Source organism: Macrobrachium rosenbergii, chromosome 40 (assembly GCF_040412425.1).
Source record: "Macrobrachium rosenbergii isolate ZJJX-2024 chromosome 40, ASM4041242v1, whole genome shotgun sequence".
Classification (NCBI taxonomy): domain Eukaryota; kingdom Metazoa; phylum Arthropoda; class Malacostraca; order Decapoda; family Palaemonidae; genus Macrobrachium; species Macrobrachium rosenbergii.
This window is the reverse complement of record NC_089780.1, coordinates 3,405,866-3,477,954: the sequence shown is the minus strand read 5'-3', so window position 1 is coordinate 3,477,954 and position 72,089 is coordinate 3,405,866. Positions and strand designations below refer to the sequence as shown.

Sequence of the window (72,089 nt, the reverse complement as noted above, 5' to 3'; positions counted from 1 at the left end):
ATAGGTTGGTGAAAAGTGAATAAGTGAGAGGATGTAAGGAGGAAGGAGAAGAGGAAATAGGACGATGGGTTGTTGAAAAATGAACAAGTGGGAGGATTTAAGGAGGAAGGAGAAGAGGAAATAGGACGATAGGTTGGTGAAAAATGAACAAGTGGGAGGATTTAAGGAGGAAGGAGAAGAGGAAATAGGACGATAGGCTGGTGAAAATGAATAAGTTAGGTGTAAAAATGAGAAGAGAGTGGGATAGGTTGGTGAAAATGAATTGAGAGGAAGGAGAAGGAGAAGAGGAAATAGGACGATAGGGTTGGTGAAAATGAATAAGTTAGAGGATGTAAGGGGGAAGGAGAAGAGGAAATAGGACAATAGGAGAACAAGTGAGAGGATGTAAGAAATAGGACGATAGGTTGGTGAAAAATGAATAAGTGAGAGGATGTAAGGTGGAAGGAGAAGAGGAAATAGACGATAGGAGAACAAGAAGGAGAGGAAGGAGAAGAGGAAATAGGACGATAGGTTGGTGAAAAAATAAGTGAATAAGTGAGAGGATGAATAAGAGGGGAAGGAGAAGAGGAAATAGGACAATAGGTTGGTGAAAAATGAACAAGTGAGAGGATGTAAGGAGGAAGGAGAAGAGGAAATAGGACGATAGGTTGGTGAAAAATGAATAAGTGAGAGGATGTAATGTGGAAGGAGAAGAGAAGAAATAGGACGATAGGTTGGTGAAAAAAATGAATAAGTGGGAGGATGTAAGGAGGAAGGAAGGAGAAGAGGAAATAGGACGATAGGTTGGTGAAAAATGAATAAGTGAAGGATGTAAGGAGGAAGGATGGACGATAGGTTGGGTGAAAAATGAAGGATAAGGAGATGAGGAAGGAGAAGAGGAGAAGAGGAAATAGGACGATAGGTTGGTGAAAAATGAATAAGAGGATGTAAGTGAAAATGAATAAGGAGAGGATGGGACAAGGTTATGTGAAGAATAAGTGGAGGATTTAAGGAGGAAGGAGAAGAGGAAATAGGACGATAGGTTGGTGAAAAAACAAGAATAAGTGGAGAGGATGAACAAGGTGGAAGGAGAAGAGGAAATAGGACGATAGGTTGGTGAAAAATGAATAAGTGAGAGGATTTAGGAGGATAGGTTGAGTGAAAAGGACGATGGTTGGTGAAAAAATAACAAGTGGGAGGATGGGAGGAGAGGAAAAATGAACAAGTGGGAGGATTTAAGGAGGAAGGAGAGAGGAAATAGGACGATAGGTTGGTGAAAAATGAATGGGAGGGACAAGAGAAGGATGGACGATAGGTTGGTGAAAATGAATAAGTGAGGAAGGACGATAGGTTGGTGAAAATGAATAAGTGAGAGGATGTAAGGAGGAAGGAGAAGAGGAAATAGGACGATAGGTTGGTGAAAAATGAACAAGAAAAAGGAGGAAGGAGAAGAGGAAATAGGACGATAGGTTGAAAAATGAACAAGTAATGAGAGGATGTAAGGTGAAGGTTAGGAGAAATAGGACGATAGGAAAAATGAACAAGTGAGAGGATGTAAGGAGGAAGGAGAAGAGGAAATAGAATAAGTGAGAGGATGTAGGTGGAAGGAGAAGAGAAATAGGACGATAGGTTGGTGAAAAAATGAAAAATGAGAAGAGGAAATACGATAGGTTGGTGAAAAATGAATAAGGAGGATGAAGGAGAAGAGGAAATAACGGGTTGGTGAAAAATGAACAAGTGAGATGAATAGGAAGGAGAGAAATAGGAGATGGGTTTGGTGAAAAAGGAGTGGAGGATGTAAGGAGGAAGGAGAAGAGGAAATAGGACGATAGGTTGGTGAAAAATGAATAAGTGAGAGGATGTAAGGAGGAAGGAGAAGAGGAAATAGGACGATAGGTTGCGGTGAAAAATGAGAGGATGTAAAGTGAGATAGGTTGGTGAAAAATGAACAAGGAGGAAGGAGAGAGGAAATAGGACGATAGGTTGGTGAAAAATGAATAAGTGAGAGGATGTAAGGAGGAAGGAGAAGAGGAAATAGGACGATAGGTTGGTGAAAAATGAATAAGACAAGTGAGAGGATGTAAGGAGGAAGGAGAAGAGTAGGTTGGAATAAGTGAGAGGATGTAAGGAAGAAGAGGAAATAGGACGATAGGTTGGTGAAAAATGAATAAGTGAGAGGATGTAAGGAGGAAGGAGAAGAGAACATGTAAGGTGGAAGGATAGGTTGGTGAAAAATGAGAGGATGTAAGGAGGAAGGAGAAGAGGAAATAGGACGATAGGTTGGTGAAAAATGAATAAGTGAGAGGATGTAAGGAGGAAGGAGAAGAGGAATAGGACGATAGGTTGGTGAAAAAATGAATAAGTGAGAGGAAAGGAGGAAGGAGAAGAGGAAATGGAATAGGTTGGTGAAAAATGAATAAGTGAGAGGATGTAAGGAGGAAGGAGAAGAGGAAATAGGACGATAGGTTGGTGAAAAATGAATAAGTGAGAGGATGTAAGAGGAAGGAGAAGAGGAAATAGGACGATAGGTTGGTGAAAAATGAATAAGTGAGAGGATGTAAGGAGGAAGGAGAAGAGGAAATAGGACGATAGGTTGGTGAAAAATGAATAAGAGGATGTAAGGGTGGAAGGAGAAGAGGAAATAGGACGATAGGTTGGTGAAAAATGAATAAGTGAGAGGATGTAAGGAGGAAGGAGAAGAGGAAATAGGACGATAGGTTGGTGAAAAAGAGGATGTATGTGGAAGGAGAAGAGGAAATAGAGGATTGGTGTGAGAGGATTTAGGGTTGGTGAAAATGAATAAGTGAGAGGATGTAGGGAAGAGAAGAGGAAATAGGACAATAGGTTGGTGAAAAATGAATAAGTGAGAGGATGAAGGAGGAAGGAGAAGAGAAATAGGACGATAGGTTGGTGAAAAATGAATAAGAGAGAGGATTTAACGAGGAAGGAGAAGAGGAAATAGGACGATAGGTTGGTGAAAAATGAATAAGTGAGAGGATGTAAGAGGAAGGAGAAGAGGAAATTGGGACGATAGGTTGGTGAAAAATGAATAAGGAGAGGATGTAAGGAGAGAAGGAGAGAAGAGGAAATAGGACGATAGGTTGGTGAAAAATGAATAAGTGAGAGGATGTAAGGAGGAAGGAGAAGAGGAAATAGGACGATAGGTTGGTGAAAAATGAATGAGAGGATGAGGATTAGGACGATAGGTTGGTGAAAAATGAATAAGGAGAGATGTAGGAAGGAGAAGAGGAAATAGGACGATAGGTTGGTGAAAAATGAATAAGTGAGAGGATTTAAGGAGGAAGGAGAAGAGGAAATAGGACGATAGGTTGGTGAAAAATGAATAAGTGAGAGGATGTAAGGAGGAAGGAGAAGAGGAAATAGGACGATAGGTTGGTGAAAAATGAATAAGTGAGAGGATGTAAGGAGGAAGGAGAAGGAAATGTAGGACGATAGGTTGGTGAAAAATGAATAAGTGAGAGGATGTAAGGAGGAGAAGAGGAAATAGGACGATAGGTTGGTGAAAAAATGAAGGATGGATGTAAGGAGGAAGGAGAAGAGAAATAGGACGATAGGTTGGTGAAAAATGAATAAGTGAGAGGATGTAAGGAGAAGGAGAAGAGGAAATAGGACGATAGGTTGGTGAAAAATGAATAAGTGAGAGGATGTAATAGGACGATAGGTTGGTGAAAATGAATAAGTGAGGATGTAAGGAGGAAGGAGAAGAGGAAATAGGACGATAGGTTGAAAAATGAACAAGTGAGAGGATGAATAGGAGGTTGGTGAGAATAAGAGGATGTAAGGAGGAAGGAGAAGAGGAAATAGGACGATAGGTTGGTGAAAAATGAATAAGTTGGTGAAAATGAATAAGTGAGAGGATGTAAGGAGGAAGGAGAAGAGGAAATAGGACGATAGGTTGGTGAAAATGAATAAGTGAGAGGATGTAAGGTGGAAGGAGAAAGAGGAAATAGGACGATAGGTTGGTGAAAAATGAATAAGTGAGAGGGAAGGAGAAGAGGAAATAGGACGATAGGTTGGTGAAAAATGAATAAGTGAGAGGATTTAGGAGGAAGGAGAAGAAAATAGGACGATAGGTTGGTGAAAAATGAATAAGTGAGAGGATGTAAGGAGGAAGGAGAAGAGGAAATAGGACGATAGGTTGGTGAAAAATGAATAAGTGAGAGGATGTAGGAGGAAGGAGAAGAGGAAATAGGACGATAGGTTGGTGAAAAATGAATAAGTGAGAGGATGTAAGGAGAAGAGGAAATAGGAAAAATGAATAAGGGGAGGATTTAGGAGAAGAGGAAATAGGACGATAGGTTGGTGAAAATGAACAAGTGAGAGGATGTAAGGAGGAAGGAGAAGAGGAAATAGGACGATAGGTTGGTGAAAAATGAACAAGTGAAAAGGAGGAAGGAGAAGAGGAAATGGAGGGTTATGTAAGGAGAGAGGAGGAAGGAGAAAGAGGAAATAGGGACGATAGGTTGGTGAAAATGAAAAGTGAGAGGATGGGTTGTTGAAAATGAATAAGTGAGAGGATTTAAGGAGGAAGGAGAAGAGAGAAATAGGATAGGTTGGTGAAAAATGAACAAGATAAGGTTGGTGAAAAATGAATAAGTGAGAGGATGTAAGGAGAAGGAGGAGAAGGTTGGAAAAATGAGGACGATAGGTTGGAGAAAAATGAATTGTGAGAGAGAAGAAATGGACAATAGGTTGGTGAAAAATGAATAAGGAGGAAGGAGAAGAGGAATAGGACGATAGGACGGTGAAAATGAATTGGTGAAAAAGGAGAAGAGGAAATGAATAGGTTGGTGAAAATGAATAAGGATGTAAGGAGGAAGGAGAAAGAGGAAATAGGACGATAGGTTGGTGAAAAATGAGGATGTAAGTGGAAGGAGGATGGACAATAGGTTGGTGAAAATGAACAAGTGAGAGGATGTAAGGAGGAAGGAGAAGAGGAAATAGGACGATAGGTTGGTGAAAAATGAATTTGGTGAAAATGAATAAGTGAGAGGATGTAAGGAGGAAGGAGAAGAGGAAATAGGACGATTTGGTGAAAAATGAATGTGAAGGATGTAAGGTGGAAGGAGAAGAGGAAATAGAGGAAAAATGAACAAGTAAGGGAGAAGAAAATAGAGATAGGTTGGTGAAAAAATAAGTGACAAGGTGGAAGGAGAAGAGGAAAGAGACGATAGGTTGGTGAGAATAAGTTGGGAAGGAAAGAGGAAATGAATAGGTTGGTGAAAAATGAATAAGTGAGAGGATGTAAGGAGGAAGGAGAAGAGGAAATAGGACGATAGGTTGGTGAAAAATGAATAAGTGAGAGGAAAGGAGGAAGGAGAAGAGGAAATAGGACGATAGTGAAAAATGAATAAGGAGATGTAAGGAGGAAGGAGAAGAGGAAATAGGACGATAGGTTGGTGAAAAAATAAGTGAATGTAAGTGAGAGGATGAATAAGGAGGATGTAAGAAGGAGAAGAGGAAATAGGACGATAGGTTGGTGAAAAATGAATAAGTGAGAGGGATGTAAGGAGGAAGGAGAAGAGGAAATAGGTTGACGAATATTGGAAAAATGAATAAGGTTGGAAGGAGAAGAGGAATAGGGACGATAGGTTGGTGAAAAATGAATAAGTGAGGAGAGGATGTAGAGGAAAAATGAATAAGAGAATGTAAGGAGGAAAGAGGAAATAGGACGATAGGTTGGAATGAGAGGAAAGGAGGAAGGAGAAGAGGAAATGGACGATAGAATAAGTGAGGGATGTAAGGAGGAAGGAGAAGAGGAAATGACGATAGGTTGGTGAAAAATGAATAAGTGAGAGGATTTAAGGAGGAAGGAGAAGAGGAAATAGGACGATAGGTTGGTGAAAAATGAATAAGTGAGAGGATTTAGGAGAGAGGATGTAAGGAAGGAGAAGAGGAAATAGGACGATAGGTTGGTGAAAAATGAATAAGTGAGAGGATGTAAGGAGGAAGGAGAAGAGGAAATAGGACGATAGGTTGGTGAAAAATGAATAAGTGAGAGGATGTAAGGAGGAAGGAGAAGAGGAAATAGGACGATAGGTTGGTGAAAATGAATAAGTGAGAAAGGAGAAGAGGAAATAGGACGATAGGTTGGTGAAAAATGAATAAGTGAGAGGATTTAAGGAGGAAGGAGAAGAGGAAATAGGACGATAGGTTGGTGAAAAATGAATAAGTGAGAGGATTTAAGGAGGAAGGAGAAGAGGAAATAGGACGATAGGTTGGTGAAAAATGAATAAGTGAGAGGATTTAAGGAGGAGGAAGGAGAAGAGAAATGAGGGACGATAGGTTGGTGAAAAATGAATAAGTGAGAGGATGTAAGTGGAGGAAGAGAGGTTGGTTGTGAAAAATGAATAAGTGAGAGGATTTAAGGAGGAAAGAGAGAAGAGGAAAAATGAATAAGGACGATAGGTTGGTGAAAAATGAATAAGTGAGAGGATGTAAGGTGGAAGGAGAAGAGGAAATAGGACGATAGGTTGGTGAAAATGAATAAGTGAGAGGATTTAAGGAGGAAGGAGAAGAGGAAATAGGACGATAGGTTGGTGAAAAATGAATAAGTGAGAGGATTTAAGGAGAAAGGAGAAGAGGAAATAGGACGATAGGTTGGTGAAAAATGAATAAGTGAGAAGAGGATTTAAGGAGGAAGGAGAAGAGGAAATAGGACGATAGGTTGGTGAAAAATGAACAAGAGGATTTAAGGAGGAAGGAGAAGGAAATAGGACGTTTGGTGAAAAATGAATAAGAGAGGATGAAGGAGAAGGGAGAAGAGGAAATGGACGATAGGTTGGTGAAAAATGAACAAGTGGGAGGATGTTAGGAGGAAGGAGAAGAGAAATGCGTAGAAAGTACTAGAGAGATGGAGAACAAGAGGTAGTGAACGGAAATGCTTAAATATGTAGGAAGCTCTAGTGAGTGAGTGCTGCAGTTTGTGAAGAAGGCTTCAGTGCACTGCTGGTAAGCTTCATTTGTCAGTGCATGAAGCTACTAATGTGGTGGGTGTTTTCTGGGCAAGAACCATTTCTGCAATTCAGTTAAAATATATGAATGTACTTGTGAACGTTTTCGTATCTGTATATATATATATATATATATATATATATATATATATATATATATATATATATATATATATATGAAATGTATATTCAACATTCCAATTTCACTAACAGAAGGTAGTGCTAGAACAAGACATGGTTTATCGATACATGCTTATTTTGTAACAGCTGAAATGTAGAGTAGGCATATATATGTATATGTATATACTGTATATGTATGTTTCCCTAACAGGATTATTGCTGCCAGAGAAAAAATCAAACTAGTCTGCGTGTGTTTGTATGTTTCCCCTGACAGGAGTGTTGATTCCAGGGAGAAAGCCAAACAGTGGTTATAGCACACATTCTGATTCGGCTTTTGAGTTGTAAAGGAACTCTAGTGTAGAAAGCTTCCACGACTTTAGCTGTCTCATTCACCTGCAGGTCGTCATGTCTTAGCATACTGCACACTTCACCTTTTGTCTTGCACGCATTCTTTTGCCATTTCTGGATAATAAGGCCTTTTCATTTCAGTACCTTCGTCACTCCAATATACTGGTACTTTCTAACACTTCCTCCCCTCCTCCTTCTAATACTTCAGAATCATACTATCGTGTCACTCACCAACTATCTTTCATTCTCTTCACATGACCAAACCATCACAGATGATGTGCAGAAGTCTTGAACAATGCAAACCATAATTCTCACAGTCTTCTCTCATTTTTCTGTTCCAGTGGGTTTGCAGACAGGTCAGCATTTAAAAAAAAATTCGACAATAGTCAGCTTGACTATGCAGCATGAAAGTGATTTCCACAGGAAATTTTGTAGTCCAGATCTTCAAAGTTGGATTTTGTTTCCAGGCGAAGAATAACTTTACAGGCACTATGAAGATTTAAGTTATGTATAGGACATCTTCTGTTATGCCCAGAAACTTTTGTTATATTTTTCTCCACCCCACAAGCAGAAGTGGGTAGTATTTATCTCACACATAGAATGTAGATTCATGCAGGAGTCTGTTGATGCTTGTGCGGGTTTCAGTCAGATAGGCAGGAACATCTCATCATTCAGCTTTTCCTCATTGTGACCCAACCTATCTCGGGTTATTGGTAGTGTATTGTTGGCATTAGTCTAGCATGCATCACAACTGTGAGCAGTTCTTTTTCAGGAACTTATAAAGCCGAATTGTTTGCAGTACAATATGGTCTTGCATTAATACTCACTCAGTATTGGTGCCTGATGTATTGTTGACATCCTGGATCCCATCTAACTAATTGGACTGGTGCTGTACTGACCACACTTTTGGCAGGACTCTGCTACAAGAGTGTTCCTATAAACTCTCGGAAGTTATGAGAAAAAAAAGTCTCACTTTGGGCCATTAAGTCCCAGAGCATCTACAGATCCATAAAGAGAAAGATGCCTCAGGAGCCTAAGGTTTGATTGAGAGTGGCAGCCGTTTTGTTGTTCATCTCAATGTCTGTTATGACACGCTGACGCCTAAATGTGGCAATTTGTATTGATTATAATGTTAACTAGTATATTAATGTATGTTAAACAACATAAAATGAAATGCCAAAGCAAGAAGGCGCAAGAGGCAAGCTGGTTTAGAAAGGAAAATCTTTATTTATTGGGGAGTGACTTTAATATTTATCGTCATCGCTATCATTGCCTCCAATGCAGTGTGATGTGAAGGGCTTCTGAAATTCCTTCCTCTCTGTGCTTTATCTTCTGCAATTCTCATCTCTTATCCAACCTCCCTTATTATAGTTCTCATACAACTCTTCTAGTGCCCAACTGGCCTTGTCACACTGTTCTCCAGGGGCTGTGTGAGGAACATTTCCAACCCATCTCCATCTCGTCCTTGTATTATCTACAAATGGAACCAGTGTAATTTTTTATGGTATCCTTTTTAATGCTTGTCTTGCCATCTGACTTAATATATTTTGTAAAGCTTGATCTTCAGTTTTACAAATCTTCTAGATACAGTTTCATTGTCATACCATGATTCATTTCTGTACAGCAGTACAGATCGTACTGCGCTTATGCACAAGTTACTTTGGCTTGATTGTCCATTAATCTGTTTAATTTCTAAATCTTATTAAGCTTGCCCATTGTGTGATTTGACTTTTTTAGTCTTCCAGAAAAATTCAGCTGGAGAGAACCTGCACTGGATACCATTGTTCATAAGTATGTGAAAGTTTCAATTGCATCATTCCAGACTCCAGCTAATGTCATTTTATCGTTTCTGGTTTTCTTGAGTTTATGGAGTTCCAGCTCTCAGGATATATGATGCATTCTACTAAGCCATTGTGAAAGTCCACCACTTGTATCATCCTTGAGCATTATATTCCACAAATCTCCACTCATCTCCAGCCTTGTTTATCACAGTTCTCATCCTGGTACGTCTGGGTGTTCCAATTCTGTTGGTGCCCACAGGAACCCAGCTAATACTATCGTGTACTGCACCATTCTCATGAGGGTCGTTCGAAGGACGTGTCCACACCATCTCTATCTTCCTTTCATCCTTTTCTTATCTTTGTATGGAACTTCCTTAATTTTGTCTATCATTTCTCTCTCTGCCCTTTCATCTGACTCCTTGTGTTTTTAAAGCTTTATTTTCAAATCGACAAAGTCTTTTAGTTGCAGTTTCATCGTCATGCCATGGCTTATGTCTGTTCAGCAAGTCAGATTGTACTAGACATGAATATAATCTTCTTGCGCTTTCAGTCTATTTGATTTCAAAGCTTTATTCACCCTTCCCAATGTTTGGTTTGCATAAATTCGCTAAATTCGAACTGAAGAGAACTATTATGACATCGTTCCAGATATTTGATGTACTGTATTGCGTTACGCAGATTTTGGAAATCTTGTGATGGTTTGCTGATTAAAACCACATAATCTGCATATTCCAAGTGTGTCAGCTTTCGGTCATTCCTCCAACCTAAAACTTTTCTTCCATCTCCAACCAATTTTGTCACTGTAAAAGCTAGGAGAGGGAAAATGTAAAGGTTGAATAACATTCCCTTGTGGTATCCCTCTGTTTATTGCAAATTGATTTGAAAAGACTCCGTAACCATTAGCTTTCCATCCACCTCGTTCATGAATAATGTCAGGTTTACATATTTAAGGGGATGTCATAGTAATGTGCAATACCGTCCGTAATAGTAGTCTGTGGACCCTATCAAATGCCTCCTCGTCATTAAAAACGATCTGAAAACCAGTTTGTTCCTCACTAAGCTTTTTATCAATTTCTTTCTCCAGCCTATTGAGAATAACCATATTGAATATTTTCATTACAGCTAACGTAGGTGCAATGCCTATTTACTTCATTTAGTCAGGTGACCTTTATTTGGTATCTTAGCTATGACTTCCATTCCAAACCATCACGCTTTGTGCCCTTATTCTATTTGCTGCAAGACAGTCTAGCAAATATTCTATAAAAAAAACTAGGTTTCATTGCAGTTCCATTGTAATCTGGTGTCGTTTATCAAAGTTTCTTATTATTAATTCCGCTATGAATGAATTTATAAGCACATTCAGGACTTCAACAGCTTCTGGTGTATCAGTCAGATCATCCTCCCAGCATTGTTTATTCTTCTGATGTTATTGGCCGATCTCTTCTTATGACAGGAGTTTTCTTCTTTACTTCCTCAAGTGGATGTCATAAATAATTCTATAGTCTGCCCTAACACCAGTGGCACTCTTTAAATACATGGCTTTGTCAACATCATCAACCTGTCTATCCAAATATCCTTTCTTACTCTTCTTGATCGTCATTGAACTTCTCTGCCTGGACTTTATTACTTAGCATGTTCTACTTTGCATCCTTCATCTTCGAGGTTTCTGTGACGTTACCCCAAATCCCAGTACTTCTTTTCCAGAATGAGATAGATTCCTGTGGTTAAACCAGTCCTCATTGATGTCTAATCCTCTGTTTCGACATTCAGTTGCAATAGTTTCTTGATGGTCATCTTCTCAAGGCTGTACTATGTCAAACCTAGATACCCTGTCAACATTTTTGTAGGGCGCTCTTAATTTCAGATGTAGTGTGGCAGTGACACTTCGATGATCATTGCTAACATATGTTCGTCTGTATCTCCTGACATTTTTCATCGTTCTTATCTCTCGATTAACAACTATGTGATCTTGTTTATTTTCCGTGACTGTCGTCAGGATATGTTCAAGTTTATTTGTGGATGTCTTGTTGTAGGGGGGAAAAAAACTCCAATTAGCAACTTATTTGCAGTAAAAAACTGATAAAATGCACCCAGTTTTCGTTTACAGTCTCTCCCAAGCCTTCCTTACCTGTCCATCATCCTCTGTACCTTCGTTGTTCCTACCAACTTCTACATTCATGTCTCTAAGAACAATTCTCATATAGCTTTCTCCCCGTAGGAGGATAGTGCCGTCCATGCAGCTCACGTGGTGAACTGTAGTCATTACTTAAGTTCTCGGGAACGTCCGTTCGGTCCTTAGCTGCAACCCCTTTTATTCCTTTTATTGTACCTCCGTTAATATTCTCTTTCTTCCGTCTAACTTTCCAACCTCTCCTTATAATTTTTTCTTAGTGCACCTGCGAGGTTTTCCTCTTGTTACGTCTTTAAACCCATTTTACTCTAAGTTTCCCTTTCAGTGAATAACCTCATAGGTCCCAGGGCTTGGGTTTTGGCCTCAATTTCATATTCTATGTTCCATTCCTTGTAGCTGTCTGGTATTTCATTTAAGACATTCTGCGGCTCTATAAGAAATTTCATCTTTTGTATCTTCACAGGCATATTTCGTTTGTGCGCAGGACACCAACAAAATACTGTGTAGTCCTGTTTTGATGCAATCTTGCCGGGGTGCAATGCACTGCTCACTGCTCGCCTGTCACTCGTTGCCTTTGATGGATCTGGGATTGAGATCATGCCTAATACTTCTATAACAGTCAAATATCCTCTTCCTTTGCATCGCAATTCGCAAAAAGCTATTATTGTCCTCCCCATATAAATCTCTTTGATTCGTTTTCCACCTTTTGTACCTTTGTAGTTTGATTGTGAGTTTATACGTTCCAAATTCATTGTTCAGTTTAGCCTTACTATTTAGAAGCCGGGAAATATTTAGCAGCCCCGTATACTCAAGACTGGGGTCCCTTTCTGAATTTTGCCTATCCGCTCATGTGGCAGAATCCATAGAGGAGGATACTAACGGGTAGACAGTTTCATGTAGCGTGCTTTTCCTTAACAAGTCCAGAGACCCCAGCCGTTTCTTTTTCGATTTTAATCAAGGCTGTCCGCATAGTGTCCGCAGTTGAAGCCGAGGAGGCAACCACATTATAACTTGACCTATACATCCGCCCTTTGTCAATACAATATTTATATTGGAAATTAACAGTAGAATCTTCATTCATTTTGGGTCATGAAACTCTCCCCGCAGCCTTTTCTCTCCATGATCCTTTTAGTCAAAAAATCAAATTCCTATTCCTCCTGTACTCACTCATTGCTCTACGCAAATGAAATTAATGGAGTGTAAGGACCCTGTGTAGGCATTTAAACTTGAAGAGGAAATCTTTGTGAAAATTATTGGTTTATGAAATTTGTGAAAATGATTGTTTTTTGAAATTAGACTTCATTTTTGCCCTCACTTAAAAAAATCAGCCAAAATTCAGTCCTTTCAGATGAATAGAAAGCTGTATTTCAGTAATCAAACGGGTCCAGGTTCTTTCGAAGTGTCGAAATAAGGCTTGTAATAAAGTCGGAGCATTCTGGCCGTGGTTTCTTAAGCTTGTCAAAGCATTACTTAAAGGATTCAAGGCAACCGATACCTGCATTCTGAACCAGTGTTTAATGAACTGCTGCTCTGATAGTGTGGTCTGGCAATGGTGATGGAAAGTTACCACGCAAAATTGAATAGTGTCATTATTCAGTTTTCATGTTAATTTTTCAGTAAAAGTCAATCTAGTTGTACAAACGATATTTATACTGACCAAATACCCGCCATCTAGACTCCGTAGGGGACTAGTGCCGTCAGTGCACCTCGTGCGGTGCACTGTAGGCATTACTTAAGGTTCTTTGCAGCGTGCCTTCGGCCCCTAGCTGCAACCCCTTTCGTTCCTTTTGCTGTACCTTCTTTCATATTCTCTTTATTCCATCTGACTTTCCAGCCTCTCCTAACAGTTGATTCATAGTGCAACTGCTTTGAGGTTTTCCTCCTGTTACACCTTTCAAACCTCCCTACTGTCAATTTCCGTTTCAGCGCTGAATGACCTCATAGGTCCCAGTGCTTGGCCTTTGGCCTAAATTCCATATTCAATTCAAATACCCATCAGAGGATCCAGTTTGGTGGTAAAATCCCTCATGAACATGCAGTCAGACCTAAAAAAACCAGGGCGAATTTCGATAGAATACCCTAAACCCACAAGGTGGGTATAGGGTACAGACCTAAGAAAATAATTAACATTTTTCATTTTTGCTTCCTCGGTATTTTAGTGGCTGGGTCCTTCAAGCTAAAAAAAATGTACTTCTTATGTTAATCATACCTCAGAAAATGTACTCACTTCTTATAAACTGTCTGTTGCAATGCGTGCTTTCACTGCCATAGGAACGAGTTGCTCGATAATTAACTACGTTTGAGCTTCACTCATCATGCTCAGATGTCGGCTATCTTCCAAATTTTTACAATTTTTCATTTTTATATATTTTGGTTAAATGAAAATTATGTTTCCCCTTAAATACATTTATTTTAGTCTTTAAACTGTATAACTTTCCACCTTTCAATGGGTAGAAGTGACCGAGTCTCTATCTTAAAAGGCACATTGTAAAATTCTTGGACTTAGAATTTCACTTAGTCTATGGGCATTCAGAAATTTTATATAAGTTCACAAGTCACTTCGAGCTTTCACTGTCACTTCTCCACACATCTCACACACTCTCTGCCCTGATGCCTTTTTCTAACTGACTCTCCTTCCAGAGTCTTCGTATATATGGGTATTCATTCGATGCCAAAATCTGGTATAATTTTCCCAAGTTTCGTCCAGATGGGCTCCCCTTTTCCGTTAATGTTTCACATTTCACTTATCTATACAATTCGTTCAACAGTTGTTATCGAGTTAATGTCATGGTGTGCGAGATGTCACCGGGCGATGTCAACATCTCAGTTAGTTCTGCCCAGCGCTGTATGTGATAAACACCTTGATTTGAATGGCGACGAACGGTCAAACTCGGCATCTGGGATCACTTAGTTCAGTTATCGCCTCTTTCTGTTTTGCTCTGTCTTTATCAGTGATTTTCTGTATGCCCTTATGCGTATATGAAGACATTTAGTTTATTCAATTATAGACTCGATTCCATTATATATATATATATATATATATATATATATATATATATATATATATATATATATATATATATATATGCATACATAAATATATGCATAAAATATGAATATATACTGTATATATACTTGTATATCATATATATATACATATCCATACATACAAACAACAAGCAACGAATGTCATTTAATATGCAATTCACGCCGCTTGGGAATATCACCAAAGGGGAATTATAAGTGATAAATGATTTGGTACTTAGGTGACTCGAACACCTGACACCTGACAGCACCCACCAACAACTTCCAGTCGACGTTCTAGACCATTTGGCCGTCAATAGTGGTATAAGTTGATGCCGACTACAGGTACATATACCCCTCGAGTGCTGGGATTTGTATCAGCCGATTGGAACGTTTATAGAACACGTAGCTATTTATGAATTTTTTTTTTTTTTTACATCACCGTGTGTGTGTATGTGTGTATTTGTGTTTATAGTAGCAGAGAGACATTCACGTTTAATTAACCATAACATTCTCACTACCTGAATATTGTTGTGCTTGGTTTAATGTTCGTTCATGCCGGTTTGATGTGGAGATTTCTAATCGCCTAGCGTTGCGAAAAAAAGCCTTATAAGTTTGTCGTTATTATATTAGCATTTAATTCTCAGCGGTCACATACAGCGCAATACCATTACTTGCCGTTTTCCTTTCACATTACAAATTGTTTCCTCAATTTGCAGGCTGTCAAGTTGACGGATGCTGAACGTGAGACCCAGCTGAAGGCCTTGTTGGATGCCGGGTGGAAGATGGTCGATGGTCGCGATGCCATCAACAAGACTTTCATCTTTAAAAACTTTATGGATGTATGTATTCGTCGTCTTCCAGTTATTTGTTCATTTTGCTTATGCCACAGGAGACGTCAACGGTGGAAGAATTTAGTGTGAAAGCTATTAAAATGAAAATCTAGTCGAAAGATAATATAGCATAATTTTTATATCTATATATACAAATAAAGACAAAATACACGAAGGAAAGAGAAACACTGGCGGCTGCGAGGCCTTTCGAATGTCGTCCTCTACTTAGCAGACTCTGCTAAGTAAAGGACGACAGTCGAAAGGCCTCGCAGCACTCCAGTGTTTCTCTTTCCTTCGTGGATTTTGCCTTTATTTATGTATTCATCACATCCCATATTTTCGTGATTCAGTTATACACACACACACACACACACACATATATATATATATGTGTGTGTGTGTGTGTGTGTGTGTGTGTGTGTATACACATACACACACACACACATATATATATATATACATACATACACAGATATTACTAGCACCTTGCCAATTAAATGTTTTAAAAATCAGTAATCCCAGCACTAAGAGATAGGCCAAGAAATTTCAATGCAGAATTTATTATATTGTCAGTAATCTGAATTGGGTTAATGAGAAAAGGGAAAATGCATGCGATAGTCTCATAAATGTTAACAAACCAAGCGATACTTACAACACTAAGGAATAATTATTCTGAGGATTGTCTTGACATATAACTGGGTTTTCAAGTAAGTGTTGAGGGGTGCAGTGATAATGAAGAATTGGGATTTTGGCTCAAAACATTACAAGTATAGCACATGAAATGAGGATGAACGCATATGGCTTTGCCACTTGAAAAGAAAAAAAATACAAACTAAAGTCAAGTATACCTTAGTTTTACCAGACCACTGAGCTGATTAACAGCTCTCCTAGGGCTGGCCCGAAGGATTAGACTTATTTAACGTGGCTAAGAACCAATTGGAGAATTAAAACTAGTTATCTGAATCATTTACTAAGAGAACGTATGAGAGCTAATAGCAGTCATGCATTATTTTAGTTATAAATGAGTAAATCGTTTCAGTAAGGTTCTTTTTGAAATATCTTACGACTTTTTATGTAACGCAGTTGCATTATTTTTATGAAATAGAGAAGAAGATTTTCAATCCGGTTGCGTTTTAAAATCTTAGAAGTTTCCGGTCTTGTCGAATGAATGGAGATATTTAGGTCTTTGGTTTGTATGAAGTTTTATATATTGAATTTTGGGCTTCGGTTGTAGTAGGGTGCTTGCTATATATTTATAACCTAGAGGTATTTTATATTATTTTTTTTTTTGTTTCCTGTTGCCTTAACTTATTGGCCTCTCTGCTAGTAAAAGTGAAAATGGAGTAAAATTGTTCAAATAGATTTAATAACTAGCCTACATATCTATCCAGATAAAATGCCTATCATTTTTACACAGTGAACGTTCATAAACAAGTGTATTTGCGGTTGTTCTTGAACGTAGTTATTTATTCTTGACCGCAGATATTTAATCAGGAGGGAAAAAAATGTTATTTTAGAATCTGAAGTCTCCTTCTTTCCCTGCCCAGGCGTGGAGTTGGATGAGCAGAGTCGCCATGAGCGGCGAGAAGGCTGATCACCACCCGGAATGGTTCAACGTTTACAACAAAGTGGAGGTGACGTGGTCCACCCACGACTGTGGCGGCCTTTCTCTCAGGGATGTCAAGATGGCTACCCTCTGCGACGATACATTCAGTAAATATAAGTAGGCCAGGGTCGGTTTGGTCAAGACTGAGGCTGCATGTCATGGAATAAATTGGTCATCATGATTGTCCATTGGTAATATGGCTGAGCACTTCTCCTTTTGTGAAAATGTAAAATGGCAAACGTGCACGTGTTCATAAATGCATTATTATAACATTATTGTCTTGTGCAAGTAACATCAAACTTAGAAGAAATGTTATTGAATATTATTGTAATAATGTTAATGTATCTCAAAGACTTTAAGGAGTGCTGAAATGTTGTACAGTGCATAGAAAAGTACTTATATATTTTTAATTGTTTTTTTTTATATTGTAATAAACAGAAATCATCGACTAGTGGTATTTTCCTCAGCCCATGATTAACATACTGAGAGGTTTTCGAAGGTCATGCTGTTGTGGATCCAGGAAGTGAGTACGGCTATTTCGAGCTGTTTAATCTAGGCTTTCTAGAGAATAGAGGAAGGCAGATCTGAATGATGTAAGACTGGAACGGGTTACTATAAATTAGAAAATGGCGTCAGAATGTGTTAAGAGGGATGCTAATAGGCTGGAGAATGAAAAAGCAATTGGAGTTGGTACTGAGAATCACAGTTTACACGCCTGACAGAGTGTTACTGTGTAGCAGGGGCGTGCACAGACTTTCAGAAGGGCAGGGGATCAACTGGAAAAAGTCATTCCCTTAGTTTTTGAAAATGAAATCTGCCGTGTTTTGTATGCTATAATCATATAACAATATACTATATATATAATATATATATATATATATATATATATATATATATATATATATATATATATATATATATATATATAAAGAACAAATATTGAAAGAATAATGTGACACTCTTAAAATCCATTAAATTCAATACATTTTCCTGCTTCCCTTGTAGGATTTTCAAGATATTATTAATAATAAAAACCTAACCCCCCTGAAAAAAATGTTTCCTTAATCATCAAAACTTAAATTAATAGATTTAGTGAAGCATATGGATGCTACAGCCTAATAGACTTCAAAGATCATAGTAGCATTCTCCTGTTAGCCATATTTTTGAAAATATTTACGATTTCTTCCTAATCAACTGTGATGTCTTTCTCAGTGCTTAGCAGGGTTAGATCGGAAATATGCTATCGACAAATATTGGTATAGTATCAGTCAGCCTATGTATAATATGATCTAATTATTATTTCTGACAAAAAGGTCACCTTAGCTATGAAGGAGAAAAAGTGGAGGGGTTAAGCAACCCCCCCCCCAACTTGTGCACGCCCCTATGTGTGGTGTTAAAAGACAGACCGGGTTGTGTAAGGTACGTCTTGATGAGGGAAAGGCTCTAAAGAGATCCCCTGTAACGGGGTAGTGTCGTCAGTGTACCTCGTGTTGTGCACTGTAGTCATTACTAAAGGTTCTTTGCAGCATCGCTTCGGTCCCTAGCTGCAACCCCTTTCATTCCTTTTACCATATCTCCATTCATATTCTCCTTCTTCCATCTAACTTTTCCACCCCCTCTTAACAATTGTTTCATCATTATTTCGAGCGCTAAATGACCTCATAGGTTCCAACGCTTGGCCTCTGGCCTAAATTTTATATTCCAGTTCCAGTTCCAGAGATAGGTGAGACTGATATTGTTCTTTGTATACAAGGAAAGGTGACTGTAAGAACTGAAAGTTCATAACATTACTCGAATACATATATAATATATATATATATATATATATATATATATATATATATATATATATATATATATATATATATATATATATATATACCTCAGCTAGGTTTTGATCGATGTTAATAGGCCAAGTAACAGGACTGATAAGAGATGGCGTGGTGTAGGTCTAGAAGGAGAGGATGGGCGGATGCATTGCCTTATAAATACCGAAGTTCGAACCTCAATAGAAAACCTGTGTGTCATAGACGGACAAAGAGAAGGTTATACTACAGTTGATGTGATATAAAGAGTATCGAGGATGTTTGCCGTAGAGTATAGGTTTTGAGTGCTTATCAGTTATACGATAAAGATAGAGCTGTTGAAATATGTAGAAAGGCGATTGACGCGCCGTGTAGACTCCAGACATGGACGTGTTTTACCCACGTATTTTTTCATAAATATAATTTTTGGATAGATCAACGAAAGAAGTCGGAAATAGGACGGACTCAAATGAAGGAAAAAAAGAAGAAAATTTGAAAATGGTTAAGAGGGTAAGTGGAAGTCAGGAAGACGGACAAGGAACCTTCTTCTTTGGAAGCGGTTAATTCATGAAAGAATTCACGAGCAAATAGAATAGCTGATGGCTGAAAATAGTGGGTAAATATAGAATATATCAAACAATGAACGTAGCAGTAAGTCTTGAAATGTGTGGTAGATAAGTGTTTAGGAAAGCAAAAATATCTATACACAAAGGGATTGTTAAGTCAACAATCCTTTACAGAAGTGATGTCTGGTAGATGCTGAATTCAATAAAAAAAAAAAGAAAGCTACACAATAGAGATGCACTATTTCAGTAATGTATGTGGAGTAAAATGGGCTGAAAGGGTGTTAAATGTAGGGATACAACAAGAGGAGCAAATAAAGTCAAAAGTGAAAAACTGGACGTATGTCTTGATATGGCACAACAATGTGGAGAGATTGAAAAACGATATATGATGAAAAGGAGTGTAATTAACTAATTTTGTCAAGAAGGGAGGGAGAGAGAGCATAGGCAGAATAAGTATTGCCATACATTGCGCGAAGCGAGAGAGTGATTGCAAGATGGATTAATAATACAATTTTTTTAATGGGCCAGTGTACTGCAGGTAAACCTTATGTGTAAATACAGGAAGGTTTTATGCTGTGGCAGTGTTCTGCACAGATGCTTAACCTTGAATCAATATGTAAAGGATGAGTGTTCATTTTTTAACCACTTTATATCATTTCAAAGTTAACCCTTATATAAGAAAGAGATTGAACCAAAATGGCTCGTTACAGTGTGAAAGTTATAGTGGAGTAAGATTACTGGAACACGATAAGAAAGTATGAGAGATGCTGCAAGGTATAGACCCAAAGAGAAATAGTTCGAATTAATAAGTATCAATTTGTCTTTGGGCCAGAAAACTGGACAATTGTAGCGACATTTATAGAGAAGCAGCTAAACTAACAGCTAACAGTGCAATGCAAAAAATGAAGTCGCGTCAGATAGTCGAAGATCTTGAAAGAGCATTTGACAGAGTGCCGGGAAAAACAATCGGATTTGCACCGAGAGCGCAGAGTGTACCAGAACGACTCACTGGCGTTCCGTGAAATTAGTTGTAACTATAATTAGTCGGAAGGCTTTTGAGATAAATGGTTACGTGCATCGAGTATCATGACTGAGGTCGTTTTACTTGTCTCAGAAACAGCTGCGAAGGAGTGCAGACAGGAAGCACCTGGGATCTATGTGTATAGATAGCGTGATATTGATAGTGAAATGATTGGAAGCGGTTTTATAAATTTAAAAAAAAGCGCAAGAGAGGATTGAAAATTAATGTAAGCAGAGCCCAGTGAATGGTGACTGGGAAAGCAATGTCCACGTCTGGAAAGCCGGCATTTGAATAGTCTGACTGACTGGTTCATATCATCCGGGTGTGACAGAAGCTAAGATCACTAGCTCCGAAATCAAGGAGGATGGTGGAAGGGACAGTCCTTGAAGGAGATTGAACTTTTCTGCCATCTTGGTGACATACTGTACTGGATAGAGATCAGAATTGAGGAAGGCTGCCGTAAGGAAGGGTAGCAAGGAACGATATTTCTGAGACTTTTGGTGACAGTAGTGATAATAAAAAGAGCAAAAGAAAAACGTCATTTTGCTTGAGTAAAACTCGTTCATTTGTAAGCTGTGAAAAAAAAAAAAATCTGGATTCTGACAACTAAAGGCTGAAATTCTTGACTGAACGGAGCTGATAAAGTTGTATTACAAATGAGGAAGCAGCAGAGATGTGTGTGCAGAGGGTAGAAAATAGATGAGATAGCTTGAACATGTGACAAAAGGGGAAAAGTGTTCACTTAATGAAGTAACAGATAAGGAAATGACAGGAGACCGACCGGAAGGAAGACTCAGATCATAGAGAGAGGTAGACGATGAGGAACTCGGGCAGAAAGTGCACACGACAGAGGAGAATGCACAGAACTCATAGATGGCTAACCTCCTCAGATGAAACTGACATTAAATCGTGAGTGATGAAGTATTTAAAAAGAGTGTAAAAAGGGTAAGCAAAGGTCAAAGCACGGCTGTGAGATGGTTCGGTCATGCGGAAATGACGGAGGATGGCAGGTTGGTGAAAATAGTATACATTCGACAATGTGAAGAGCAAGTTCAGTATACACAGGAGGCCCAACATATGGATGATTGACGTGCTGCTGGTAAGCTGCGGTTGTGGTGTATAAAGCAATAATATTGTGGACGTTTTCTACACGAGGGGTCCACCCACGATTCAGTAATTTACAAGTGATTCTTTTGTTTTCTTTAAGCAGGAGCCACCTGTCTTTTAAAGGAAATAGTTAAGCAGGAGCCACCTGTCTTTTAAAGGAAATAGCTAAAAGCTGAAAAAAAGTCACAAACACACACGCATGATGAGTCCATTGTGCCACTGTAGACCCCTCCCATGAACTTCCTGTTTCACAACAAACACCTGATGGACGTGACCTCTCCCTTGTATAACCCACAATCTTCTTCCCTCATCAGTCTATTTGCCATCCGTCTCACTTTCTTATCCAAGATCTGCCGTCAACCTAACCGGCTAAGTCATGTTGTGACTCTGAAGGTCTACTCTGACACCTTTACCCTTCTACAGGGGGACAATTACTCCTCTCTCGCAGCTGATGAGCCTTTTTGTGCAGGTGTACGAAATAGATAGCGTAGTGGGAGATTTTATTTCCAGAAGTTCATGATCCAGTCCAAGAGACTCCTCCTTTCCATGTAAAGCTATATTCGGACATTAAATTCTCCGATGGACGTTAAAAAATCACGTAGATACATGAACCATTTTTCCAAGAACTTTTTCCGAGGGTTTATAATGAACTGGGCGGGAGCTATGAAGAGCTCATTGTACGTACATCAGGGAAAAACACACTTAACACTTCTACATGATTTTCAAGCGTTATTGTTAACCTTTCATCTCTTGTAGAGAATGATATAAACACACACACACACACACACACACACACACACACACACACATATATATATATATATATATATATATATATATATATATATATATAATGTGTTTCATACTGGTCTCACTTTTGATTCTGAGGCCAGTGTTTAGGAGATTGAGACACTGTGAGTGCCACGTGTTCAGAGTGGATAAAATATTGGTCGGAATGCTTCTTGTTTATTTAGAAACCGAGTCAGAGTCTCAAGCGACCCAGTTCGGTAAGTCCTCTATTACTATAGCAGAGCTCTCGAACAATAAAAAGGGGACCTCATTACCAGTATTATGTTTAAAATACCTAACAAGTAACAAGAGGTATGAATGGCCTAGCTGGTCAAGTGTCTGGCTTCTAAACCTAAATATCGGAATCCAATCTAGTCATTCATTACATACAACAACATTTAAGAGGTTCTTCTTTGCTTTGCAAAGCTGTATTCCTACATCAAAGTTTCCGTTGGAGGTTAAAAATATTGTACTACTTATACTGACTTTTGAGAGATTCGAATCGGTTGAAAGTTTCCGTTAACTGATTAAAGGCAAATGTTTATATCAAGAATAATTAGAACTGTAGAAATAGTATCACCTTATTTTTGACGTGACAATTGAAACCTAAACTTGCCATGGGTATATTATGGTTATATATATATATATATATATATATATATATATATATATATATATATATATATATATATATATATATATATATGTCACGTTAAGTGATGGTTTTGTGGGAACTGCTGGTTCCCCGCTCGTTCCCTTTTGTGGATTGCTGCCTCCTTACCTTCAAGTTTTTTTTGTTTTGATGTTCTCGTCGGTGAGCTGCCGTTTTTCTTTCGCCAGTCGGGTCTGGTAGAGCAGCGAGGTAGCGGCAGTGGCAGCAGCAGCAGGCAGTTTTTTTGGAGTCGATGTTGGTCGAGTTTTTGAGCAGCAAATTGGAGCACGCCTACGAAGTGGAGCACGTCGTAGAGGTGGAGTGTGACCATGAGTAGTCGTGTGACCACGAGCTGCTCATCTTTGATGACAGCGTGAGGCTGTCCTGACGTCTCCATTGGGGTTTTCTGGTTTGTGGGTTTTTGTCCCTGTCGTGCAGCTGAGGGCTGTCTTGGTGCCCCGATGGAGGACGTATGTTTGTTTTTTTTTTCTGCCTGCTGTTGTTTATTTTTGCTTTTTTTTCTTACAGCTACTTTTTGTTTATTTAACTTGATTTTGTTTAGTGCTGCCTTTTGGTTTTTCTTGTATTTAGGGTTTTTATCTTTTTACCAGACCTGACTCACTTGTAAATCTTGTAAATAAATTAATTTTAAGCTCATTTTATTGTTTTTGTTGTTTTCCCCTCCTTTGTTTGTTGCATCTGCCGTCAGTCATGACAGCCCCGTCCTGAGTATGTTAAAGAACCTGCATAACGGCCCACTCGGGTCGTTACAATATATATATATATATATATATATATATATATATATATATATATATATATATATATATATATATATACACACATATACATATACTTTGCTGGCACAGTCTTTTCTTTATTTTCAAGTGCTAATTGCCCATGCTCCAGTGCTGTTCGCTTTAACTTCAGTATTCACGGAGGGATAAACAAAGCTTCTACTAGCTAACAGCTATTTCCACAATTCATGGCCTTTTCCAGGGATAATCAAGATTCAAAATGGAACCATACTTTAATATATAGCAGATTGCAGTGAAAAAAAAAAAAACTCGAAAAGCAAGAATCGAAAGTGAAAATGATAAAATATAACATTTATTACAAAGTTCATACTTTGAAGACTGACGAAGCACTTGAGGTATTTAAGGTTTTTGTCCGTGAATGTTGGCAGCTTAGCACTTGCGTAGTTTTTTTTTTCCTTTTACAGAAACAGCCTTTATCTGGAGAGAGAGAGAGAGAGTTAATGATGAAAGAATTTATAAACGCCCTATAAAACATGAAGTGCAATTCGAATAGGGTAATATTTTCTAATCGCCAACATTGCATCAAAATTTGTGAAAAGACTGAGCACGTTATATCTTATAATTGAGATAAATACACAATAATTTATTATGCCAAGTGACAGTTTATCATTGCACGAGGAATACTTTCCCCGTAGAGATGCTCGTCATATTTGTATGCCATCTCCATTTCAGTCTTTCTGTCACCCTTAGGACCTTCTGAAAAATTATGTATGAATCATAAATTTGGGATTTTTTACAAAAAAATTTAAGAATTCCCTTCAGACTTAGCGATAATAAGTAAAATTTTCATGTCACATCCATCCACAAGTTTTAAGTATTTGAGTGTTGGTGGAATCTTCATTCTAGGATTATGAATGAGAATGTTTTAAAATCAGGACTTGGACGATATTTATGAATCAGTTTTATTAAAAAATTTTCCTATTAAGGGAGGAAAGAGTGCGATAAGAAGATACTAATCTCTAAAAGAAAATGTACTCATACCCTTCCATATATATCATCACGCAATTGTACGACATTATTATCCACAAGTGGAGACCTGTAAGCAAACTCTCCCCAGAAAAAAAAAAGAAAAAGAAAATTTCCACCAAGAGTCAGAGGCGGCTGCTGCTGCTGCTGCCGCCGTCTGCTGCTGCTGCTGCTGAAACAGCAGAGCCACTACCTGCTGTTATATGCAAGTAGCAGGACGTAAATTATTGGCCTGCTGAGCCGATCTTCCTCCTCTCTCTCTCTCTCTCCATAGTAGCAGGTTTATTGATCGCCAGAAATGGTAAGTCATGAATGGCCTTACTCTCATTCCAATTTGACTGACTTGGAATATATTGGAATAGTATTCCTGTTCCCATTCCTAGTATCAGCTGATGATACCACGGCAGTTTGTTAGACCTGCCGTGGCTGACGTTGCTATGATGACCATTGACGCAGAGACCCAATAAAAGCTGCACGGGAGGTCACACAGGGTATGGGGCATAGGTCAGGGTACGTGAATAGGGCCCGTGACGCAAGAAAAACGAACCTGTTACTCAGTCACCCAGATAGCTCTTTTCGTAGGCCTGACGTCAACGGGATAGCATAACATTGGTCTGATCCAGGCTGTGCCCTTAAGCTAGGGGCATCGCCTGATTTGCCAGGGCTGGATTGCTCGTCCCTGAGACTTAAGGGCAAGTATAGGGTATGCCGGGCAAGTATAGGGTATCCCAGGGCAAGGACGGTATCCCAGGCAAGTATAGGGTATCCCGGGGCAAGTATAGGCTATCGCGGCCAAGTATAGGATATCCCAGGGCAAGTAGGGTATCCCAGGCAAGTATAGGCTATCCCGGCCAAGTATAGGATATCCCAGGCCAAGTAGGGTATCCCAGGCAAGTATAGGGTATCCCGGGCAAGTACAGGCTATCCCGGCAAGTATAGGCTGTCGACCCAAGTATAGGATATCCCAGGCCAAGTAGGGCATCCCAGGCAAGTATAGGGTATCCCGGGCAAGTACAGGCTATCCCGGGCAAGTATAGGCTATCGCGCCAAGTATAGGATATCCCAGGGCAAGTAGGGTATCCCAGGCAAGTATAGGCTATCCCGGCCAAGTATAGGATATCCCAGGCCAAGTAGGGTATCCCAGGCAAGTATAGGGTATCCCGGGGCAAGTACAGGCTATCCCGGGCAAGTATAGGCTGTCGCGGCCAAGTATAGGATATCCCAGGCCAAGTAGGGTATCCCAGGCAAGTATAGGGTATCCCGGGGCAAGTACAGGCTATCCCGGGCAAGTATAGGCTATCGCGACCAAGTATAGGATATCCCAGGGCAAGTAGGGTATCCCAGGCAAGTATAGGCTATCCCGGGCAAGTATAGGATATCCCAGGCCAAGTAGGGTATCCCAGGCAAGTATAGGCTATCCCGGGGGAAAGTATAGGCTATCCCGGGCAAGTATAGGATATCCCAGGGCAAGTAGGGTATCCTAGGGCAAGTAGGGTATCCTAGGGCAAGCAGGGTAGCCCATGGCAAGTAGGGTAGCCCGGGCAAGTAGGTTTTAAACTGTGTAGACCTGCTTTAGAGTAGCGAACCGGCATGCGCTGCCGAAAGGAAGGAAAGTAGGTTAGGCTATATGCGAGGCTTTATATATATCGCAGATACGAAAATAAAATCGAAATAATAATAAAATTTACGTTAGTTGCATGGCCCGATTCCCGCCAGTCGCCGACCGGGACTGGTTATGGCCATTTCGGGTAGGTCCAGCCCTCCCCAGGCCAGGTCAGGTCAGGTCACATCACCCTAAGTTAGGTTAGGTAGGTAAGATCTGGTTAGGTCAGGACTTGGCATTATAGGAAAGGTTACATCTATATATGTATGAGGAACGTGTCCCAGTCGAAGACTGGCGGGAATCAGGCTGCGCGGCTAAAGTAAAATTTTACTAAACTGAATTCGAAGGAAGAGTTCGGCACAAAAATATTGTTTATTAATGACATTTTTTGACAGCAGAATAGAAAAGGGGGTCTTTGATGCAATACGGTTTGATAACTTGAGAAATGGCCTGTTCTTAAATAGTGTGAGAAATTTACTGCATGTTTTTTTATGTTTTTATGGGAATCCCCCGAGGGCTGGTCCTAAATATGGTCTGCTTCGGTAATTTTTCAAGTTATTTCATCTGTAGGCTGTTGCATCATTGATGTCCATTTTTATATTGTTCAGTCAAAAAATTGAATTAGGCCTAAACAAAGTATATATCCTTGTATGCTCTTCCCTGGAATTACCAAAAAAATGAATGAAATTAATCATTGACTGCGATTGGGACGGGGGAATGTGTGCATTCTAGTTGTGTACCTATATAAAAGTGTTATAATTTTGGTAGAACTATATAGTAGCTCCGCGGCGGCGACGGCACTATAACTTGACTTTTTCTATAGTTTTTTGGCTGCTAATTATGAATTTACCATTAATTTTTGGAGCTCGAGTGTAATTAATCTGTAATTAACCCCAGAAGTCCATCCAACAAGGGGTTTCCATACGCAATCTTCACAAGACAGAGCACGGGTACGTCTGTTTCGAACGGTTCATATCCCGTCCGGCAAGTGCAAACTTGTTAATGTATGGGTAACCTCACCCTCCCCGGGCCAGTACTAAACACGGTGAAGGGATATTCCATTTGGCTGACAACAAACAGATGCACCGCCAGTATCAGAACCCCTAAAAGTGTAGAAAAAACCAGTTGAAAAGGTAAAAACAGGCGCGGAGCTAATATATAGAATTACCTTATTTTTTGGGGTTCTATCTAATATCATTCTTTTTTTACGTTCATATTTTATCACTGGATTTTACTAGTACAGTATGTTATCATTCAGCTTTTCATTATCAATCACATCATTAATTTATATATTTCATCCTCATTATGGCACTGAATAATCCTGATGGGTTCTGGCTCTTGGTCTTCAAGACCTAAATTTCATAATCAACCAATCAATCCCAGCCTTCAGGTGAGGACTTGTTAGTGCAACGCCCTCGTTCCTGTCAGGAGGCAAAAGTCCATGAATCTGGTAAGGACCCTGAATCATAGAACAGGTTAGGGAAGGTAAAGTTAGGATACAACCCTATGTTGTGTCTGTGATGACAGTGCTCTTTGTCTTTCTTGCCTCCCCTACCACCAGGTACAGTAAGGGTTTGGAGATGTAGGTTAGGTTAGGTTGACAATATTATGATTAGGTGGCACTCTACTGTTTCTGGCACCCTCGACTAGTTCAGCCATTGTAGATACGGGGATGCGTTTGGAATTTCATTCTGAGTATGGGACTTTCTTGCTCGTGTTTTCACTGGTACCTTTGCGAGTAATAGGGACTTAGTACGGGAATGGTTGCAGAAGCAGATTTGTCACCCATTTTTCAGAGCCTTTGTTACCCTAGTGCTCATTGTGTGTGTGCGTGTGTGTGTGGTCTTTGGACCATTCATGTACATGCACGGTATATGGTAACCCACTCACCAGTATGTGGCACCCTGAGCGTTCCCATTGTTATTTCAGACTGGAGGAATGCTAAACCTGCTTTCCGTGTGTGTGTGTGCCTCTGGGCATGAGTGGTTGAGTCTGTGATACCCTCCCATTCATTGTGTATTATATAGATTTGTGTTACACCCATGTTGACTAGTGGTTTGCCACAGAGTTTCTTAAACCCAGTAGCACTGTACTTGCTCTCCTTGAGTGGCTGTACGTAGCCTATACTTCTCTTGAAGCTTGTGGGATTGAGTTACTCTACCCTCTTTACTCTGCACATACAAATAGGATGTTTGTGGTATGATTATCTAGTTCAGTTACTAGTACTTATGTGCTAGTACAGTGAACCCCCAGTATTCGCAGGGGATGCGTACTACACCCCCCTGTGAATAGCTAAAATCCGCGAATACTTAAAACCCCTCTAAAAACACTTAGAACTGCCCATTTTGATAGTTTAAACAAGAAAAACCATGTAAAAATGCTTACACCTGAGTATTTTAATAGTTTTATCAGTAAAGTGCATTTATTCATGAAAATTATATGAAAATACGTAATTAGTGAATATTTCTCAGTGAAAAATACTGCGAATGGGCGAATTTTCCGCAAATAATGGGTAGATATGTTCTACAGAGAAACCCGCGAATCCTGAGAACGCGAATACTGGGGGTTTACTCTATATGCGAATGTTTGCTGCAGTAAGTTTGGTTTCATCCAATCAGACTGAAATTTATAGATTTTCAATCAGGTCTTCAAGAGGTTCAAGAGGTTATGAGTTAGCCTAAAATTATTACCCAACAGGTTGGGGGCCACAATTTCAAGTACAGTAAACCCCCCCGTATTCGCAGGGGGATGTGTACGCCATCCCCCCGCAAATAGCTAAAATCTGAGAATACTTAAAACCCCCTCTAAAAACACTTAGAACTGCCTATTTTGATAGTTCAAATAAAAAAAAAAACTAAAAATGCTTATACCTGAGTATTATAATAGTTTTATATTGATGGTCATTATTTAGTCAAGTTGCTCATGCCCAATGTCAGTTGGGGGGAGCACAAGGCTATTGGTTTATCAGCTTTCTTTGTGAGAGATTCTAACTAGCTTTAAGGAACTGGTTTAATCCTGGCAGTTTTTTCCTCCTTTCAGATTCCCTTCAGCACTGTTAGTATAGAGAAATTTTGGCTCTTTGTGAGTTTAATGATTTTTGCAATGCAACCACTGCCCATTTGTTAAACCCTATCATCGGTGGAGCTTCCTTTAGTTTCACTAAGGAGGCTGCAAAGTAGATGTTCAGACCTTTGTGGTTGTGGCCTTCTGTTGGTGCTTTGGATTAGGCTGATATTGTGATGTACTGTAGGCTACAGATGAGAGGGAACCCTGCCATTCAGCAATCAAGCAACCACTTCCATACTATCTTTCTATGATAGCAACAACAAACCCATCCCAGAACAGTTTTCTTGCTAAGGGGGAAGCAAGACTTGAACCAGGGACTAGGAAGAAAGTGCAAGCATTTTCCATACTCCTTTGCATTGTTGTCAAACGATTCCCTGCCCTCCTCCTCCATCTTTCTCCTTGGGAAGAGGAGGAAGTCCAAGATGACCTATCAGCAATAGTCCCATAAAACTTTGAATAAGTGGCCTTCCCAGGCTCTGGGAGGTGATAGTGTTAGGCACCCATGGGTGACCCAATCACTGTTAGTAGGGCTGGCACATGTCTTATTTAGTGCTCAGTGCCTCATCTTGTTAGTACCAGCAAACACAGGAAGTTGGAACATCTCCCTTCCTTTAGACTCAGATGTTTCAGATGGGCTTACAATGCACTGGACAAGTATTCAGTTGCAAAGCTCGGGCAAAAACTTGCTAGTCAGGTGCATGGAATTGTTCTTGGGATTTCGTAGTAAATTTTCAGCAACATTGGCGATGAAGGCAGTTGTCTTAAGCATCAGACCACATTCATTACATCCTTCGTAGGAACTTGACCCATAGGTCCCCGGACACTTTTCCTCTGGGATCTGTGGTGGCTGCTCAGCAGGTTGTGTAAGCACCCAGTTCCTTTTGGACAGAAAGGCATCTTCCCTAAGGTACTTGAAGGATTCTCCTGTATGAAGGGCTCAGGTTTTTGTAACTAGGAAGAATAAAAATTACTTTGAAAGTAACATTTGCTCCATTTTTTCCTGCTCTTTTTACCCAGCAAAGCAGGAGGCAACAAGTTGAGACTGAGGCTGTTAGAAATCTCTGAGCCATTCAGCAAGCAGCATTTAATTTTTGATGTCTGCAGTGTATAAGGAGAGTGAATTGAGGAGAGAAGGATTTGGAGGACCATTCGAAAGGACAGAAGAAAAATGTTAACTATAGGGGGTTGCTGCAGCATAGATAAAATGGAAAGTGATTGCTAGACTTTTGAAAAATATCCAGCCAGAAGAGACAGGAAAGACTTAAAATGTGGACATAGGCCTCAAGCAATGTTCTTAGTAGTGCTTTGTTTAAACTGGCAATTCATGGGATTACAAAAGATATACAGGCAGTCCTCGGTTATCGGCGGGGTTCTGTTCTGAGGGTGTGATGATAACTGAAAATTGCCACTAACTTGAAATTGGTGATTTTTGCACTTTTTCAGCGAATTTCGGGGCTTATCGGGGCCAAAAAGCACCAATTTTCGGTTACCGATGCCTCTGTTAGGTATGTATTGGCGCCAATAGCTAATTATCGGAGCTGAAAATTGCTGATTTTCGTCACTAGACAGGCGCCGTAAAACCGGATCGCTGTTAACCGAGCCCGCTGTTAACCGGGGACTGCCTGTACCTATAGGTGCAAAAATGCCTACATGGATGTCTGCAATATTTTACAATGTCAAATGCTAGATGAATTTTCAATTTGGCTATAACTAACATTGAGACATGGTCCACTTAGTTTGGTTTCAGCCCTCTGTTTAGGAAACAAAGGATTCATTTTATATAAAGATGGCAGATGGAAAAAAATGGAATTGAAATAAAATTGAGAGAAAATATTACTGTAATTATAAATGATCAAATATCAATTGAATTTCTTGAGAGAAAAGAGGCAGTCCCTGGGTTACGTCAGGGGTTCCATTCCTGAAGTGCAACGTAAACTGGAACACTGTATTAAAAAATTGCTAAAAATGAGAATAAAGTGATGAAAGCCTTATGTTTAATCCTTTGGTTGTCTTGAAAACTTCCCAGTTGGTTTATTTTGCTTCTGGTGAGGTGTGGTGTGAATCCATGATCTTGTAGAATTTCTTCCAAAAATGTACCAATATTCTTCCATCACCGTAAGACGGAAACAACGTAACCTGGGAACATCTGCTGTAGCCCAGAACAGATTTTTTGATGAATATATTTGAAAAGATAAGCTCGGAACGAAGCAAGCCGAGGCTGACATTACCTGAGGACTGCCTGTATTGTGTTGTATGCTTGTATGGACATTCAATACCTAGTGCCCCCAAAATGCAATGTAATTCAGTGTTTGAGGAATCTGTTCATCGAGTACTATTGATGCAGCAATTAAGCTTCTGAGTTCAGATTCTTATGATTTTGTCATCAGCCATGCAGCTGCTATTAAGTTATTCCAGAGCCTAGGGTGAGCAGACCAAAGTCGGTGGTACCATTATAAGCCTTACTGTCTGGGATGGTGAAAAAACCAGCGATTCAGAACTCAAACAACCTCCACAACCTCCTCCTGTCAGGAGGGCTGGGGAACTGTCCCAACCCTTTTGACCCCCTTCCAACAGCAACCAGGAAAGGAGGAGTGGAGTAGAGAAAGGAATGGGGTTGCTGAGACTGGCTGTTTCCCACCCTTCACTGCCTTGAGTAAGGGTTTGTTTGTATCTCTATTAAACCAAGTGGAAGATGCAGGAAGTGGAGCCTTAGGTAGTATGTGTTCTTTAGGATGGGTACAAGCATCTGTTCAAGGATGTTTGTCCCACCCTCTTGAACACACCAATACTGTTTCCATCTTACACTCAAACAGGAAAATCTTGGCCCTTACTGGCCGAGGTGGGGGCAGTGAAGGAGAAAAACACTGAAAGTTGTAGATCATCAGTCCCTGGATTATCAGGGGCTGGATCTTTCTTGTAGAGAAGGATTTTTTGGGTTGGAGGCTGGTAATCAACCTCTCTTCCCTGAATTAGAGCCACTTCAAGCTTTTGATGGACTTGCAAGATGTGTACTGTTAGGTGCCAATCCATCATAGCTCTTGTATGTAATGCTACTTTGTTTTAATGGTACTGTTTTCCAATTCAAGGCACTATGTTTTGGACAGGCCACAGCTTATGAGGTATTTGCCAGAGTGTTTACTTTCGCCTCAGCTTGGACTTATTCCATGGTCATTTTATTACAATGGTACCTAGACAGTTGGTTAGTCCTAGCTGCTTCCAGGGAGTGGCTGTTACAGGACAGAGACAGACCTGCCTTTTGCTATGAATTAAGTATTTTGGTCAACTGGGGAAGTTCAGTCTCATCCCCAAGCAGCAGTTAAAGTACCTGGGCATGCGTTTGGATTAGGAAGTATGTGTGCAGGTTCAAGAAAGTATTGGTGCTGTTCCTGTTAACCAGCTCAGCTTATGGGCAGAGTCACCTTTGCTTGCTTCAGGGGCAACTGAAATGGTATTGTTTGGGATGCAAGGACCCTCTTCCAAACTTGTTCCTCAGAGTTGGGAAATCAGGAGGATCTGGTGAGGTGGATGGATAACAGACACCTCTTGAATGGTGTTATGTTAAGATATCCCCTCCAGAAATGCTTCTGCTCATGGACGTATCAAAGAAAGGGTGGGACTCACACCTGAGAGGGGAATTTGATGTAGGGGTTTGGCTTCAGGACAAACCTCGTTAGCATATCAATGTTCTGGAGGTGTTAGATGATTGGTGTTGCATCCATTCCAAGAACAGTTGAAGGTGACACTCACTGGTGCCAAAGAGCCAGTAGGGTTTTTGATCCCCAAGCATTTTGCATCATAGAGAACCTCCCTCAAGTTGCAACATACAGATCTGCAACACATAGAGCCTCTTTTGAATTAACTCCCAGGGATACTAGTCTCATTTGAAAAATCAGGTAATGTCATTTGGAGAAGTACTGATGTACAGATTTTGAAGAGACTCACAGCATAGGGATGATATTGATCTTGTTTTTAGTGAGCCCAAGACATAAGTGTCAAAACTTCGACAAGAGAGATTGTACTTTTGCGCAGGTTGTGGTATAGTTTTATGTATTCTTTCTAAATTTACGTAAAGTGGAAATGTGTATTGTGGAGAAGAAAGATATTATGTTTTGTTGTGTTTGTATTTAGTTGTGAAAAGCATTGTGTTTGGCTGCTTTGTGTATTTAATTGTAAGTATGTGTAATAGTGCTTAAGTACTGGTCATCGGCTGTTTGTTGGTCAAACATTAAGTGTTGGTTGGCGATGGTCATGAGGGCAGTCTCGTCACAGCTTTGGTGCAGTGTAGTTGCATCCAGCAGGGACTCGAGAAAGGGGAATGCAGACATAGTTGTTGGTGCCTTCAAGTCCACTCAAGTATTCCTTTTCATCGTAAAGTTCATTTAGGGAGATTTCCTTTAGGAAATATGCATATCTAAATGTAAGGAGAATTTCTTGGGGTGTGCTTTGGATGAGGGTTACGAAGTAGAGATTGTGCTCAAGCCAATCTTGTCCTCAATTCAAGCTAGGAATATCGAATGTGCTATTTGAACTAAGAGTAAGTTTATATAATTTTATGTCTTGGATTAACCCTTAAACGCCGAGCCTCTATTTACAAAAACGTCTCCCGTATGCCGGCAGCATTCGGGAGTTAGCGGCGAAGCTGAAAAAAAGTTTTTTAAAAAAAATCACAGCACACTTAGTTTTTAAGATTAAGAGTTCATTTTTGGCTCCTTTTTTTGTCATTGCCTAAAGTTTAGTATGCAACCATCAGAAATGAAAAAAAAATATTATCATATATAAATATTGAAATATATGACAGCACAAAAAAAAATTTTCATATATAATTTTATACAAATCGCGCTGTGAGCAAAACGGTTAAAGCTAACAGATTATTTTTTTTCTTTGTATTGTACACTTAATTGCGATGATTTTAGTATATAACAAATTGTAAAACGATCAAAGCAACACAGAGAAAATATTATCACAATATGATGCATGAATCCGTAACACGCGGACATAAAAAAATGTTTTTTTCAAAAATTCACCATAAATCGAAATATTGTGCTAGAGACTTTCAATTTATTGCAAAATAAAGGTAAATGATTGAATATTACTAGAATGTAAGAGTTTTAGCTTACAATTGCGTTTTTCGACCATTTCGGTCGAGTTAAAGTTGACCGAAGGTTGAAATTTTGGCAGTTATCGTGATTTATGTGAAAATATTTCAAAAGTGATAAAAGCTACAACCATGAATTATTTTCTGTTGTATTCTACATGAAATTGCGCACATTTTCATATATAAAAGTTTATGTAACGACTAATGTACAACGATGCAAACATTACGACAACGTGACGAAAGAATTTCTGAGATGTTTGGCCGAGTTACCCCGTGCAGACGTAAGGAAAAAGTTTTTTATTTCAGAAATTCATCATAAATCAAAATATTGTGCTAGAGACTTCCAGTTTGTGGCAAAATGAAGGTACATGATTGAATATTACTAGAATGTAAGAGTTTTAGCTTATAATTGCGTTTTTTTTACCATTTTGGTCGAGTTAAAGTTGACCAAAGGTTGAAATTTTGGCAGTTATCGTGATTTATGTGAAAATATTTCAAAACTGATAAAAGCTACAACCATGAGTTATTTTCTGTTGTGTTCTACATGAAATTGCGCACATTTCCATATATAAAACTTTATGTAACGACTAATATAAAACGGTGCAAACATTACGACAACGTGACGAAAGAATTTCTGGCGCGGACGTACGGAAATTTTTTTTTTTCAAAAATTCATCATAAATCGAAATATTGTGCTAGAGACTTCCAATTTGTTGCAAAATGAAGGTAAATGATTGAATATTACTAGAATGTAAGAGTTTTAGCTTACAATTGCGTTTTTTTACCATTTCGGTCGAGTCAAAGTTGACCGAAGGTTGAAATTTTGGCAGTTATCGAGATTTATATGAAAATATTTCCAAACTGATAAAAGCTACAACCATGGGTTGTATTTTGTTGTATTTTACATGAAATTGTGTACATTTTCATATATAAAACTTTACATAACGGCTAATATAAAACAGTGCAAAAATTACGACAAAATGACGAAGAATTTCTGAAATTTTCGGCCGAGTTACCATGCGGACGTAAGGAAAAAGTTTTTTTCAGAAATTCACCATAAATCGAAATATTGTGCTAGAGACTTCCAATTTGTTGTAAATGAAGGTAAATGATTGAATATTACTAGAATGTAAGAGTTTTAGCTTACAATTGCGTTTTTCGACCATTTCGGTCGAGTCAAAGTTGACCGAAGGTTGAAATTTTTTGTAGTCGACGTACGGTACGTCCACTTGGCACCCAACAGACAATTTTAGTCGACGTATGATACATCCAGTAGGTGTTTAAGGGTTAATATACACAACGCAAAGCAGCATTTGAAGTGCAATTTGGAATACGAGTGAAGTAATCTGGGTCTTGTAGTATAAGACTTAGACTACGGTTAGGTTAGTACGTTTCAAACCGTATAGGCTATACGATTACACTTACGATTTGAAATGCTCTACTTGTTCTGAATGAGTCGGAGTAATAAGTCTGGTATTCTATTTAGTAGTTTTTACGAACTTGGTTTTTTACTCTGTATGTAACCCATTTATTGACCGTGGTTGTTATAGTGTAAAGATGGTACCAGTATTAGGTGAAATGAAGTGGCTTCTAGCCTTGACATTAGACACAACCCTACCTACGAACATTCAAGTTGTGAACATTCAGATATGAACAAACAGGATTGTAAATTAAAATTGTGTTCGGAGTGCTCTTCTTTGCCCCCTGCAAGTTATCACAATTTATTTAGGTTTTATACATCAATTCATATTAATAAAGTGCTGTACTCTGTAAAATACAGTACTGTATTGTGTTTTAGGATGAAAAAACTTACAGTACTGTATTGACTTTACATCATACTGTACTCTTATATGTGTGAAGACCAATGTAACTCGTTCATATGTAGGGTACTGTCTGTACTATTTGGCAAATCTTTTGCATTGCTTCCACCGCGAGGCATTCGAATAATGTTTTGATGGAATATGAATACATAACGAAGAAAATTTATAGTGTTTCTCGCAAAAATCACTGTTGCACATAGCTGCATTAAATACATATGCATACATAAAAGAAAGGTTTGTAGTTATGAAACAAATATGTAAAATTTTGCATGCTTTTGATGTGTATATTGATCGGTTATAACCAAACATATTTTTTATGATTTTGAAGTTCATATGTGTGCCTCGAGAAAACCATGATACCAAGGGTTCCCAGTCTTTTTAGGTTGGCATACCCCCAACTATTTCTTGGATGATAATTGAGAGGGCATCATAATAATTTTGGAAGTTTAAAACAGCCTAAATAATAAGATTCATTTTAAATGGCACAAAACTTGCATAGAAGAATCATAGATAAATGTCGTCCTGAACAAATATTAATTAGGAAGTTATTGACTCTTGAGCCAGGCAGGTCAGTCTGATTTATTTTGTTTCAGACATGCCTACCTCAACTATGGGATGCGATGATTTCCCTATATTGCAGTTTTTTTTATTATGTGAGTTAAAAGAAAAAATTCAAAATGGCAAGTTGAAGTTATATTTGAAAAAATTTGTACTGAACTAAAAGAAAAGTTTATGCAAATTTAACTACAGTAATATAAATATGATGAATTTGTTTATGCCATGTAATTTCACCTAATATAACATGGTGAATTTGTTCACGCTATGAGTTGAGAAATTACAGTAAATTAACTAAATAGTTTTAATTAATATCTATTGCATCTTTTACGCAGTAAATTATGAAGGAACAGGTAAAATTTTGTTTTGGACCCAGAGTGGTGATAATTGGTCAGTGAGATTTCGTTTAATGCTCTGCTTCCTAAGTGAAACTCCAGCATCTTTTGACTTATGGTGGGAGTTTATGTTTTTACATACATCATACGTTTCTGATTAGTATGTATTTATTTTTTCAACTGACATTTCATTGTATCATACTTGATTCAGTGGTTGGATTCTGGATGACAGGTCATTTTATCTTATCTAAATCAAAGAGTTATCATTTACCAGGCTAGTTCATTTTGCTTATAGGTACAGTATACAGTCTAATGGTGCGTTTGCCTCTTGATATAACATAGATACTGTATAGTGAATGTGTTGTAATACAGAGTGAATATATAAGAAATAATAATTATTGTAGTAAGATTTTTCCAGGTAAATTTCAAAATAAGTAAAAGTTGTGTTACTATGCTATCTCAAAATACTAACAAGTAATGTAACTTGCACAAAGTTCCATTTACAAAGTGTGTGTAATTCTTGAGTTGCTCATTTAGCTGTATTTATGATTTCATGCAACAGAAAATGTTTGCTCACTGTAAATGAAAAATAGCAAAATAAAAATAATAATTTGCATTGGAAAAATGGCAACAAAATAGTTGTGAAAATGAATGATTTAATAAGAATACTGGGTTTTTCGAGCTAAGGATTACGATGTGAAATTATTCTATTTTTTTTTTTACAAACATTTAGGTTTCTCATACAGTACAGAATATGTTTATCACAAAATATTATATTGCACATTGCATGAAGGATTTTGTGATATACAAATAGAATAATGGAAAAATACATAACTTTTTGCTGTGCTGTACTTAAATTTTATGTGAAATTACAGTTAAGAGTGAGTCAGACAATATGAGTATTAAGCAGCTGATTGTAACAGCAACTCTCTCTTTAGCCAAAATACAAATAGCTCCAGTAGTATTTTATTGCAATATATATATTCTTTAAAATATAAGGAAAACTCATTGAGTTAGGGGTTAATATCCAGATGATTTGGTGAAGAAAATAATGACTATAACCAACAGTAATGGAATACGAACATTAGTGTGTCATTATGCACTGGTATTTGTTTCAGCAGCTTTGTTTGGTAGCCGGGAAAGTCTTATATACATTGCTAGCATCAGCTACTTTTCAGACTTAGGGCCTACAAAGAGCAGGTATTTGTGGGCACAGTTTTAAGTACTGTGAAAGAGCATTGGCTGATGATTAGAGAACTCAGTGATGCCAGTGAGCAACATTTTGCGAATCTTTGTACTAGATCCTTAAAGGCTGTTGTCTAACATTCTGTTTGATAAACGTTGGGGACTGGATAGCTTTCTTTTAGTGAATTATTGCAGCATAATGGAATGAGCAGTAACTTCATTGCAGGTGTTAAAGAAATAAAATTCGAAATTGTACCCATAAGTAAATAAACTTTTGCACTTGGATTAGATGTACAGTATTGAACCTGTACATTGTACTGGCATGTTATTTAGGACTATAAGAGAAATTTCTTTCCATGCACTTTACAGTAGTATATGAATGTCACAAGAACGAATAGGTGTTATTCAGTTTATTAAAGAACATCTAATGTTTATTGTGTAGATTCAGTTTTCAGGTGATCTAGTAAATATTTGTGCTGTTTATTATGTGATTTCACTTTTTCAGGTACTGTAATCTAGTAATCCAGTTGGGTAGTTAAACTGTTTGAATCACAATGAATTCTAGACTTAACAGTTTCAACCCTCTATGGTTAAGGGACCCTGAATTCAGACGCTGGATTGAAAGGGTACCCAGCAATCCTCATAAAGCTCATTGTTTGTTGTGTGAAAGAGACTTCATAATTGGAGACCAGGGTCATCGTGCTCTTAAAGCACATGCTGACACTCAGAGGCACAAAATGCGTACTCAGATGGTCTCAAGTTTAAAACATGACCGTCGCTCATCTGACAGATTCCCCAGTTCCCCAGGAAGCTCAACATCACATGGAGACACCTTTGTTAGTAAGCAGGTGAGTATGAAATACTGTATTTTGGTATGTGAGTTGACATATTTTAAGGCAGTTGATCAGTTGAGGTGGGTTTTCATGAAAAACCAGAATCCATCAGCCTGCACAAACATTGACCCTTGCTTTCAGTTTTTAAGTGATTGCTATAAGCCAAAGCCATCTCTTGTACATTCAGTGTTCGTAATCACAATTGGAAGCACCTTGCAGAATTCTATGTGGTTGGATCCAAATTTGAAGGAAAATTTGCTTTTTTTTTTTTGGTAAATGTAATGGCAAATAAATATATAAATGAAAAATTGACCATTACTTATGTAATTGTTAGTTTTTGCCAAGAAATACCATGTTACGCAAAAGATATTAATAAAACTGGTTGGAGAGGAAATCTAAGTGAAATTTTTAATATGCTTGTCCTTAATAGACAATAATTCAAGCTGAATTTCTCATCCTTTCATTTATGCTGCGTTTCATTATTATACTTTTACATCACACAAGAGGATTGTTAGAAGTTGCAGTTTAGATGGTATTTGGATCATGAAAATGTACCTCGGAAAATTATATGCGCAAGGTTTATAATGCTAAAGTTGTTAGTCTGAATAGTGAGCCTAATTGTAATACTGTAGATTCTCTAGAATTCATGAAAGTATTATGCCTGGAAGTCATAAGAAACATCGGTAAAGGAAGAATGTGTTCTCTGATGTTTGGGAGTTAACAAGAAATCAAGTTCTTATTTATTGGAGAGCCCGGAGTGTCAGTAAACAAAGCATTCTGAATGCATTTGCAGAAGCCTGTAATGCTCACAGAATGAAAACTCTTAGAATACATTTCCATACAGGGGTAGAAATCAGAATGTTTACAGAAATACTTTATGAAAATGTGTTGTGTTTAACTCGACTGAAGAACTACAATGGTTAGTAAAGTATGGAATAAGAATACAGGGTACTCATTTATCTGGAAAATGCTCACCATATGCTATTTAGTGCCTACAAAAGTTTGCTTTGGCAGTGAAATTCACAATTCGATGTTTTAAATGTTGTTTGGCCGAATTACTTTTTAAAGCCTTAAGAAATATGCAGGGTTGACAACAGGCATTACTGTTTAGTTCACCAAAGCTTAAATATCTGCAAAAATATGTCTTCTTTCATTCCTAAATATAGTGTTTTAAAGCTACCTGCTTTCCCAGAAAAGTTGAGGCAAAATTTGTTCAACTTAGAAAAGTAACTAGGTCTTGTGATGGCTGAAAGCCTTGTTTACGGTTTAGCCCTGGCAGGATGGCAGATTTTTGCAATCTGAACCCTTGTCTTGGTATCTAATTCTTCAAGGTACATGTTGAACAAGATAACCGTCTTGTTTTGTCTCGTATGAATTGGAACCTTTTTTCCTGTTTTCACTGATATTGTGAATATTTGACATCTTAGATGTTGTCTAGAATTGGTTGGCTAATAACAATCATTAGCCTTCCCATCTTTAGACCCTAAAGATTACTGTTGTTTTTACCAGTTTTAACCTGTTAAGCATCACTTACGGGAGACGTTGCTGCTACCGTATTGTCACATTTTCTTGCTCGCAGAGCGGTCATTTGGTCTATGCTAATTTTTATGCTTTTTTATGTGTTCTTTTTTATTACAGATATTGTTTTTTTTGTATAAACAGACTAGGATAATAAATAATGTAGAATAAGAAAAGATGAAAGACTGTATTTTGCATTTTCATATCCCAAAGATTACAGACATGAAACACAAAAGGGAAAAAATTATTCTTTCATATGCCATTCCCTGAACCACAGAGCCAGTCAAGCAATGAATGGTTACATTTCATTTACATTTGTTTTATACCATTTTAGTGCATGTGATACTGTAGGCAAACTTTGTAATTATGCATCTAGAAAATGGTTTATAAATCTGTTCTTTACTGTTACAATGTGCTCCGTGACATCACCATCAAAAAAACTAAAAAACTCCACAGGGTTTCCATTATCCTGAACAGTTAATTTCACAGCTTTGGTTGAATGAAAAATAATGGACTTCTCTCCTTATCGGTTACTTTCCAGTCTTGTGGCAGTGCAGTGATCGAACCTAAATTATGGTTTTCTTCAGAATTAGATAAACCTCATTCAGCCTATGTTAGAGGTTTCTGAGTTGCTACTCTGGGTCTCGTAATCATCATCAGTCTCTACATCAAGTAGTGATAATATCCTTTCAGGCTAGAGATTTTTCTTTTGCTTTGGAGTGCGCATTCTGTGTGATAAATGGGATCAAAATAAAAAGAAAATGATTGTTTATCAATGAACGTGTGTAGCATAGCGGGAGGCGAGAGGTAGATGTCCTCTGTCAGACCGTCTTTCTGTTACAAAAAGAGTTGCAGTTTACCCATAATTTAGCTCATAGTGCTACCAAATGGTGTTCCTGTAATTTGTATAAGAGTAAAGTGTATTTCTGAGCATGATCTGTGCAGCACCAGCCTTGAAAGAGGGAGAACGTGTTACTCCGTTGAAGTCAGTGTGATATGGGATGCGGGCAACGGAGATAAACCGTTGGTAATGCTTAACAGGTTAAGGACCTTATTTTGGGTAGAGTCAAGACATTAATTCCTGTTGTGGTGGAGGTCACATTCCTCTGGAGGTTCTTGGGGTCACTATAGACTCATGGTGTAGCATGTTAAGTAGTAGTATATTAAAGCTTTGGACTTGGTGGCAAACTGTGTACTGTACACTTATGACACAGATGCAGCTTGCTTGCCTTGCTAGCAAATTTTTCCGGATTTAAATCACAGAGGGTTGCAAGCTGAGTGAAAAGAATGGAGCCACCCCCTTGGGGAAAAGGTATATATAAAAATATATGTACTGTACTGCACTTGCTATCATGTAGTAGTAGTAAAAGTTTAAGAACAAGCATATATTTCTTGCAGCCTGTATAAGCTTACTGTACATGTAAAATGCAGTTAATAAGATTAGTACAGTTGTAAGGAAAGCCAAGGACAAAATAATTCTTATTTCAGTTGACAAAATTCGTAGTAGGAGGATGAAGGGCCAGTTAGTTATTTGATTGTTAATAGATGACCTTTTTAGAGGAGTCGTGTTGTCAAGTGCATAGAACTTGGAATTTGATGAAATTGTTTGAGAAGGTTGTAGGAACCAAACTGGGTTGTTTTCTTCATATGATGATCAGGCATTGCAAAGGTATAGAATTATTTTATTAAAGAAAAAAGTTGTCTGAATCTTTGCATATATTGACTCATAACATCACTAAAGGGTTTGAGGAAAGCTCAAATTATCCAGAGGCTCAAAATCGGCAAAATCCTAATTGTAAAGTATGAGGTGATTGACTGACTGTTAATTTAGGAAAAATACAAAATATGGGACTGGCAGCTTTGAATTTTTGTCTAAGGGATATATATACACTTCACATACAAAATCTTGAAAGTGATATTGGTCTGTTCATCCTTGTGTTCCTCTATCTTTGTCTTAATGCTGGCAAGACTCCAGAAGGTTGGTTACATTTGATTGGTCCAATGGTTTTGTAAATTATCTTGACAGATTTTATATAATATTCACATACAATTTAATATATACTCCAGGGTGTTTTGTTAGGTATATTCTTTTGTAAAGATTATACCAGTCTGTAGGAAAGCTTAAAGTATATTTATATTGTACTTGACTATTACAGTACAAAGTCCGTCTTGTTAAAAATGTAAGATATGTGATTGTACTGAGGTATCTTTAACAAGATCTGAGGTTAGTTTTGTTTACATAATGTAATCATCTAAGGTTTGGAGTTAAATTTTGCTGTGTCCCACAATTGTCAGTCATGTAGGTAATTTTTTCTGTTTTAATTTTGGATTGATATAGGCAGTAGGACTTACTATGTTCATTTTACATTGTTGAGTGCAGTAAAGTCCTGTAAATACAGTATTCAGTTACAGTACTGGATAGTCTTTTACAGCTAAACCTACAGTAAATTAGAAATTAAGGGTAACAAACAAACTTAACACTTAGCACACTTAGTTATAGTTTCTGTCATACTGCACACCACCTCTCTGCCTTTCATGTTTGTGTGCATGATGGTGGCCGTACTAAAAGAAAAACTTATTGAACAATGAGGTTGCTGTAGTGTTCAGGGTCTTTTGCTCTGTAGCTCTCCAAGCATGTGGCAGTGTATTCATCTGAAGCATGGTGTATTATATAAAAAGTATAGCCTCAGTCCAAGCTTGAAACAGTTAATGACAGAAAAACTTGATACTTTAGTTAGGTCTCAAGGTCATTGTATTTCTAATCTTAAAAAAAAAGCCATGAATTTTGAATAAGAAGCACACAAGATTTGTATTATTTCAGATCTTAGAAATGGCTTTCACAAGCCTTTTAATGGATATCAGTGTAATTTACACAGGATTTTCGTAAGGTGGTCACAAGTTGGTTTAAAACTCTAGTTTTGTGGTACAATACACTAACTTTTTTCACTTTTATTTTGTTACTAGTACCTCAGCTTAGTGGTGGAATTCAACTTTACAGTTTTCGGTACTTATGTGAAAGGTCTGAGACCTACAGTAGGTGTCCCATCAAAAAGATTTTATAAAGATCTGGAAATACTGGGTAAGGGTACAAGGGACGGTGGATGCTGAAACAATAAGACTGACGTTAGCCTTTCCTTTGTTGCCAGAGAAACTGACCCATCAGACTCAACATGAGAGTGCCCTTCTCTTTTGGTTTCTGTTTATCGTAAAGAATTTGCAATCTTCTTTCAAACCCTTAGCCTTTGTGTCTGTTTTTTAGCAGGGAGGTTTGGTGGTTTTTTTAAGACTTATTTTAGTATTACTCTGGTGTGCTTGAAGTAGTAAACATACAGCATGTACCTATTGTACAGCCAGATTCACTTAACGCCATACTTTGTTGCCTGTAAGGTAAGAGTAACAGATACAGCTTTAACTCCATGTGATGAGTGGGGCCTCTGTGAAATTCTGCCACTCGTATTTTTCCTGTGCTTTATCTTCTCAAATCTCCCCTGATCTCCAGCCTCTTCTGTTGGGTCTCCAAAAGCTGTGAAAGACATGTCCAGGTGACTCCATCTCCCTTTCATTATTATCTCATCTACATGTGGAACACCTGTATTATCCCTCAAAATATAATTTTTAACATCTGCCATTTGGCTCCTAATATTCTGAGATTGACAAAATCTTTTTGTTATAGTTTCATTGTCATACCATGATTCATGTCTATAGCAGTACAAATTATAATAGACTTATGTACAGTACAATCTTTTGTATGCAATTTGTCATTTTTTATTCCAAATCTTATTAAACCAGTCCATTGCTTGATTTGGCTTATTTAGTCCCACCATATTCCAGCTTAAGAGAATCTTTATGGGATATCATTCTTCCTAAATATTTGAAAGATTCAGTCTCATTAATCCTTTCTCCATCTACAAATATTATTTGGCATCCTGTTTTCATTACATCTGTTTTCTTAGATTTATTTTCAGTCCCATCTCTATAACTGTATGATGCATTGTATTAAGTAATTTTTGTGATGCTACTTTGATTATTCTAAGTGTCAAGTTTCAAATGTTACTCTAGTCCAAATTACCTCTTCCATCTCTTAACCCCTTTTCCATTTTAAAATTTATGAAAAGGGCAAACAGAGAAGGTGAAATAACATTCCTTTGTAGCGACCCCAGTACAGGTACTGGAAAATCCCTCATAACTCGTATCCTTGGGATCAAAGGATTGCTTGTTATTTGATTGCCAGTCCTATTTTTCATATTTGTTATGACAAACACACATTGATGTTCATCTTTGTAAAAAAAATTTCCTTTACAAATAATTTGCTTGTTTGGTCCCCCCTCAAAACCTTTTTTTATATATAAATAACCCAGTGAGAAAGCAAGCAGATGAACATCAGGTGCATAGTTTACCTCAGTGTGCTGTATATGTGAAAATACAAACTTACGCAGACTGAAACAGTGTTGGCCAAGAAATTTCTGATGCAACACTGCTGGGCAGTCTGTATCATATACATTACTTTGTATTCTGTACAAGTTTTTTCAGTTTGCTGGTATGTCAATTCCAGAAAAGGTTTATTCAATATTAAAATCAGTGAACTTGAAAAAACATAAAAGTATTTTTAAAATAAATGAATTGAAAAACTATACTAATCAAAATCACACTACTTCTGTGCATTGTTTTCAATATTTGCTGGTCTAAATTGGGGTGTGTTTGATGTTGGGAAGTATATTTAACTCAACAATTTTGTGTTTTGTTTTTATTTCATTAGAACTCTCAAAGTCACTGTCACTTGGAGTTATCCAGGTGAGATGGAAGGAAATGGGTGGGGGGAGGGCGACTTTTAAGGAGCAGAAGAGCTTAATCTACAAACATGTGAAGGGTAGTAGAATTGGATGATTGGCTGTTAAGGCCAGCAGTAGATCTGTTTGTCTCCTTGAAAAGAAAAATTAAAAAAAGTTGTCCATGGAATGGCAAAGAGCAAAATGTGTTCAGGTTAATCTTGACGACACTTTGGAAACTGATTCTTGAGCTGGCTGGCTGAGGGATGGAGAAGCTTTGTATGTTTGACGGGATTAGAGTAGTATCTGTAGAGTACAAGGAACCCATCCAATTGAAAAAAGTGGGAAAAAATTCCTTTGGTTGCTTTAATCTAAGGCCAGGTGGGTTAGACAAAACTTGAGTACAGGCAGTCCCTGGTTTACGACAGTGGTTCCGTTCCTATGCTGCGTCGTAAGCTGAAAATTGTTGTAAACCAAGACATCGTTGAAAATCATAAGAAAACCTTAGAAAAAATTACTGTTAATTTTTTGGGTGTCTCGAAAACATTGTACCCTGCATTTTTATTGAGTTTTTCATCGAAAAAACCTCAAAATTTTTATTATTCTGCCATTTTGGATCCATATTTCTTCCGTCCAGTTGGCATCGAAACCCCGGAACATGCGTCGTAAGCTCGGAACATCGTAAGCTGAACCTGTCATAACCCGGGTACTGCCTGTATTAGCAGCACTAAAGAGGAGGCATGAAGGATGTGGGAGGGAGCAGATTCTATGTCTTGATAAGACTAGATAATTTTCAGTGGGTATGAATAGAAAATATGTCTACTAAAATTTACTTTTCAGTCAAGACTTCTGAGTTGATAGCATAGTTTATTGGAGGGCTGACAGTAACCAAAGAGTACTTCTCATTGGTAAGTAGGAGTAAGACTTGTGGTGAGGAGAATGAGGGGAGGAAAAACACCAATAGTAGGAGCAAGAATTTGACTGAGGAGAATGAGTGGGGAGAAGTAGAAGTAGGAACATGAAAAAGGTAGTATGTGCCTCACATCATTTAGTTCATGGCTAGAATAATATACATACAGGGAAAAAATTTGACATGGCAGACAGGAGAACCAGAAGAGAAATGGCAACTGCGTGCAACAAGATTAAAACTGAGACTTGGAAAAGAATGAGGGATGGGGGATGCAGTTGAGACTTAGAAAAGAATGTGGGATGGGGGAAGAATCAGGAGATAAGAAGGGGGAGCAGAAGCAATAGCATAAACCAGAGGAGGATGGCCTAGTGGTAAAAGGAATGGAATGTAATATTGCTGCATAGAACCTCAGTTGTAGGCTTCATAATAAAAACTAAGTCCATGCAAGCCTTGAGGAATTGGATGGAATGATCAAAGAAGGCTTGAGTAGAGGGGACGTAGAATAGCAAATCTCCTTTGCATTCCTCATTTATTAATGGTCTTTTGCATGTATGTGAGCTTTTAAAACCTATCCAATGATTTTGACCATGATAGACATTATGATGCTTAAAATTCTAAGTTGGTTTTCCAATTGTTTTTCTCTGTGGGGGACAAATGCTTTGCATTGTTAGCCACTAAGGCCTGTGCTTTTCTTCTGCTGAGGCTTGTGGTCATAAAAGTTGATTAAGGTAAGCATACACAAATGTGTTAATAAAACAAACTGGTCTCTTTTTAGTTATAAATGTGATATCTCTCATATTACAGTAATTAGGGACCACAGATGGGTTGCAAGTAAATGAACAAAGTTTGTGGGTAGAGGGTTAGCCTACCAAGCTTCTACCTTTCAGAAGCAATAAAGAAGTATTAATCAAGAGTCATGCTTTCAACAAACAGGTGTTATTGTAAACACATCTTTTTAATACAGAATTCCAAGGTATTATGAGGTAGGTGAAAAAATGAGGGGCATTGGTCAATATTGGAACAGATAATTATCAATGACCAAAACTAGTGAAATGATTGGAGGCTAGAAGTTTGTTGGTATACTTCACTTGATGGGGATCTCTTCCCCATAAAGAAAATAAAGATAATTGTCATGATAAATGTTTAATATATTATTCCTTGCCACATGAATATTAGGCTCTATAAGGTGTTGGTTTGTGCTTGAAAAATTTTTTTTGTTTCCTTTGCTGCTCTGATTTTTGTAATCCTGAAAGGTTTTCAGCTGTGATGCAGTATTTATAATATTTAAGTGCTTTATGCTTTTGAAGTTTGAAAGTATTCCCTGTTTTATTCTAATTCAGTCATCTTTGAAGAATTTTAAGTTCATTTGATGCATGATGATTAGTAGTAGTATTGCAAATGAAAACGTGTTACTGTATTTTACAGGTTTCCCCATTGAGCAGATATGAGCGGGATGACCAGTTGATACCGCTACTTGATAATGGGTGGAATATGGTGGAAGGACGAGATGCCATCAATAAGACTTTCCTGTTCCAGAGTTTTAATGAGGTTTGTGGTCTATATTTGCACTTACTTTTTACAGCTGCTTCATTGTGAATTCTTCCTTTATTTCATTTTGCCAATATCACCAGACTAAATCCTATCATAAAATGAGCAGGTATTAAGTAGCATTAACTATGGAACCTTGGCAATTAGTTTTACAGATGTACAAGCTTATTTCACATATGATTTAATTGCTGACTCTGGTTGGGGATGACAATGATGTAAATTCAGCACAGATAGTAAACTTGGTGTTGTTCACAAGGCTTCTTCATAAAATGAACTGTTGTTAGTGTTGTGCAAGTTGGATTTTTTGTGTTCCTGGGAAATTGATCTCCTGTTTTGATCTCTGTAGCCTTCCAGGGACTTCATCTTACTGGCATATTTATATGAAACAATTGTGTAGTTGATCCCAGCCTGTTTGCGGTTCTGGTTTTGCAGACTCGTCTATTTGCGGGTTTCTGTACGGAACATATATACACATTATCCGCAGAAAATTTTTCTGTTCACAGTATTTTTCATAGAGACATATTCACAAATTACTGTATTTTCATATTTTAATTACTAAATGCACTTTTTGTGATAAAACTATTGAAATACTGTATTCAGGTATAAGCATTTTTAGGGAGTTTTTTGGTGTTTTGAACTATAAAAATAGGAAGTTATAAGTGTTTTTAGAGGGGTTTAGATTTTAGCTATTGGCCGGGGTTAGTGGTACGCATCCCCCAAGAATACTGGGAGTCGACTGGATTAATTTTTGTAAAAACCACATTTGTGATTAGAGCAAGTTTTTGTTAGTGTTAATTTTTTTAGAATTGGTGTGAGCTGCTCATTTTGGAGAATGTTAGCATCTACAGTATATTCACTTGATATACAACCACACTAAGTTCCATAGTCTTATTACCTTTATAGCAAACCTGTTATGAAGTGTTTCTGGAAGTACTGTATTATGGATATTGATGCACATAACTTTAAAGAGATGCTGTTATGCTGCTTTAAAGAGTAGCATGGGTGCCTCAACTTTATTTGCTTTTCTTGACATTTCTGGGTTGTATAGATTTTTAAACTAATTTTTTTTGCATTTATATTGCTCTTGTTTTATTTGTTCAGAAATGGACATTCCATTCTTTGGAACCTTGTTAGCTAATTAATAGCCTCATTAGCTTCTTCCACTTGCTCATATGCTCCTCTTGAATAGTTAATATAACACTTAATTACCCATTTGATTTGATTCTTTTATCTCTTTCACACCTTGAAGCTCAAGATGGTAATTTTCTTCAAAGAGGATGGCTTAGTAAGTGGCTCTGTTCCACTCATACTAACTTCCTTGAACAAATGATTTAACTGCTTTCTGATCTTACGTTGTTATGAATTGAATGTTTTTATATTTTTCTGCTCCTTTAGTCTTTTAAACTTAAACCAAATATCTACCGTAATGTTATCTAATGGCACTCTAACTTTTTATGGACAATCTTTGCTTCTACTAATCCCCTCCATACTGTGTCGGCTGTGGCATTTTGAAAATCTGCTGTCTGCTGCTGAACTGCTGAACTGCTTGTATTGCATGTACTTCTGACCATGTCTTGTGCAGCATTTCATTCGAAAAATTGGGAGGGAAAAATATTATGCCACAGGTTTAAAGGAGATACTGGTACAGAATGTTGTCAAGAAGACAGAGGAAACAGAATACAGTGCTCCCCATTTTTACACAGGAATAGGTTCCAGAACCTACCGCGGAAATGCAAAAATCCCCTCTAAAAATGCTTGTAAGTGGCTTATAACTACCAAATAACTTGTAGCCCTTAAACTAAAATGCTTATAACTGCCTGTTTTAACATTTCACTGCTTAATTTGATAGTTCAAACAAAAATATACTTTAAATTATCATAGTAAAACAATTTAATAGCATTTCCAACAAAAATACCCCCAGTTCATCATCCAAGACCACCCAAAGTAATCTTACATTACAGTACTCTCCTACTACAGTACTGTTACCCTTAAGTAGGCTATATACACCCTTAAAATGCTTACAACTGCCTATTTTAACAGTTCATCACCAAGCTTGACAGTTCAAATAAAAATATACTTCAGACAATCTTCCCAGACCACACTAATATCATTTCAAAGTCATGTTGCAAAATTAAGTTCAAGCCTACAATTGTTACTCTTACGTATCCCCTATCATTCAGACACGAAAGTTTTCTTTAGCCTACATAACTTTGTGCATCGTTCTGTTCGTATTGTACGTAATGCACTGGGTGTAAATTTAATTTAAGTATATTATCCTGTGTTGTAAGATGATTTTGAAATGATATTTACTGTATAGGTATTTTAGGATAGTACTACTGTACAAAGCACATCTAAAATACGTGGGTACTGTAGTTTAGATCGACGGGACACGTACATACCTCCAAAGAGAATGTTAGGTTTGTTAATTACGTCATGTTATTTTTGTGATTACATACAAATATATTTATGTTAAAAAATGATTCACTACAGTAAGTTATTATTAATCTTTGAAATATTAATATCATTTCAAAGTCATCTTAAATATTTTACCCATAAAAATGTATACGTACAAAAGAGAGAGAAAGAGAGATTTTTCAGGATTATTCGCAGCTATTTTATTTAACCACCAAATGGACAACATAATAATAATAATATACTGTTGGAGTTTGGACCTGTCATATATGTCAAATATCTGACTGTGACCCGCTCAGAGCTTTGGAAAAGATTGGGAATACATGTATGTATTTGTTTGTTTAAAATTTCATGTAATTTACTCTAGAAATGCATAAATTTTTTAATTACAGTATATTATTATTAGGTAGTCCCCGGTTATCAATGGGCTTGGTTATTGGCGATCTGGTTTTACGGGACTTGTTTAGTGGTGAAAATCGCCGATTTCCGCTTATCGGCACAGATAATTGGGTATTGGCACTGATATATACCTAACAAAGGCATCGATAACCTCGGCACTTTTCAGTGCTGATAAGCCTTGAAAATCACCGAAAAGGTGCCGAAAATTGCCTATTTTCGGTTATAGGCGATTTTCGGTTATCATTACACCGTCAGAAAGGAGCCCCTGCCAATAACCAGGGACTGCTTGTATTATTATTATTATTATTATTTAGTCTTATTCTTATTAATATTTTAAAATTAGTACTTATTATTAGGTAAATCATTTCTCTCTCTCTCTCTCTCTCTCTCTCTCTCTCTCTCTCTCTCTCTCTCTCTCTCTCTCTCTCTCTCTCTCTCTCTCTCTCTCTCTCTCTTCTCTCTCTTCTCTCTCTCTCTCTCTCAGTATACTTATATTTTAATGAAGAAATACAGTAATTAGTGAATACAAAGTGTTGATCTACAAAAAAAAGCGAATTAATGATAACTTTAGAGATACGGCCCAAAGAAAAACCCACGAATTAGTGAAATTTCCCCCACGGACAAGTGAATGTGTTTCACAAAAATCCACAACAAAATGAAACGTGGAAATGTGAAACACGTACAAATGGGGGCCACTGTAAAGTTCTGAAAAAGTCTCACACCCACATCGAGAGAAAGTATGTGTTTTTCTCTGCTTGGAGGTATGAATCTAGAGACTAAATCTCAACCGTGGATACTTCATTTGAAGGTGCACGTGTACAGTATGAAGTATCTCAATCGTGGATGCTTCATTTGAAGGTGCATGTGTACACCTCAATCTAAAATTTGCCCAATCTATTTATCACTTTGATGATTGTAGCACTGGTTGCAAGATGAGGTTTGGTGGACTAAAAGTTTTGGGAAAAGTAAATACTAGGACCTAGATTTAAAGCCTCATAAATTTTAGATCACTTCAGGATGTTAAAATTCTTTCCATAATTATTTCACACACTTCAGCTGCAACACATCAACAAATGGTACAGTTCAACAGTTAGCATGAGCTTTGAATAGAATACCTTTTACTCATAATCTTGATGAATAAGTTCTCTTACAAAATAATTCTTTGTTAACTTTATGTATGTATAATTTATATTTGGGTTTAAGCAGCAGTGGTGTAGTAGATGGCAAAGTCAACAAAAAGAGAACTCCTAACAGGATTAGGAAGGAGTAGGACTGCTAATATGATCTTATTAGTGGCTACAGAAAAAGTTGGTACTCTTTCTTGGGAAGTTACTTGTTGTTTAAATAAAGGAGATATTACAGTAGATTTCCAACTCTTACATTGAGGTAACTTTCTGGCAGAGAAGATTTAATCAATTGTAGCATATGCCCTGTGACATCCAATTTGTGAAGCTGTTGTATGATGCCAAACACGCCATGTTGTGTTGTGTGCTTTCTCCATATCAAAGGACACAACAGTGTTTTGTCTTTTGTCTGAAATCGTGCCATATCTGGTTGGAGAGATAAAAAAAAGAGGGCCCGAAGTGCTTCTGTTCTCCCCAAAGTCAAATTTATTTGGAGCCTTTTATTGCTATTTTAGCTGTTTTATAAGCCTTAGCTTGTTACATGTGCTTTTATACTCCTTTTGAATAGAAGTCATAATAATTACCTCTTTGCTATGATTCTGTTACCTTCTTCCCCACACTTTGAAGCTCAGTATGGTAGTTTTCTATGAAAAGTATGCCCTAGTGAGTGGCTCATTTTTTCGAGAAACCACATTAGATGATAATTAAGTTTTTCCATTACTGTAATTGTAAAAGCAGGTTGCAACTAGGAACAGTGAGAGAAATGTTCAAGATTTTAGCATCTTCAGTTAGGTGCTTTGTTATATAAATATTTTCCTCTCCTAGGTTACTTCGTTTGTGTAAGGCTTGTTGTAATGTTGTCATAGTAAAATTGCCATTGTACTCTACTTAGTTATTATCAAGCTGTAATTGCAACTTTACTTTGGTGCAGAATGAGTTTAGGATGGTGGATAGTGCTTTGGTTTTGAGATGTGTGAAAAATGTCCCCCAAACTTATTAGCAATATTATCAGGATGTACAATTAATTTATTTTTTATTTTCAAGGAAGTAAAGTTGAGGGAATATACTTACCACTGAGTTTCCTATTATTTTTGCATATCAAGCCTAAAGAATATACAGTGTACTTGAATTTACTCCACTTGGCTTTTTCTATAGTAGAGCCATTGTTCTCTTTGGACATGCTTATAATTAATTTTGTATGATAGAGAGGCACTTTTTGTATCTACTGTAATAGTTATTGGTCTTTCTCCTCAATGCCTTACATTTCTTGTGACACCATGGTATCACTGGTCTCCTCAATTTATCCTCTATTTTAGGTATTGCATTATTTGGGGGCTTCCACACTACAGTAAAATATCTAAATACACATTGAAAGCGTATTGCATGTACTGTACATCATGAAGAGCCCATAAGGGGGTAATGCTGTCAGTGCACCTCAACTGGTGCACTGTAGGCATTACTTAGGGTTCTTAGCAGCATCCCTTTGGCCCCTAGCTGCAACCCTTCATTCATTTTACTGTACCTTTGTTCATATTCTCTTTTCTTCCATCTTATCTTCTACCCTCTCCAACAGTTGTTCCATAGCGCAACTGTGAGGTTTTCCTCCTGTTGCACCTTTAAGGCCTTTTTACTCCCAATTTCTCTTTCAGCGCTGAATGTCCTCACAGGTCCAAAGGGCGCTTGGTCTTTGGCCTAAATTTTATTATTTGGGGTAAATCTTTAACAGTTACCTACTGTTAAAGACAGCTTATATCTTCCCGCCAATAGCCGAGTCAGCATTCAAATAAAAGATCAAATGGCTGCCTATATGACTGTCTAGAACACCTGTTCTCCACCAGGTGTATTTCAAATGTTTTAGCTCCTGTCAGAATTCGCCTTGCCGCTATTGTGTATAGGTACTTGTTGGAATTTAATGGTTTTAGCTGTTGCTATCATGGTACTGTACATTTATTTTTCCTAGGATGCCTTCTACTGAAATCAAGGATAAGATTATCAGGTTCTGTAGGAATGATTAATGTGTTAGCAGAATGTTGATTTTTGAAGATAGGCGCGCTAATTGTGTCGGTTGTATTAGTATAAAGTGTGCTATATTATTTCCAATCCTTCTAGTTGCTTTAGGCGTTTCCTCCCACGCTGCCAAATTTAGTACTTGGTTGGAAGCGACCATTATTCCCTGTCAATCCTTACCTTTAGAAGTGATAATAATCCTTGTATGAACCTACTGTCCAGTATATCCATGGTAAATCTCTTAAGGTATTTGGACATAAGATTACATATATGACAAGAAATATAGAAAGAATGCAAAATATCATAAAACATTTTCGTAATTCCATTTGCAATTATTGAGGAAGATAGAAAGAAAAGAAGTTTGACATACAACTGCAAGTCAAACAAACTTTTTTTTTTTCCTCACGTTGCATCATCCAGACCATTGTGGTTTTCGAGGATACTTAAATCCTCTTTTTGATCTTAAGTTAATCACTACATCCTTCTATATTGACCTTGAGACCATTTATATGTTTTCCATTCTTTCTCTCTTCACCATATGAATGAAAACCTCACACAAAAACACAAACACAAATATTCTTGGAGAAATTCTTTCCTTAAATATGTGCAGATTCATTCTCTCCCTAACCTTAAGAAATATAATATTTCTCTTTATTTTTTTCTTTTTATGCAAATTAAAGTATTCACTATTCATGATCTACGTGCTTTTGTAGTTTAAAATACTCTACACAATCCTGAATATTTTCATTTAGAAATTTTTTTTTATTCCCCTACTCATCATTTCCTTATATCTGCGTTTGACCTCTACATCCCCCAGGGGCAGCTTAGCTTGAACAGGAGTCCTTTAATAGAACTGGCAACATAGCTCAAAATCTGCGCCATGTTTGAAAAAAAAACCTTTGTTTAAATTATTACCCAGTGTAAAATACTATGAAGGGTCTGAATATGATCAAAGGAAATCTAGCACTGATTATTTTAATATATTTTAGGTCTGTAATGCATTCAGACACTAGCAAATTGACTGAGAACATTGATATGGCAGTGACACTCCCCACCCTTGCTCTGCCCAAAATGACAAGAGAATTTCTCCCCCTTCTCCAGGTCCTTCATCTGTAGTTATTCAGTCAAGCCATTTCCTTTGCTGATGCTTTAGTTAGTACCGAGACTTCTGCTTCAGCTCTGCCTTCCGCTCCTTTTTCAGTTCAGGAAAAGGATATTGAGAAGTTAGAACAGGATGTATACCTTATTTTGGTCAGAAAAGGTTTGTCTGAATTTGTTCCCATAGTGTGCAATCTTTTTTGTGTTCCTTTATAAAGAGGTAAGGTGTTGGTGCCCTTGCCCATTTGTAGCCTGAGCCTAGGACTGCCCGGTGACATTTGGAAGAGTCCATTGCCAAGGAACCAGGTCAGTTCTTGGGGTGAGGTGGTTTTGTGCTGTGGCGTCACCTGCCTCTCGTTTTTCATGCTCTGAGTCTCGTTTAATGTGTTAGCCAAAAGATTGTTTTGATGTTATGTTGACTCAGTCAGTTGTTAAACCAATCTCTTCTACATATACAATATTGCTCTTGTTCTTTACTCGCTTTGTCTGCTATTCCTTTCTCCGTCAAAATGCACTTGTTCGTTCTTTACATGTAATTACTTCAGCTGTTGATGAATCTCTGATTCTGCCTTGATTTTAATTTTCTCTTTCCAATCCTATCATGTTACAGTAACTTCTGTTGCTTCCAAGCTAGATATTATTCTAGGTACTTAGCTTTCTAAGGGTGTGCCATATGGGAATGCTCCCAAGTCTGTTGAGTTGCTCTCGGACAAGGTGGGAAAGTCGTTGTAACTCCTCTTCCCCCTGCCTCCTAATATTTCCTGTTTTCATTGGCACTTTTTTTCTTTTGCTCACCCAACTTGTGTTGACTCAGGTGAGTCGCTTTGCACTACTTATCCCTGTCTCCCTGTCATTGAGTTGTGGTGCATCATGGGTACTCAGCTGCTGTTGCCTCCTCTCACCAGCTGTGTCATCCTCTGACTGAAGAAGAGTTTGAATTGGAGGAATATCCTTTATTTTTTCAGTGTTTCCTGGAGCATTGTGCTTCTCTTTACCCTCGTTTAGTGGAGGAAAGAGGACACGTAGAGAATAGGTCTCGGGTATCCTCGAGTATTTTAAAGTTTGGAGAAAGAGAATTGAAGCTTTCTCTTTCAGTTAGAGCACATTTCGTAAGTTTTCTAATACTCTGGCACACAAAGGCTTCTTTAAGTCTGCCAGCGCTTGTCTTCCAGTTTTTTTTTACAAGTCGCAGAAAACTGCGGTGCTTAGACCGCCTTTTCGAAGATTCGGTTTTCTTAGTCTCGTTCCTTTGAAGAGACGTACTCGAGACTGACAAGTGCTTAGGACATGCTTGGATGGAGTTTGTTTTCCAGGTGTCTGTTTAGAGTGTTGAAGTTTTTATCTTTTACTGAACTTTTGCTCAGTATAATTGTCTTTTCTCTGCGCCGCGTAGAGAGGTTGAGGCACTTTTTTGGCGCCAGCGATATTTTAGTGAGGAAGAGCGTTAGAGTTTTTAACTTGTGCGGTCAAACCCATTCCTGACAGTGCAGGCTAGGGTTCTCATGCTTATAATAACTCGGTTTGGAAGAAATGAGAAAACTTGTGCTCCCATTTGTGTGTGTGTGAGGCTTATTCTGCACAGGAGATGGCAGCTTTTTTGGTTTACCTTTATTGAAGGTAAACATTCATAATGTGAAAGCTGTTGCAACTTCATTTAGTTTTATGAAAATTTTTTTGCTTGAGGATGGGATTAATGTGGTGCAGTAGAAGTGCAATTTGGTTTCTTGCCGCTCACTACCCTAAGTATGCAGAATTGTGTCTGAAAACAAGTAAAGCCCTTGGTCTACTACTAGTAGTGGGTAAAGTCTTTTCCTAAGCCGAAGAAAGAGCAATCTTCAGGCTTTTTATTTTAAATCCCAGGTTTTGGTAATTTGGGGAGCATAAAGGTACATATATAGTATAGGAGCATACCTTTATATCATAAAGTTATTTATTTTTAGTTGACAACTGTGTCTTTCTATAGGGCTTTTGGACCCAGGCACAGGGGTCCCTCACACTGCTTCTGTTTCCATTCTGGCTGAATTGAAGCAGTTTTCTCTGCAAGGCTGCTCTTTGCTGCACACATATGAGGGCCTTGCTCCCTGAATGGAATCCAACTTCTGACAACAGTATGATCCAGAAAGGATTCCAGATCAGGCAAGAATGTTTTGGGTTTCGTGCAAGAAACCTTTAGCATGATTGGCTGCTGGGATTTTATGTAGCTGCACTACCCACTATCCTCTTTTCAATGTGGGAATCAGCCATCTTTAAGAGTTGGTAAATTTCATCCCAAGTAATATAAATTTTCATAATAAAATTGATTATTTGGATACTTACCAGCTGCTAAAGTAGACCCCACCCAGCCTCCCCGCAACTTAGTGGGCTGTCAAGGAGAATTCTGAAAAGAGCTAAAACATTCGAAACACACCAGGTGGAAAACAGGTGTACTAGACAGTCATCCATTCAATCTTTTGTTTGAATGCCAACTCTCTTATCAGTGTGGAGAATAAGCTTTCTTTAATGGTAGGGGAGTATCTAAATAATAAATTTTATTATGAAAATTTATATATTCCATTCCATTCTATATCACAAAGAGGTTGACAGTAAGTCGTCAACCCTAAGTGGAGAATAAAACTGGCATATGCTAGATAACTGAATGAAGCATTGGTTAGGATTACCAGTAAGTGGCAGACATATTTAACTTGATTGTGATGTGTGAGATATATTGCAGACTTGTTTATGCCGTGTTTTAATGCAGTGGTGACGCACCCTTAGCACTAATTATTTTGTCATTCAAGTAGTTTTAAATCTCAGTGTGATTCTTAAAGGATTCAGATTTGTTTTAATAATGAGGCAATTTTGCCTTCTTTTGTATTCCACTTCAGAGTGAACAATTCAGAGAATTAGTTAATGATTTTAGGTGAATTGGCCAATAGTCACTACCATAGAGAAAGTCATTTACTGACCACATTTAGTGAGGGGCAATATTCGGAGAGCAAGTACTCAGATCGATAGGAGATGATTTTTTATGTGTAGTATTATAACAAGTTTGGGAACGATCATTCATTAAGAAAAGATGCTTAAGAAACAGTAGGGCTTTCTATAGTCCTGCCTCTTCTGTCTTTGAAAGTCTCACCTCATAGTATGTTATGGGTATTTAAGCGTCTTACCAAGGAAAAAGGAAGTGGATGCTGATCAGCTTAATTAAATGGAATCCTGATAAGAAATCATCAGGAGCAAGGTAAATTGAACAGACCATAACTGTAGAAATTACTTCAATAGCTACAGCCTGCAATTCAATATCAAGCATAACTGGGTTGTGTTACATAGATTTCTTTATATTAGCTCTTCATTAATGGGTGGCACAGAATGGAAATGCATAGTTTAATCTTGAATTACATAAGTGGTTACCTAACTTCATTTCTTACAAGTATAACACAGATTGTAATCATGCAGTACTTTTTAGTTGCTTAGATAGTTGCTTAGATTAAGATCCAAGACCTCTGCAGTTTTACTGCAAAATGTCGGCTATTGTTGTGAACATTTCAGCCCCAGACTTCCCTTTGATTGAGAAGTTCTCTCAGGTTTTCCTCTCAGATAATTACAATCTAAGTAAGGATACAATCTTTCTGTGGTGCTTTAGGAACATTATCTATATCCATCAGCCCGAGTGGAGAATGTGTATGGTCTTAGCTTGGACTAGTTAAGATTTCTTGGTGCTCTTTAGAGGAGAGTTAACTCATTTATGCCTTTTTTTTTTGCTGGTGAGAGGAGTTATAGGGTAAAAGTTTTTTGTTGTTAATTATTATTGTCTTCGGGAGGTACTGCTCATTTTTTTTTGTATCAGTGGTCTTTAGTTTAGTGGCCTTGTGACTTTGGTTTTTAGTCAAACAGAAGCATACATATATTTAAGAGAGCCAGCCAGAGTTATTGCATTTGCAGATAATTCATTTGTTGAAGGTAAAGTATTTAAGTGGCAGCAAGAGCTGTATAGCTGTTTTTTGGGAGAAGCAGGATGATTAACTGAAATTGCATTGTACATGCTGTAGATTCTGCCATAGCAGTAAAATTAGGAAAGTTATGATGTTCATCTTGGGATTATTGTAAAATATTTGTTTCAAGTGAGTTTTGGTTTAAGAGGTTCTGGCTGTTCGTTAGCAACCAATAAATTCCCTCAGGCTGTACAAGAAGTAACATGTCTGTGTGCACCATTTCAACTCTGTCTGAACATCTGAAAATCAAGGGCAGAGGCGAGTGGTCCGCCTCAGGGGACAATATATTAGAACAGTTGTGACTGTTGTCATCCATTTCCATTGAGCAATTTTAGAATTTCATGTTGTCATATCTACCTGCAAAATGGCTGTATTCAAAGCAGTTGAAGTGCTTCCTGGGTCCTAATTTGTATCATCTTACTTTCAAATTCAAATGTCTAATATCAATAAATTGTGGCAATCCCAGCCAGAGAAGAACCCTAAAAGAGTTCAGAGGTCTGGTTAAACAAATCATTTATAACTAAAATTGTGGCAAGTACTTGAACAAGAACATTAGAAGAACATCATTATTTTGTCCATTTAGTTTCTTCACCTCTGAAACATTCTGTGGACAAAGATTTAAAATTTCCCTATCAGATAAGATTTATCTGAATAATTACTCATGTCATTAGACTGAAGAAAGTGTGTAGCTTCATAGAGGCAGCAGTAATTTAATTTTTAGATGGTTTTTAAAAACACCATTATAATTTGTAGGTAGTCTTGGACCTTAATCAAGAGAGACTTTTTCATTATTTTATCAATATATCTTTTTAATTATATTAGGCCTTTTAAGCTGTTACTGTATTCAAGCTTGTAGTTTGCCAAGTACCACATTGGAATGGGTGTTTCATTCTATAGAAACTAATGGCAGTTTTTACTAAACTTACAAGTGTAGTTAGAGTCTTCTTCATCAACCACATTCTTGAAATTGAGAATGAAATGGTATTCACATTATTTCTCTGAGTCAGATTTTCTCTGGCTTCCATAAAGGTGTGGAGAAGTTGCTGAAAATGGTAACAAAGGCACAGAAAATATTTTTTCCATTCTGACCTTAATTTTTAGTTTTCTGTAAAAGAAAACTATTGAGATGGCTTTGTCTGTCCGTCTGCACTTTTTCTGTCCATCCTCAGATCTTAAAAACTACTGAGGCTAGAGGGCTGCAAATTGATATATTGATCATCCACCCTCCAATCATCAGACACACCAAATTGCAGCCCTCTAGCCTCAGTAATTTTTTTTTTATTTAAGGTTTTAAGGTTAAGGTTGGCTATGGATTGTGCGTCTGGTACCCCCGAGTCCAATGCCGGAGGCATCGCTGCCACTCTTTCACTTGACCGCATCTTGGATACAACTGATCGCTGGCCGGTCATAACAGTTTCGTACAGCATTATACGCTGTACAGAATATTCAATTGCGCCGAAGAAACTTCAGCGCATTTTTTTACTTTTTATTAGTCCATATTATTCAGAGGTATTTGTATAGTTTGGTGGGACAACTTATACTTGACTTACAATATCAACAAAGTACTCCTCAGATTTCCATTTCCACCAATGTTTTTGAGGAAGTAGCCACACTACTGTAGGTAAATTATTGCCAGGTGGTAGTCAGTGGGTACAGAGGTAGAGGTGCAGTGGTAATAATTTAATTATTGCCAGGGATCACATGGGAAAAGAAGAGATAAAACACCTCACATTTTCTATTACAGAAAATATATATATATATACACATCACATACATGCTTTTATTAACCAAATAACCTATATAGAATACACTTGATCAGATAATGAAAAATTTTGATGCATACAAAATGCTATACTTACAAAATAAACAAATATCACTTTAAATTAAAATTCACTCTTTTATACAAGAAAAAAATTATGATAAACTGCATTGATGATAAACTGCATTGAAGTCTCTATTCACTTTGCTTTTTATTATAGAATGTTAGAACACTTCTTTATTGCTATATTCACTCTGCTTTTTAATATAGAATGTCAGAACACTTCTCTATTGCTAGACTTACTCATCACATCCAAGATGGTGTTCATTTTATGAGCACATTTTTTTTTAATGTAAGTGCACCATGATCAAATCACAACCACCTAAGTGGCACACACTTAGGAGTAGTAGAAGAGAAAGTACTCTTGCACAATCCTAAGATAAACAAAATATGAAATTACACTAGTTTCATTTTGTTCAGACGACTTTGTCATGACAGGTAGCAAAACATTTGGTTGTTGGGTCATTCAGTAAGCCTGTATAAATCAGGCTGTAGACTCAGTTTTAACACGCCATGTATACTAAGCAGCTTTTCAGTCGACAGCATACTCTGTCCTGAAAAAACATAGTATTAGTGGAAAATAATGGGCAAAACTTAAAAAAATATTAGAGAGAGGGTGATTTAGGTATTTTCTAGAGGTGCACTGGGACTTATTTCTGGATGGAACCTAAAATTTTTTGGAGTTTAAGTTCTGGCTGGAACTCTTGTAAAAACTGGCTGGAACAGGAAATTTATTTTAGATTTAAGCAGTTATCATACTACTTAATATGCAATGCTTAATATATTGCCTGTTGTAGTTATATTTAAAAAAAATTTATTTGGAAAACATGCAAGACAAACAACCAATCAATCAGTTTATCAATCAACAGTAATATTTGTGCAAAAATGTTCCTTCTCTTTGTTAGTATGCTGAAACTGAAAGGTGAATTGGTGACTGTACTGAACTAGATGCATTCAGTTGCTAGGATCTATGAGTTGGAAGCAAGGCAGAATATGATGGAGAAATAGTTTGTTTGTGTAAGGTAGCAGGCAAGAACATTTGTCCTCATATTGCCTACTTATGAATGAATGAAAACTAATTTTCTGGTTTTGGTTCCAACCGGAAATTCTGACCAGAGCTTCTTGATAGCTCCAGCTCGAACATGATATGGTGGTTCTGTTGCATCACTAATAGTATTATCCATAAAAATGTTTCGTTTTTCCAGTTTATTACCAAAACTATCTGAAAACCATGAAAAGACACCACTAGCCTCTTTCCTGGAACTCATTTCTTCCTCCAGTACACCAGTAAGTGCTGATGCCCAAATGTGTGGGACTTGAGAGCATTGCTGTACTTGAATGCAATCAGTCTTACGCTAATATTCTTGGCAGGCAAACTGGGCAAAAGCTATTATAGCCCCACCCAAGATATCAGCATGACTTGCTTATTAATATCTCTCTCGGCCAACTCGAAGCTAACGAATGAGTCTTCGGTACTGGACTGAAGGTCTAGTCTTTATGGAGGCCAAGATAGATGTCATGGTGTCGTTGGAACCACGAGACCATAGAAGTGGAATGATCAGTCTCACTGATCATCTTCGAAACGTAGAATGATGAAAGGCACAATGGATACCAAAGATGTCTTGCTTGTTCAAGGGTACGAGAAGACAGAGCAGAACAGTGCCAGCTTCAGTAAGTCGAGAGAAGAAGGACAATGATCAAAATTCTTCAGAGGTTGAACAAATTTCCAGAAGTCAAGGGGCCAAGATCAAATGTCCTTAACTCCTGACTATCAATTGAACTGTTTGTAATTACAGCCATCTTGCTTGGGATGTGCCATTTGGTGATGCCTTGGGGCACGAAGTATCTCCGGAGGGGAAGTGTGTGTAAAAACACTCCCAGGAGATATTTGTCGTCTAACCATGAGGCTGCTAAGTCCTGTCTCACACCTCTCAGAGAGGATGGGAAGGAGTGGTGAGACCTTGTCATAGACCAGAACCCACTTTCCATCTTTAAGAATTCGGCTTCATCCTTGTGCTAAGAGTATTTGCAGAAGAGGATACCAAGGCTGATGTACCAGGTAGTAGGCCTGATCCGTAGATCTACGTAGCTAGAAAGAAATTCCAATCGTACAGGGAAAAAACCTTGCACGATCAGTATTAGTTGACTCCTGTTTCGAAAGCATAGAGCGGTATGGTTTTACGGTAAATGAAACCAACTTGTAGCCAAAAACGAATGGGAACCCGAAGAAACCCGTGCTGACGAACTGTATCGATGACTCAGGAAGTCAAAGGTTAAAGTTAGTGCAGGAACAATCAAGAGTCAAGGTTTGAATGGGAACACTGAAACAGATTTCTTCCTACCTGTAAAATGTCGAAGTCTCTGGCTGAACACATAGCCTAAGTGACTTAAGATCATCAGTTCATCAAGGCTGTAGGAGTCCGATAGAACTAATTCGTTTGAATGCGTTGGGTGTTCATTCGATGATGTGGATGTTTATTGAAAATGGAGGCTGACCGCTACCGATGAATATGACCCCATCAACTTACATTATGAAGGTCGTAAAAGTTGGTAGAACGATCCCGTCTGCTTGCATGTAGATGGTATGGTAATGACCACCAGATGATCGAGCTAAAACACGTACGTGAAAGAAAAGCATTGCCCAGATGTGCTGTGAATTCACTCTAATGTGGGTTGCCACCTTTCTAGATGTCCACAGAAGTGCTATCAATGCTCTTTGCCTGACGAATGGAAGAGAATTGGTGCTTCAACGTGGTGTGTTCATATTTCTCTTCCCAAACCTTCATGTAAGCATGGTTGATGGTCCATTTCTGGACACTCCATCCTGAGGCAACTTCCACCCCCCCCCATCATATGTACGTGAAAGGAAGGGAAGACCGTTCTAGAAGAGCGACTCCATTCCAGGAAGAACGCTTCCATTGTAGTAGAAACTACATCAGTAATGTTACCAATCTGGAAACGTACTGGAAAGAAGAAGCAACATTCTAGGATGCTCTTCTTGACTCTTGGAAAAAGATTTTCTTTAAGAGATGATCGGCATACTGTGGGCTTCATCGATTTGTCATGGACATGCCATATTATACAATGATTAGACTGGGACGATCAATAATGTATTATGACACATCTTACATTTGCCTATCCCTGGCTGGTCTATGGACATGTAAATCATGTGGCCGCGTTCTCTCTCCTTAGAGAGTGACTGTCTGAGTAGGAGAGACTCCAAGCCTATATCCAGGGAAGAACAAAATAAGAATATAATGTCCATGAAAACATCCAAGGAGAGTTGCTATCGGTCAAGTTGCACGTACATGTATGTCTCCTTGGAGAATGTAGTTCAACGGGCATTTGGTAACTGGAACGACATCGTTGCCAACACAGATGTGGTTTGTTGCACATACAAATAATCCTTCCAAACAGCCACATGTGTCACTGCATGTATGTCTGTGTTATGCCGACGGGCATTGAACATGGCAACCTGTTACTGTTCCTGAAAAAACTGCTGGGGAAGAGGCGGCACATGAAGTCTGCACAGTCTCCCACCAATGGAAGACCAAGTTGGCTCTACTTCAACTGCAAATCCAACGATGAAGAAACCCTGGCACGGTTCCTTTGCGAGAACATGTAGGGGGGTGAAGTAGCTCTCGCAGCTATGAAGAACTCACTCCTGAAAAGGTGAGCAATGTGGTATTCCTTCGAAGCAAGAAACATATGTCCCATTTGTAAAGATGTCGGGTTTGTATGTTAGGAAAAATACAAATTACTTTAAAAATTTGTCATATTTTGGGAGCCTGGAAGGACATAAGGGTGGAAGCCTGGGTCATCTAAGTCTTGGAAGGACATAAGGGTGGAAGCTTGGGTCATTTAAGTCCTTTAGGACTTTGATGATCCAGACCTATCTCGTAGATGCAGCTCTCTGCTCGCTACCAGTCACTCAGGTCACCTCTGAGTCCACCCATCCAACCAAGAGAAACTGTGTCCTGTACCAAAAAAATTCCTCTCCATGTTTGCAAAGAAGGCCATCAAAGCAGCTCTGCCAGATGGGGTTCTACTGTTGTATCTTCTTCATTCTAAAAGTTTTGTCAGGTTGGAGGTCTACTAGTGCTGGGAAGAGTGATTGTCACCAACAATCAAAAATCCCAGAAACAGCAACATGATTGTTACTGTCAGAGTTGTTACTTTTGATTGTCGTAATCATACATCTGGCAACGATGTACCCTTCACTGTTTTACTTCCTGAGGAAGACCTCTCTACCTCCCCCCGTGCTTGGGTTGGGGCTCTCAGTTTACCATTATTTTTCGTACGGGTTGCAGGTGTTTTCGTGCAGTTGCCTTTGGATTTTAGGCCATAGTAACCAGTGATGGTGGGTAATACTCATAACTGACGCACATATCGCAGATAGTTGCCCTTTATAAGCAGGCAATTCCCACAAAGGAAATTGCAGCGACTACTGGACTACATGTCCGAACAGTGCGGAGGTGGGTTAAGAAGTTTAAGGAGGGTGATGAGACGGCTTCTCCTACCATCTGGACCACCACAGGAAGGAAGTGAAAACTGACCAATGGCGATGTCAGATTTCTTCGTATTCAACTTGAGAAGAACCCTAGGATCTCGTCCAAGCAGTTGAAGGACCAAAACCCAAAAGTTTTTTTGGGGGTGTGTACCAGCACCATCCGAAAGCATGTCAGTTACCGTTTGGGGTACCGCTGCTGTGTTGCCAAGCACAAGCCACTTCTCACATGTCACCACAAAAATCGCCTCTCTTATGCCCGTCGTATTTTACATCAGTTTTAGTTTGAACAGTTTAAAGCAATACTGTATAGTGACGAAACTACCTTCCGTTGTTCAGCAGGTGTCACCGGGTATGTGTACAGGCACCATAAAAGTGACCCTTATGCCACGAAATATGTGGATTCAACGGTAAAGCACCCTGATTCTCTCATGTTTTGGGGTTGTTTTTCATATGAGGGTGTTGGGAGTTGGTAACGCTTCCTAAGAATGTTACTATGAACAAGGAGTGGTACTGTGAGTTGTTGGTGGAGCATTTAGTGCCGTGTACGATTAAGTGTAAGGCTCGCTACTTTATGCAGGACGGGACACCGTATCACTGGGCACAAATAGTGAAGGATTTGATTAAATTCTTAAGGATCAACACTGTTTGAGAGGTATTATATATATAAGTCTTGGCTTCATCTGTACAGCACCTTAGGACCTCCAAGTCTCTGGCTGTGAGGCAGCCTGGGCTGCTCAAACCGGACTTGTCTACAATGCTCCTAGGACAACTGGCCCATCATGACATCTTTCAATGAAGTGTTCAAAATGCATCTGGAAATCCTCCATGTGCAGTCAGTTCTTGGAGCTACAGGTCAACCAAGAAAAGTCCAACTTGTTCCCCTCCACTCAAACCACATACTTTGGCTTGCAGATACACAACTTTCAGGAGTTAAATGGCCCACCAAGGACAGGATCCAGTCTTCATCTTCGGTCAGTCTATCCCGGAGTCATCTTTGGCCTGCTTTCAAGTCTTGGGTAGTTTATTGCACATACAGTGTTGCCAGAGAAGCTGCTGTGTCACCGTCTCCTGTAGGTGAGATTCCTTCAGCTCCAGGATCAGAATCTGTTAAGGGGAGGGGTTCTATATCCACTGGATCCTGCTGATGTTTGGATGCTGTAACTCAAGACTAGGAAAGCTCACCTTATGTACCGTCAAGTGTTTTTGATTACTTTGACTCAAAGCTGAGAAGCTTATCTTATTTACCTTCAATAGAGGGGTCAGTGGTTGTCCAAGGATCGGTGAAATTACATTAACTTCTTAGAGCTCTGATCCATAACACTGTGCATTGTTTTAACTGTTAAATGTTCCAAGAAACTGTCACTGTTGACTTTATAAGGCTATAAAGTTGGTCTCAAAGGTTTTTCCTTCAGCAGGGCATGGATTTAGTCAGAGATAGGGACATCACTGACCAAAGAGGCCAGCTCCATAGCCTTCTGCAGTCAACAGTTACAGTTTCTTAATGTTCCTTAAAATGTTAAACCAGCTAGCTATAACTGGAACAGTGCAAAATCCCAGTTAAACCTCCTTGTTGACACTTGACTCTGGTATCATGCAGCTTATCTGTCATACAATGCTTTATCAAGTCGGTTGACTCCTTGTTTTCTAGATTTTTACTTACCCTTTCCTTTCTCTAGCATATTAGTGAGCTACATGCAATTTGCTAGGAAAGTTTCCTATTCAATTCACTGGTCTTCCTTTTTCTTTCTGGTTGCTCTTGATTTTGTTACCAAAACCTGGGCCTATGGACAGCATGACTTGACTTGAAGGCATCTGTATGGAGGGTGTAGTGCTTTAAAGTTGCACTTTGTTTGTTTGGAGGATGATTGTCACAGCAGGGCATGTTTTGGATTGTTCATTCATCCTCACCCTCCGAGTTTCATCTCGCAAAAGTATCTAGTCTTCATGCCTCATGTGTCTGGCAAATGTTTTGCCCTTAGTACTTTCATTTATCTTACATGTACAACCAATTGCTTTACATGTTCTGTTTGGTCACTCCTGGTGAGGATAATGTCGATTTTGTTCTGATCCCTTCTTTCCTTGTTACTTCCTATTGCTTGTCTTCCTCCACCCTTCTGGATCATATATAATTCAGGCAGTTTATGATTAATGGGTTGGTAAATGAACAATTAATGCTTTTACTGCTAAAGACATTACTCAATATTAAGTACCTTCTCCCTTTTCCCACACTCTGTGGTCTCTTGGAGGGCACGAAGATTGATGAATGATGGAAGCATCATGTAAGTGAGTTGCACTTTCACAGTGGGTTCTCTTTCCTTTGCAGCCTGTAGGTAAAGTAATTTTTATTAGCATTGGGGTTTGTAGTAAGGAAAAAATGTGTATGTGGTAAAAATAATTTTTGATTCAAAGTTTTAAGAAATCTTAAAACACTGCTAAAATGATGGGTTTACTGCTAAAAAGTACCACTCTCTTCATAATGACAAAGGACTGTTAGAAGTTTTTCCTACTTAATATAGCATTTTATTTGAAAGGGGATTTTGGTACTTGTCTTATATTTAACTTTACTTCTTTATTTAACTTACTTTATTCCTAAATTACAGGCGTGGAGTTGGATGAGTCGAGTAGCGCTGGCAGGGGAGCGGATGGGACACCATCCTGAATGGTTTAATGTATATAACACCGTGCAGGTCACATGGATAACTCCTGAATGTAATGGTATAACCGTGAGGGATGTCAAAATGGCGCATTTTTGTGATAGCACATACAAATACTATAAATGAATAGGAGTGTTAAAAAAGGTTCCAGACAGGACTGTTAGAAGGCTTGAGACTGAAATTTAGTTCAGTTCTATTTGATAGTGACAAAGAGTCATGTTAATACTTTAATTTGGATTTTTGTATTGTCTGTGACAGAAAGGACATACAGTATACTATATATTTATGGTCAGTAAATCAGATATTTGGGTAAACATAGCTAAGTCAGTGTCGTACGGCCAAGCTTGATAAAAGTGATATACAGTAATGGATCTGCCTGATACTGTACTGTATTAAGAACATTTTTATAATATGCACTGAGCATTTTTTAATTACTAGCTCAGACAGTGAAAAGAAATGAGTCCTAGTTTTTTTTTATACTTTCCAAGAAAGGAAAACACATTGGATACCTAAATAATTGTGCCCATTGAAGTACAGATAGCTGTAAATGTATGCAGTACTCTTTATTTTCTGAAAGGTTTATTGTAACAACTTTGCCATTTTTTGAATGTTTTTTAATAAAATGTGAAAAACCTTTTTTTTAATTTGCTTAAACCATTATTTTTGTGCTTTGTTAGTTTTTAGAGGAAAAGCAGTTAGATCTGGTTTGTATCTTTGAAAACTAAGCTGAGCAATATTGTTAATTTTAAAAGAAATGAATCCTTGCTAAAACCTAATTTGCTTAAGTACCGTTGGTTTTATATTCTTTCAATTTCATGAAGAGCCTCACATGTGGACAACTTGTAGGTCCTTTCATCTGACCTGTACACTGAGTATTAAGGTTTTGGATGGGTTCCATTAAAGAAGTGCATCCAGATGAGAGTGTAAAAAAACTCATATGGGATGCTGATGAACAACTGACTTTAGTAGTGGGCTATGATCTGCGCATCCAGATGAGTGTGTACAAAAACTCATATGGGATGCTGATGAACAACTGACTTTAGTAGTGGGCTATGATCTACAGTGTCTTTTAATACAGCTTAATAAAGGCAGTCCCCGGTTTACGACGGGTCCGGCTTACGACGTTCCGAGGTTATGACGCTTCTCAAATATATTCATCAGAAATTATTTCCTGGTTTACGACGCATGTTCCAGGGTTACGACGCGTTGTACGCTGATCCGACGGAAGAAATATGGCTCCAAAACGGCAGAATAATAAAAATTTGGAAGTTTTTTGATGAAAAACTCAATAAAAATGCAGTTTACATCATTTTCAATACACCCAAAGCATTAAAAGGAAGGTTTTCTTAGGATTTTTGATGATTTTCGACGATTTTTCGGTTTACGACGCGGCGTAAAAACGGAACCCCCATCGTAAACCGGGGACTGCCTGTAGTAGTAGCTACAGGCAACCTGTTGTTCAACTGAATGAGAAAACAGGTTGGCGACATAAGTGATGCGCAGCCATGTGATCGTGAAAGCACTCTGTGAAAGGCAGATTAATCTAACGCAAAAAGGTTTGAATGTTTAGGTTCCTTGCCGTAATTTCCCTGCAATTACGCAACGTAACACTAATTGGTGTATACAGTACACACACACACACACACACAGCCAACCATAATCCAGGGCTCCCAGATGTACCCTAATTATCATACAAATATGATAATTTAACCATCCCTATGATAAACAACACCATATATATGATATGCGTTAATTTCTGATATTTTGTCAAATGATAACACCATATATATGATATGCGTTAATTTCTGATATTTGTCAGATTGATTGATTGATTATGTCCAATAAAACTGGTGTCACAACATCTAGGTTATTGACAGCATAGTAGATTTAAATAGAAAACTAAAAAAAAATGAGTTTAAAAAGAATTTAATATAAAAATATTAAAAATATATTGTCAATACTATGTATAATCTAACTTTTGTCGAGTCCTGCCTCCCACATAAAGCTGTGTAACTGCCCTATATTCAATCCTCACCAAGAATTGTAGCTAGAATAAAATGATCTTCTCTGCCATGCCCACAGGACAGGAACCTAAGTTTCAAATTCCCAAGGCTGGGACATTCGACCAGCAAATGTCTCACGTCATCGCAAAATGGAGGATTTTCACTGGACATCAAGAACCCATGAGCAAGTTTTGTATGTCCAATCCTCAATCTGCACAACATCGTTTCTTGTCTCCTTGGCGCATAGGGACATGACCAAGGAGACACTGATGACGTGATACTGTGCATTTTTTGGTTCGTTAAAATATTGTCCTGTAGGGACTGCCAACACTTTATAATTTTCTGACCTACTAGAGGATATAAGTCCCAATATGGCAGCAGGCCATCTTCTGGTTTCTGGGGAGGTGACTGCAAACTTTGCAAGTTGGTCAGCTTCCTCGTTCCCAACCACCCCAACATGGGAAGGCACCGAGCAAAAATTCATTTCTTTACTTCTCTTCACTAAAAGCATACCATTCCACTATCTCTAAAACCAGTGGGTTCAAAGAGTTCAAAGATTTTAATAACTGAAGAACACTTCTTGAGTCACAATATGTGGTAAAACTGTTTCTATTCTGAATTAAAATTGTTTCTATTCTGAATTAAAATTTCCTTTAGAGCCTTTAAAACTGCATTTAGCTCTGCTGTAAAAATAGATGCAACAGATGATAATCTCTCACTTCTTTTTGTATCAGGGAAGGCCACTCCAAAGTAGATGCCGGCATCTGACTTAGAACCATCCGTGAAAACTGCAATGGAGTTATGTTGAAAGGAATGTTCTAAAAATATTGACCCCATGGCCTCACTGGACAATTCTATCTTGGTAAAATGAAAATATCTACAAAATTTTACCTCTGGAAGGTTCCAGGGGGCTAACTGAATATCTTGTTGGTAAAATCTCCATCCTTGTCATCGTTAGTTCCGACATAAAATTTACTCTAAAGGCGAATGGTTGAGGCTGCTTGGGGTGATTTTTATAAAACTGTCAATGCCTTTAATTTCTCATACAAATGCTGGTTAAAGACTTAAAGAGCCTCTGAAATCTGTACCAGCTCTGAACCAGCAGACGCTGGTCATAAAGATCTAGAAGCATCTCACCAGCATCTACAAGCATGCTCTCGGTAGATGACGATTTAAATGCTCCTGTACACAATCTTACTCCACCATGAATTGAATTGAGCATTTTAAGGCTACTGTATTTGGCTTTGCAGAGGTGTACACTTCACACCCATAAGTTAATTTTGAAAAGACCAAGGCTTTATATAATCTCAACAATTGAATTCAGTCTGCACCCCACGAAGTGTTAGACAACTTTCAGCACATTCATTGCTTTCAAGCATTTTGTCTTAATATATTTCAGACGTGGAATTCAGGTGAGTTTGCTATCAAAAATCAACCCAAGAAACCTTGCTTCACCAAACCTGGAATTCTCTGCCTATGTATGAACAAATCTGGATCAGGATGGAACCCTCTTATTCGGCAAAAGTGCTTGGTTACCATTTTACTAGCAGAAAATCTAAAACCATTCATCTCAGCCCACTTTACTGTATTAACAATGCAGAGCTGAAGGTGGCGTTCAGCCACTGCCATCCTTGTTGCAGCAAAGGATATCAAAATGCCTTGATTAAAAGAGGCAAACTGCCTCTCAGGTTACATTCATAAGGACCCTCAAAATGTCATATCTCCATGTATCATAAGCCTTCTCTAGACAGAAAACAGTGATGTGATGCTGCTTGTCAGCAAGAAGCTTCACATACTGAAGATTCCATTCAAACTACTACATCAGTTATGATATTTACCACATTCCAAGTACCACATCAAACTTGTGTTCATTTTCCCATGATCTTACACAAACATGATGTCAATAAAATAAGACGATAATTCTCTGTCTTGAATGGGTCTTTCTTTGGTTTCATGAATGGGAGTAATTTTAACCTCTCCCAAAGCTTAGGGAAGATATGTTCTCGGTAAATTCTGTTAACAAGGTTTAATATGTTAATATGAAAAGTCTGGTATTTTCTTGGGTATGCTTAATCACTGAATATGTTATATCATTCTGTCTAGGAGCCGATTCATTACATTTATTCAAGGCTGATTCTAATTCTCTCATAGTAAAAGGTACATTGTATTCTTCATTTCTTGATGTACGAAAATCAATTTCGACCTGTTCCATTAGCCTTCTTTGAGCTGAATAAGGTCTGCCATAATTTTTCTTTGCAAAATTAGCAAAATGATTAGCAAACTCATTTGCCACTAGGCAGAGGTCTGCTACTTCACAACCACTGATCTTGGTTACTGG

At 38.1% G+C, this 72,089-nt stretch overlaps 1 protein-coding gene and 1 long non-coding RNA gene across 2 annotated transcripts; one reads left to right on the top strand and one right to left on the bottom strand.

Moving 5' to 3' along the window:
- Window positions 1-24,599: 24,599 nt before the first annotated feature.
- LOC136826038 (pterin-4-alpha-carbinolamine dehydratase 2-like) lies at window positions 24,600-68,384 on the top strand. The gene is made up of 4 exons (XM_067082910.1): window positions 24,600-24,821; window positions 38,685-39,027; window positions 47,632-47,754; window positions 67,695-68,384. Exons 2-4 carry the CDS (start codon window positions 38,734-38,736, stop codon window positions 67,872-67,874), a joined length of 597 nt encoding a protein of 198 aa, XP_066939011.1. The 5' UTR covers window positions 24,600-24,821; window positions 38,685-38,733; the 3' UTR covers window positions 67,875-68,384.
- On the bottom strand, window positions 60,431-67,797 carry LOC136826039 (uncharacterized). Its single transcript, XR_010849507.1, has 3 exons — window positions 67,677-67,797; window positions 67,305-67,418; window positions 60,431-61,138 (listed from the first exon to the last, which is right to left on the bottom strand). It is a non-coding gene; the product is annotated as an uncharacterized lncRNA (long non-coding RNA).
- Window positions 68,385-72,089: the final 3,705 nt, after the last annotated feature.

What these genes read in the sequence shown, in the direction of transcription:
- LOC136826038 (XM_067082910.1), top strand. Translation starts at nt 38,734, where the DNA reads ATGAATTCTAGACTTAACAGTTTCAACCCTCTATGGTTAAGGGACCCT. An exon ending in ACACCTTTGTTAGTAAGCAG is followed by an intron (nt 39,028 to 47,631) that starts GTGAGTATGAAA and finishes TGTATTTTACAG; the next exon opens with GTTTCCCCATTGAGCAGATA. An exon ending in TGTTCCAGAGTTTTAATGAG is followed by an intron (nt 47,755 to 67,694) that starts GTTTGTGGTCTA and finishes CCTAAATTACAG; the next exon opens with GCGTGGAGTTGGATGAGTCG.